Source organism: Zingiber officinale, chromosome 9B (assembly GCF_018446385.1).
Source record: "Zingiber officinale cultivar Zhangliang chromosome 9B, Zo_v1.1, whole genome shotgun sequence".
Taxonomy (NCBI): Eukaryota; Viridiplantae; Streptophyta; class Magnoliopsida; order Zingiberales; family Zingiberaceae; genus Zingiber; species Zingiber officinale.
Genome location: NC_056003.1, coordinates 92,678,503 through 92,750,591, shown reverse-complemented (window position 1 = coordinate 92,750,591; position 72,089 = coordinate 92,678,503). Strand labels below are relative to the sequence as shown.

Below are 72,089 nucleotides of genomic sequence, written 5' to 3'. Positions count from 1 at the left end.
ACCATTGATGTAGACACCCGTTTAAGGTAACCGCTCTACTGCTGATGGAGATAAGAGTTTAAGGTCGCCACTCGATCGTCAATGGAGACAAGGGTTTAAGGTTGCCGCTTAACCGCTAATGGAGACAAGAGTTTAAGGTCGCCGCTCGACCGTTGATGGAGACAAGAGTTTAAGGTCGCCGCTCGACCGTCGGTGGAGACAAGCGTTTAAGGTCGCCGGTCGACCGTCGATATAAACTCGGGTTTAAGGTCGCCGCTTGACCCTTAACATGAACTCGGGCTTAAGGTCACCGCTCAACTGTTAACATGAACTCAGGTTTAAGGTCGTTGCTTGACTGTTAACATCAACTCGGGTTTAAGGTCGCCACTTGACCGTTAACATGAACTCGGGTTTAAGGTCACCGCTCGACCGTCGGGGGAGATATACTTGAGGCCTTTGCTTTTTATTCAAATTTTGCCCTGCCTCCAATGTGATCGAGCCGAGTGTGTAAGACTCTGAGGATCTCCCGATTGGCGACTTTGGCTTGCCCGTTGCCCTGAGGGTAGGCCATATAGGTGAAGGCTTGTTGGATGCCATAGCCCTTGCACCATTCTCTGATGACCGGCGAATTGTCTTCCATTGTCATATACGAGTTGGCATGGGATACCGAACCGGTAAATGATGTTCTGCTAAATAAATTTGATGACCATCTGCTCGGTGATTCTTACAAGCGGCTCAGCTTCCACCTACTTTGAGAAGTAGTCCACCGCAATGAGAAGAAACTTCCACTGACCGGTCGCCATTGGGAACGACCCAATGATATTCATACCCCATTGGTCGAACGGGCATGACACCGTGGATGCTTTCATTTCCTCGGTCGATCGGTGCAGCATGTTGTGATATTTCTAGCAGGACAGGCAGGTGGCCACTGTCCGAGCGACATCCTCTTGGAGGGTTGGCCAAAAATATCCGGCTAGGAGTATCTTTCGGGCTAATGCACGACCACTCGGATGACCTCCGCAAGAGCCTTGGTGCACTTCCCGTAGAATGTACTCAATGTCTTCTAATCCGACGCACTTGAGGAGAGGTCGGGAGAAGACTCTCTTGTACAGCTAGTCCCCAATCAAGGTGAAACGTCCAACCCTCTTCTTCAGTATGTGAGCTTCTTTCGGATCGGCAGGTGCTTCTCCTGAATGCAAAACTCTGTCAGAGTTGTCCTCTAATCGCTCGGGAAGATTATTCCTTCCATTCGGTCAATATGCGCCACAAGAGAGACTTGTTCGATCGGCTGACCTATGACGATCGATGTCAATGAACTAGCTAGTTTCGCTAACTCATCCGTCATCTGATTCTCCGATTGAGGGATCTTTTGTATAATGACTTCTTGGAAGTTGGCTTTCAGCTTCTCAAAAGCCTCTGCATAGAGCCTTAGCCGAGTGTTGCTTATCTCGAATGTCCTGGATAGCTGCTGGGTGGCAAGCTGGGAGTCCGAGTGGATTAGGACTTTAACTGCTCCTACATGCCGAGCTTCCTGCAGGCCGACTATCAACACCTCATACTTGGCTTCATTATTAGTGGCTCGGTAATCCAGCCAAACATAGAGTTGCATCCGATCTTCCCTTGGCGAGATAAGCAGTATGCCAATTCCGCTACCTTACCGAGTGGACGAGTCGCCCACATATATCTTCCATGTTGCCGCTGGCTCTTCACTCTGGACTTCTATGACGAAATTCGCCATGTCTTGAACCTTGATTGTCGTAAGGGTTGATACTAAATGTCGAATTCACTTAGCTCGGTCGTCCATTTGATTAGCCTTCCTGATGCTTCTGGGTTGAGAATGACTCACCTCAGGGTACTGTTAGTTAGCATGACGATTGTATGCGCTAGAAAATACGGACGAAGCCTCTGAGCGACGAGAATCAAAGCATACGCTAGTTTTTCGAGACCAGTGTAATGAAACTCAGTATCATTCAATAAATGGTTCAAAAAATATACAAGCTGCTTAGCCATTCTGCTTAACTAGAGCCGATCCGACTACATGCTCGTTGGATGACAAATAGATCCAGAGCGGCTCACCAACAATTGGCTTGTCCAGTACAGGCAAGGAATTTAGATAGTCCTTGAGTTCTTCCAATGCCCGATCGCACTCGGCGTTCCACTAGAATTTTGTGGCTCAGCGAAGCACCTTGAAGAATGGTAGGCTCCGATCAGACGACTTGGATATAAATCTGGACAGCGTCGTGATCTGACTGATCAACCGTTGAGATCCCTTCAAGTTCCAAGGCGGCGGCATGTCTTGCAAAGCTTTGACTTTGCTCGGATTGGCTTCAATGCCGCGTTCGGTGACGATGTACCCAGGAAGCGGCCACTCTTTGCGCCGAACAGACACTTGCCAAGTTCAGCTTTATCCCATATGTCCTCAGCGTCCGATAAGTTTTGTTGATATCTGCGTATAGGTCAGCAACTTAGAGGGATTTAATTAGTATGTCGTCGACGTATACCTCCATATTACGGTCGATCTACCGCCGTTGGAACACTTTGTTCATCAGCCTCTGGTAGGTGGCTCTGATATTCTTGAGTCCGAACAACATGACGTTGTAGCAGTATGTTCCGTCAGCCATAATAAAGCTGACCTTCTTCTGGTCTTCTCGGGCGAGCGACACTTGGTGGTAACCCTGATACGCGTCGAGCATGTAGATCAGCTCGCAGCCCGCCGTCGAGTCCACCATCTGATCTATCCTTGGCAGCGGATAGAAGTCCTTCGGGCAAGCCTTGTTCAGATTGCGGAAGTCGATGCATACCCGCCATTTATTGCCTGACTTGGAGACTAATACGACGTTCGCCAACCAGCTCGGGAATTGAATTTCCCTAATATGGTCGGCCTCCAACAACTTTTCTATTTTCATCCGGATGATCACATTTTGTTCCGCGCTGAAGTCCCTTTTTCTCTGCTTCGTCGGCTGAGCGTCTGGTCGGACATGAAGCCCATGTTGAGCCATGCTCGGGGAGATGCTAGGAAGCTCGTGTGTCGACAAGCAAACACATCATGATTTTGTTTAAGGCAGGCAACCAGCTCCACCTTCTTTTCCTCCTCCAGGTAGGCGACAATGAAGGTTGTTGCCTCCGCTCGGCTGGGATGGATATGGACCTCCTCCTTTTCTTCGTATACCAAGGTAGGGGTTTTTCAGTGATCGCGTTTACCTCCAGCCGCGGAGTCTTCTGAGCACTCCTATCCTTGGACTTGACCATCTCGACGTAGCATCGCCGAGCGGCCAACTGATCGCTCTTGACTTCACCCACTCATAGTCTATCGGGAACTTGATTTTTTGATAGTAAGTAGATACTACCGCTCGGAACTCTTTGAGGACCGGTCGACCCAATATGACATTGTACGCCGATGGCGCATCCACCACGATGAAGTTGGTGGTCTTGGCTCTCCTCAGCGGCTCTTCTCCGAGCGAGATGGCCAGGCGGGCTTGTCCGAGTGGCAGTACTTCGTTCCCAGTGAAGCCGTACAGCGGGGTCCTTATGGGTAGTAGCTCATTTTAATCAATTTATAACTGATAGAACGCCTTCTTAAAAATAATGTTCACCGAACTCCCTATATCAACAAAAGTCCGATGAATAGTGTAATTATCAATTATTGCTCGGATGATTAGTGCGTCATCGTGGGGGATCTACACCCCCTCCAAGTTGCTGGGGCCGAAATTGATTTGGGGCCCTTTGGCCTTCTCCTTGCTGCATCCCATGGCAGGGATCTCCAACCGCCGAGCATATGACTTTCTGGCTCGGTTGGAATCACCGTTGGTCGGCCCTCTGGCGATCATGCCTATCTCTCCTTGGGAAGCGTTGTTCCTATTTTCTTCTTCCTGAGCGGAGGGTCTGTTTCGCTCGATCGGGACTCAGGAGGGGTCGGTGTTGTCCCTCCACAGATGGTGATGGCACTCGGGCTCCCTTCTTTCTTCCTCTCACCGCCCGGTCGATCGATGCCTCTGTCGCCGACCGGGAGAAGGAGATCGGCGACGATATCCACGTGGAGCCGATCGACCGATGATTGGTGTCAGGTCACGACAATCAAGCGTGTTGTGGGTCACCAACTGGTGAAAAGAATAAAACATCGGCGTCCACACTTTGCCTTTGGACTCCTTCGGCCGATCGAACGCCACATGTCGTACGACATGCGCCCTGGTCTCCTGGTGTGGCCGCGCTCCTTCGGCCCTCAGCCCCTTGGGGGCTAATGGATGCTTGATGGTTAGCGCCGAGTGTTCTGTTGGTGCCTCTTTCCTTCTTGCCGCTTGGGCTTCTTCCACGTTTATATACTCGTTGGCCTTCTTGAGCATGTGGTCGAAGTCCCTGGGCAGCTTTCTTATGAGCGATCGGAAGAAATCTCCCTCATCGAGTCCCTGAGTGAAGACATTCATCATTGTCTCGGACGAGACCGAGGGGATGTCCATGGTCACTTGGTTGAAGCACTGGATGTATGCTCAAAGCGCTTTCTCGGGCCCTTGCTTTAGGGTAAAGAGGCTGACGTTCGTCTTCTGGTAGCGTCGGCTGCTGGTAGGGATGTAAATGAATCAAACGGTTTGCGAGTTATTCGGAGCTCAATTCAGTAAAAAGCTCGTTCGAGTTCGTTTGTTTATCTTATCGAGCCGAGCTTGAGCTCGATTTCGAGCTCAACAGTTTTATCGAGCCGAGCTCGAGCTTAAGGATATTCGGCTCGTGAGCTCATGAACATGTTCGTTTATAGGCTCTTGAGTAAAAAAAACAAGCCTTAAAACGAGTCTTAAACCGAGCCAAAAAACGAGCTCTAAAACGAGCTAAAAAAATGAGTCTTAAAATGAGCTTTAAAATGAGAAAAAAAACGAGCTCTAAACGAGCCCGAAAGCGAGCTCTAAACAAGCCCGAAAACGAGCCCGAGCTCGCTTAACGAGTTAGACTCATTAACTTTGATAATCGAGCTAATAACGAGCCGAACTCGAACTGTTCGCGAGCTTGATAATTCTAAAATGAGCCGAGCTCAAGCCTTGTGATAAAAGCTCGATTCGAGCTTGAGCCGAGCTCGAGCCCGAATATAACTTAAACGAGCCGAGCTCGAGCCTAATACTGTTCGGCGCAATTCGGCTCGTTTACATCCCTAGCTGTTGGCGAAATGGTGCTGGAAGGTGACTCGAAAGTCTTTGAAGCTCCATATTGAGCCATCCGACAGTCTTCGGAACCAGCACTGCACCGATCCGGAGAGCGTAGTGAGAAAGTCTCTGCACTTCACTCCGTCTGTATACTAGTGCAGCGTGGCCTCATTGTCGAACTAATCCAGATGATCATCTGGATCGGTCGATCTGTTGTACGTCCCGATCGCTAACGGGGTATAGTGTCGGGGCAGAGAGTCTTTTAAGATCTCCTCTGAGAACTGCCGGTTGATCCGTTCAAGTGACGTATTGCTTTGGGGCGCCTTGCCCTTTCGTGCGTCCTGAATGGGAGCATCATCCGAAGACGATCCCCGCTCTTGATGCACTTGAGCTATTTCTGAAGGGGTCTGGAACAGAGCACGATGGAAGGGGATCAACGTGGGCGGCGCTTCCCCCTGTGTGTCGATCAACCTTCACTACAAGAAAAAAGCTAATAGACGACGCTTTTAAAGCGTTGTCTTTGTGCCTGAAAAAGCGTTGTTAAAGGCACTGTTGTTAAAAGTCTGCTCAACGACAACGCTTTTAAAGCGTTGTCGTTTGTAGCAAAGACAGCGCTTTTGCAAACCTTTAAAAGCGTTGTGTATTTTTTGCAAAAACATCATTATTGCAACGCTTTAAAAGCGTTGTTGTTTTTGGCAAAGACAACACTTGTGCAACGCTTTAAAAGCGTTGTCTTTTTTTAAAAAAAATAAAAAAATCTATTTACAAAATTATTTTTTTATATTTACAAAACTATTAATTTTCTTTTACCATGTCCAGATTAGAATTTGACATATAAAATAGCATTAATTAGCTCAGCTAATGATTTCAAACTCGTACCAAACAATAGAATTCAACTACAAAGTATTAGTATTTATAGGAGAATTCAACTATACACAAAGACTAAATATTTATGTTTCAAAGTAGTTAGTGACATTCAAATTTAAAACAAAAAAAAGCACAAAATAGCTAGCCAGCCTCGAAGACAATGATCTGCATGTTTACTTCTACTAGATATATTGATCAAAATGGATTGACGGCTTGAGACTGGGACAAAACACCTACCACTGTGTATCTGTCACAGAAAATAATACCATCAGTATTATGCAAAAGAAATTTTCGGTGGTAATAGCTGAAAATAAAGGTCACAGTTCACACCATACAATAATTTTTATGAGAAAAAGAATTAAGCATAAAATAACGGGGAATAGAGCAAACGAAAAATACATGTGCTACTTTGTTTTCGCCATGGAAATATAGCAAAAAGAATAGCATAATTGGAGATGCTAGGGAAACCACTGTGAGACCTAAATACATAATTAGAGATGTAGTGCAAAAAGAACAACATATATTTATTTGAGTTCTTACACATGAACTAAAGTCGAAATCAGCATATGTTCTGATTTCTTTGGTTTGCAAAACTTGTAGCTTTATCAAACACAATTTCATTTGAAATTTTCCAGTAGCAAGTGTAGTTTTCTGGTGTACTAAACTATACATATAAAATATGGCTTTGATTCTAGAGTGCAAAGAAAGGATTTAAAAATTCAACATGTCAACATGAAGGTAGTAAAAAACCATTTTTGAACCAGTAACAATAAGTGCAACAATAAGTGCACTATCAGATGGTAAAACAATATTACTCCTAACGAAGATGGATAGAGCAGATAAGGGCCTACACTATAAGTATCAATGCTCTTTGTTCTTTAAGAGTGCTATTCAAATGATACCACAACAAAATATGAATTTAAGGAAACTGCACAATGAAGCTCCCTTTGCTTTATGCTTAAAATGAACTGACAATGCAATTTCAATTGTCAATAAATAGAGATGTCATTGATGAGAGTTAGGTAGTGAATAAACCAATCTTTCAAGAAGCTTATGATCACTATATGAAGGTGTAAAAAACTGATTTCTAAACTCATGAAAACATAAATATGTTTTGAACACTCATGAGCTTATCTTTTTAGTGTTTATGAATAAAGTTCATGAATAGTTAATGAAAAAACTTCTTCACAGCCTGTTTATTGTCTTGTTAGCTCAGTTATGGAAGAAAATGTTTGGATGTGTGTGGACAATTGAGGAATGAACTGTGACTGTCTTTGTACACATGAAACATCATTGGTAAACGTTGCATTCTTGGACGTGCAGGGATGTGCGCGCACCTCTATTTGTACTTCCTATTTGTTTTCTACCTACAGAACTATTATCTGAAGACAAATTAGTTCACATCAGTGGCAATCATAAACTAACAGTTACTTTTCTGTTAATAGGTATCTTAATTTGGCTATGCATCTAAAGTTCCTTTAATGAATGAAACATCATACGAATGTATAAGACATGTATGCAACAATTAAATATATACAAATCTATGGGTTTAGCATGTTAATCTCTAACTTATAGGACCAAAAAGGGCCATATGAGAAGTTATTCCCAGTGATATTAACAATAACAATACAGACGAAGAATAAATGGAGATGCAAGTTCAGTTTCAAATTGAAAGAAAGACTCAATCTATCACTGTGGCTACCAATAAAGATTTGAAAATGGAATTACGAACTACATAGTAAATTCACCTACCTTGGAGATCTAGGAATGGATCCACCGATTGAAGTACAAACCGAAGTGATTGGCAACAACTGCAGATCCCAATCTTTATCGAGCAATGGATGCTTGGATAAGAACTTCATGTATGTTTCATATGTTGCCGACCATCCCATCAACCATAACCTCCCATGGCAGACTTCCAACAATCTCGTGAGCTCTAAAACCAAGCAGCTTTCCTGTTCATGGCATTCAACGCTGCCTTCCACAATTCCTTTCAAATCCCCAATGTTCAAGACCACCCCTGACGACTCTGGCTTCTCATTCAACTCCTCCAATTGAGTAGCAATCGTCAACTGCTCGAAGCCACAGTTTCCAAGCTCGGCCACCTCCTTTTCGATGCTCAAAAACTTTATTCCACGGAGCTTCAGCGGCAGAATCACCCAATTCTACCGTTTGATGGCCTGGACAAAGTCTCTAGTTGCCTCACCAGCGCCTATACCGACCAACATAGGGTTCTGCCCGCTCATCTTTTGGGTAAGGATCTCCCCTATTCTCCGACAGTTTTCCTTGTTGCTGTCGAAGCAGAGCTGTGTTGCTGCATCGAAGGGGAAAACGAGCCGCCCGGAGGTAAGTGTCGCCTCAAATCCATCCCCCGAAGAGAAATTACATAGGAACAGCGGCGGGCACCTGGCGACACGGGGGAAGCGGAGGATGGTGGCGGAGGGCAGAGGATAGCGAGATTTATGTCCGTGCTGCAAAACCCAGCATCTCCAAACATCCAGCTCACCACGGGGTCATCCAAGATCGCAAGCACTAGATGCTGGAGCTCCACCTTCACACCAGAGAACGACGATGCACTCCCGGGTGCAGCAGCGCTCTGCTGCTGCTGACAAACAACACCACGGGAAAATAATCTCCAACCCTAAAATCTCGCCAGCTGCGGAATCCCTGCAGAAAAGAATCGGTCAGAGACTGAGCACAGAAGAAGAGCCCGGAGGCGGGAGGGGAGGGAGGAGAGGGAGGGGAAGAGGTAGGTGCTGTGGGATCGATCTGTCGTGGTCGATCGCCTCAGTACGGGATCTGCCGCTTGAGAGGAGGAGTTGGATGGAGAAGGTCGGCGTGAGATTTAGACGAGAACTAGGGCGTGAGAGGAGGAGTTGGGAGAAGGGTTCGGGAGGGTGGGCGAGTGAAACTATGGTTTTCTGCTCCTTACTTGATCCAACGGTTTATATTAATCTAGATTTAGATGAGGATTTGACAATAGACAACGCTTTTTACGAAACGTTGTCTTTGACCCGTAAAAATCACTATTAGACAACGGTTTTTAGAAAAGCGTTGTCTATTAATAAGAAAATAATGAAATAGACAACGCTTTTCACTAAAAGCGTTGTTAAAAAAAAATAGACAACGTTTTTTATAAAAAGCGTTGTCGTTTAAGTGTTGTAGAATCCCAATTTTCTTGTAGTGCTTCTGTTCTGCCCCCATACGGAGAGTTGCTCCACTCGCCTGTCGGCCGCCGATGTTGCAGGTTGTGGCGCTAGCCGATCGGCTAATGCTTGTTGTTGTTGTTGTTGCTCGATCATTTATGCTCCAGCTTGAACGAGCATCTCAAGCTTCTCCTGAGTGAGCGTCACGGTGGTGAGTCGTCCAACGTCCTCCTTCTTCTCGGCTCGGATGCAAGTGACGTTCCCATAGACGGAGCCAAATATAATCCTGTCCGAAAGTCGAAGAGACGGAAAGCTAGGGATGTGACGCTCACGCTGACCTCCTGTGGACTCCGCTAGGACCTGCAACACAAACTATGTCAGTGACGAGCCAGGGAAGGGTTCCTCGATATTGGCCCTCCAACGCTCAAGTCAGTCACCAACGATGAGGAATGAAGCGGAGCAACAAGAAGACTGTAGTGCAAACAGTAAATATCGCATACCTTTGCTGATGCTTGTGTTGGTTGCTACTCGAAAAACCTAATGGTTCCACTGTACAAAAATTTTGTACAAAGGTCTGAACCTTTTCCTAGCTACCATGTGTTCTTTTAAATTAAACTTGGATCGCCTGCGGAACTTAACACGTTTGATCCAAAGTTTAATCTATTTGTTCTTTTAGGTTTTGACTTGGATCTCCTGCGGAACTTAACACGTTTGATCCAAATCACCTAGGTTATTAATTCCATTAAATATTAGTTTCCAAAATTGGCTCCCAGTACTGACGTGGCGAGGCACATGACCTTCTTGGATATGGGAACAACCACCACCGACTAGACAAAGCCTTTTAAGGAAAGTTAATATTTAATTTCCTAAAATAACTTTAGGTTAACCGAAAAGAACAATCAAATCACAAGGAAAAGAAAAACAAAGAACACAATATCGAAAACAAATTCGAAATACTAGAATCGTATGCCTCTTATATTTGGTATTTATTTCCAAAAATAACTAGTATGATGCGGAAAGGAAAAATACTAGTTATACCTTTTAGAAAGACCTCTTGATCTTCTACCGTATTCCTCTTCTAACCTCGGATGTTGTGTGGGCAATGATCTTCCGAGATGAGAAACCACCAACACACCTTCTTCTCCTCCTTGCTAGGTTCGGCCAAATCAAGAGCTTCACCAAGGATGAAGAGAAAACACCAACCAAAACTCCAAGGGATGCAAGTTTTCTCTCCTTCTTCTTCTTCTTCTCCAAGTAGTATCCGGCCACCACAAAAGCTCCAAGCAATGGAAGAGTTTCGGCCACCACAAAGAGGAAGAGAGGAAGAGAGGTTGGCCGGCCACAACACCAAGGAAAAGAGGGAGAGAATAATAGAAGTTGTGTCTCATGAAGGCACCCCAACCCCCTCTTTTATATTCCTTAGCTTTGTCAAATAAGGAAATTTAATTATAATAAAATTTCCTTAACTTTCCTTGACATGAATTAATTGAGAAAAATAAAATAAAATTTCCCAATTAATCTTGTAATAGCCGGCCACATCAACAAGACAATTTCAATCAACAATTAAAATTCCTTATTTGTCTTCGGAAATTTAAAAAAAATAAAATTTCCTTTTAAAATCCCTTCATGGTTGATAAAAAGAAATTTCTATAATTTTAATTATTCTACATGTGAATAATTTATAAAGAAGAAAAATAAAATATCTTTCCAATCTACAAATAAGGAAAGAGATCTAATCTCTTTCTTTAATCTTTTGTAGATCCTTTTAAAAGAAATATTTTAATTTTTAATCTCTCCAATAAATTATATCTTTCACATAAGAAATATTCAAAATTAAAATTCTTTTTAATTTAATGGGGCCGGCCACCTAAGCTTGGGTTCAAACTAGGGCCGGCCACCCATGAATCAAGGCTTGGCCGGCCCTAGCTTGAACCACAAGCTAGCTTGGCCGGCCCCTATATCATGGGTACGAAGGTGGGTATAGGTGGGTATAGTACTCTATAAATAAGACGCTACGATAGGGACCGAGAGGAGGAATTGGTTTTGGTCTCCCGATAAAATTAAGCATCCCGTGTTCGCCCCGAACACACAACTTAATTTTATCAATAATAATTCATTCCACTAGAGAACTATTATTGAACTATCGCACCAATCCCAAATTACATTTTTGGGCTCCTTCTTATTATGAGTGTGTTAGTCTCCCTGTGTTTAAGATGTCAAATGTTCACTAATTAAGTGAGTTACTGACAACTCATTTAATTAATATCTTAATCCAAGAATAGTATCACTCAACCTTATCGTCATGTCGGACTAAGTCCACCTGCAGGGTTTAACATGACAATCTTAATGAGCTCATCTTGAGGACATTATCAACTTAGATTACTAGGACACAGTTTCCTTCTATAATCAACAACACACACTATAAGTGATATCATTTCCCAACTTATCGGGCTTATTGATTCATCGAACTAAATCTCACCCATTGATAAATTAAAGAAATAAATATCAAATATATGTGCTTGTTATTATATTAGGATTAAGAGCACACACTTCCATAATAACTGAGGTCTTTGTTCCTTTATAAAGTCAGTATAAAAGAAAACGACCTCTGATGGTCCTACTCAATACACTCTAAGTGTACTAGTGTAATTATATAATTAAGATAAACTAATACCTAATTACACTCCGACCTTCCAATGGTTTGTTCCTTTCCATTTTGATCGTGAGCTACTGTTTATAATTTATAAGGTACTGATAACATCATCTTCTGTATGTGACACCACATATTATGTTATCTATAATATAAATTAATTGAACAACTACAACAAATGTAGATAATTTGACCAAATGTGATTCTTTATTCAAAATAAATGTTTACAAAAGCTTAGGCTTTCAGTATACACTCTAACAGCTTGGACCCTCCTTTATATAGAGATCCGGTAGCGCGCGTGTATGCTTCCGAAGGCGGGCATGCTTCTTAAAGCATTCCCTGAAAAGGCTTGTCAGTAAAGTGTCCCCGACATAGTACCTTAACGGGCTAAGCATATCTCTGAAGTGACAATGGAAGCTTTCGTCGTACGATTTTCTGACAGTCCATGCCTTGTGTCGGCGACACTAACTCCCAAAAGGATGTTGAGGGATATTAACGTACTGTACCACTAGGTCGAGCGGGTTGGCCACTTGGTCGTCTATTCGCCGCTCTGGTGCCCTACCGGTCGGCCGGAACCTCGATACTTCTTGTATACTCGAACAAGGTTCCACTCTGCCACTGTCGAGATCTACTGCTAGGTCAAGCGGGGTAGCCACTCGGTCAAATTGAAGTTGGACTCTGTCGATGTCATGTTTGTTGTCGGGCCGAGCAGGGTAGTCGCTCGGCCGAATTTGGACTTTGCCGATGTCTTGCACTGCTGTGTAGCCGAGCGGGGTAGCTGTTCGACTTGGCTTCTGCACGCCGTTTCCCTTGAGCGTCGATTGTTTGACTGCTCCTCGTGTCGGAGACGATGGTGGGTCGGAGCCTTATCCCTGATCAGGACATACTTCTTCGCCCGACCGGCCGATGCCATCTACGCGTTGACCGTCATGACTTTGACCTCCATCATGACAGTAAGATGGGATCCTTTATCATCACCGCATCAGATGAAAAACAGTGCAGAGTCTACTGATAAAGATATATACCAATCGGCTACTATATTGTATATCAAAAGGGATTTCTATTCGAGGGTTTAGGCTGAACAGATGACAACACTTGATTATTAAGTTATAACAATCGGCTAATGTGTTGAGGGTTTTGCAAGGTAACGTAACTTAATAGTCGACTTGATATGAGGTTGTAAAAGGAATTAAGTTTTCTAGCATAAGGTAAATAAGAATCGAGGGTAGACGATCATTAGAATGGTTAAAAATAGTGTAAATTTGACTGATAAAGGTATATGAATCGATTAGATAACTCGACTGATTAGAATGGTTGAAAATAATCTAAAGTTGACTGATAAAGGTATATGAATCGATTAGATATCTCGACTGATCACTTATCAATTGTTGATCAAGTATATAAGTCGATTGATTGACCATTTTGGAGAGAACAGAAAATTTTCTGTTTGATTTCTGTTTGGCTAATAAACTGGATTAATAGACATCAGTCAATTGATTGGACATTTCAGAGTGAACGTAAAGTTCTCAATTTGCTGTCCCAACACGATTGATTGCTATTTTGTTGATTACTATCAGAATTAAAGATGATAAAAGTTAATGAGCATTTAACAACCGACTCCAATAATCAATATCTATTCGAGTCATTATGATCTAGTAATCAAGGAATGTTGGACTTATGAACTGTCAGTGTAAACACTTTCTAATTTATCTTGATAACTAATAGAAAAATTCACTAATTACCCAAAACTAACTGGGTTTATTAAATATCTATTCAAGTCAACTACAAGGCAAGAATGGAAGTATGTTCGACTGAAAGCTTTATCAAGAGAGATTTTGTTTACTGCTTTATTGATTTATAATATTTAATACTCTCGAACTTTGTTCAGAAAGAGGAGGATAATTAATAATGGTAAAGCACTTGACTAGATTTTGAAGCAGTAGTTTTGAGATATTATTATAATAAAATGTGATAATATTTATTTTAGGCGGTTCCAGTATTGTTGGCGATATAGAAAAATAAGGATGCGTTTGGTTTGTACATTTTTCATTTTCATTTTATGAAAAATACATATTTTTTAAAAAATAGAAAATGACTTTTTGTCATTTTTTATTTTTTCAAAAAATGTTATCTATTTTTTTAGAAAATAGACACGAAAAATGCAAACCAAACACTATTTTTTAGAAACACGTATTTTTTAGAAAATGAAAATGAAAAATACACAAACCAAATGCACCCTAATATTTTTACCCTAACATAGAAGATCAAATATCTAACGAGGCTTTGCTGTTCCAATATAATTTTTGCGGTGGATAAGAGTAAGAGTGAGCAGAATTGCAATTTAATCGAAATAATTGATGAAATTGAATTAATGTGTCAATTTCGCTTTGATCTGTTCTGATGTTAGTTTTTTTTAAAACATCGATTATTTTAATTAAATAAGTTTGGTTTTGATTAAGAGTGAACAAAATTTTGATTCATCGAAATAATATCAAACTGAATTAATTCGCAAGTTGGCTTTGATCTATCCCCGATGTTAATTTTTTTTTAAAGCGTTGATTATTTCAATTAAATAGTTCAATTTCAACTATGATTTTTTTTTTAAAAAAAAAAATGATTAAACCAATCAAACTCATATTTTTATTAAATAATAATAAATTTTTAAATTTTTTAGTATACCGATTAAGATGAATTACACGTAGGACAGGACAAGACAAGACAAGACAAGACACACGTACATTGTACATACTAAAACTATCACTTAACTACTACCTATACATTAGAAGCATCAACTAAGAATTTTTATAAACAAGTTAAACTAATGTTAATCCTTATTGATGGCCCCTTCTGCTGGCCAATGTTTTTTTAAGAGACTCCATAGCTTTGAAATTTTATCCATAGGCTTTCCTCGAGAGAGTTATTGGAGATTGATTAAGTAATAAAATTCAAAAGAAATATAAATAATCTATTTTTTGTAAATAAATTATTATAAATTTAACTTTTAGGTGAATAAAAAATTAATGTTTAATTCGAAGCTACTTTAATAATAAAGGAAATTGTGTACAGTTAGTATGTAATTAAATAAGTGTATTAGCATAGTTTAGAGCATCTCCAACGGCAGTTTTTACGAGCTTCTTATTGGTGGGGGCCACAAAAAGAACCTTCCTAGAATGCCCTTTAAAAAAATAAAACGTGAGCATAACTCAAATACATATAAATAGGATTGTGAGCGGCGGAGAAGAGGAGGCGCTGCTTCCTTCTGCTCTCCTATACCCACACTCTTTCGGTCTCACTCGCTGTTCTATCGGCTTCTTGACTGGCGAGGGATCGTGAGCGGCGGATAAGGGGAAACAAATTCATTTCCAACGGAAGGACTGCTTCCTTCTTCTCTCCCATACCCACGCCCTTTCGGTTTCGTTCGCTGTGCTATCGGCTTCTCGACTGGCGCGGGATCGTGAGCGGTGGAGAAGGCGAAGCAATCGTCTATGGAGTTACGGCAGGAGGATGAGTACGTTCCCCCCGTCGACAAGTCCCAGCTTATCTCCACACTTTTCAAGGTAATGATCTGATTGCATTTTTTTTTTTCTTGATAATTTCTTGGATAAATTCTTGCGAGGATGGATCTGGCTTTCAGGTGAAAGGGCTGGTGAAACAGCACATAGATACTTATAATTACTTTATCAACCATGGTATCAAGAAGATACTCCAGGCCAATAATTTCATAGCTTGCAGTCATAATCCTAACATCTATCTTAGGTAAGACGTGAAGTAACTTCTGAAACTTTTTTTTTTTCTCTTTTGTTTAACTAGAACATGCAGATAAATTCTTTTACTATGGATGTTTTGATTTAGGTACACCAATATTAGAGTCGGGAAGCCAATTGTTAAGTTGGACCATTCTAAGTTTTGGCTTACTCCGCAGATGTGCCGACTCTCAGATCAAACGTATGTAGTGTTCTTCCTTGTTTCTCAATATTAGTAAAAGATAGACCATTTGAACAAGGAGAATACAGGAAGAGTTGTTTATGAAAACTATAGTGATTATTTTAATAATGCTGATGCATTATCTTGTTGTGAATGACAACTCCAAGTGAAGAGAGATGTTGGAAGAATGAAATAACTAATATCACTTTAAATCATACACACTTGACTAGTGAAAGATGATAACCTGACGTTAAAATATAAAACCTGACAGTTCTTCAACTTCAAGGTAAGAGGTGAAATATTGACCTTTGAAATCTTCAATATTCTTATTTCCCCTTTTTTATCGCTGCCTATTTATCATACAAAGGACAACCTTCATTTAAGTGTTTACCATCCTTTTCCCTTAATTTTCCCTTGCTCTTGTAAGTTCCTAATTGCACTAGTGAAAGTTGATCAAACCAATTAACTTTTTTTTTCTCCTGGTAATGGAATATTCATATTCAATGATGGACCTCAAATCAATGTTTGAGGTAGGTTTGGACCTCTGATTTCAAAACCTGTATTACTCACAAACTCTGTCAATATTTCACTTGTTTTTGACATGGTTAATCTCTGATAAAAGTGATACCCAATCGTCATGACCAAATTGAGGTGAAGAATCTATTTTCAACAAGAAAGACAAGTTTGCCCCCAACAGTCAAACTTATGTGTGAAATACTATGTTAGACAAAAGAAACAAATGATTAAGAAGACAACATATTGAAGTGGATGAGCAATGTAGAACACTTTGTAAAAAAGAGTTTCATTCAGTAGTGGGGGTAGGAATAGCTCATCTTTCTCTGAATGGATGAATGGTAACATCTCATTGTGGCCATCAATGAGGTAGAGGGGAGAGAGCCAACTATGAAAAAAACACATTAGCTAAAGGGAGAACTTGTGTGGTAGTTTGTGGGATTAGGAGATTGGGCATGAGCTTCATATTTTATTTTAATTGTTGCTTTAAAGTCTCTGCTTTGCTCTTTGAGTAGAGGGAATGATACATATAAAAGACGAAGAACTTCCTCTCATAATAGCAGTGAATGTTGCAGTGTGGATCGGATTCAGTCATCAATTGTAGAAGGTGTGGGAGGACCACTGTGGGGTCAATAGAGGGGTTTTCATTCCATGCAGCGGCAAACAAATCCTTCTCAGCATGATTAAAGGGGTCTTTAGCTTCCTGTGGTGGTCGAAGGGTTTCATGACAATGAGAAGATCTCTCATCAGTAAGATGGGGGAACAAATCATTGTTCTTAGTGCGTGTTGGTTCCTTTTGTCACTGATGTGGGATTTTAGGAGGGAAGATAAGAGGAGGCATGTAGGAGAAAGGAAATTATGGTTTTACAGCAAAATAGATGAATGCTGTGAGGGTGCTCCATCAATTTAATCTTACAGCCTCCCTCAAAGGAGGATTGTTGTAGAAAATCCTAACTTTCGGGTTCTCTCTTGTATAATAATAATTATTATTCATCAAAGGATATGTATGTGTGGTCTTGAAACCTAGTTTTTCAAATAGAAAATTGTGCTACTTAATTCTCGTTTAGTGTTATTCTCATGATTTGCTTTGTAGATATGCTGCACCCATAATGGTTGATGTTGAATACACGATAGCAAATCGAGCAACTAAGAATCTTGAAGTTAAGGTATTTAGAATTTGATGATATTAATTAATCACAGATTAGTACTTCGCTGAGAATGTAAACAACATTTGTTGCAATTTTTAAGAGATTTTTTCCCTTTTTATTAGAGGCAAGCCGGTTTGCCTATTGGAATGATGCCAATTATGCTACGGAGTAGCCATTGTTTACTAAGCGGGAAGGAAGATGCTCAATTATCAAAGCTTGGTTTGTGTAATATTTCTATAATCTGAACTTGAATGTTGGTATATATTCTGATTGATCTGTCATCATCTTTTTCTGCAGGGGAGTGTCCTCTTGATCCTGGTGGATACTTCATTGTTAAAGGAACTGAGAAGGTAATCTAGTTATCATATTTAGTTCTTTAATTAACTATTTCTAAGGGACCTTTTAATTGTGACTATGTCTTCAAGTTTGGAAACAGCAGTTAGGTGAGTTAGTGAGGACCTTAATGGTTTTGTGTTGGGTCTTAGTATTTAATCCTGCCTTTTCACGTGGTTGATAATTGAGTGTCATACTAAAGTTATTTAACTTCCGTTCCTTCTTTTGAAATTTCTTTCCCAATTGAAGCACATTGATGCTTGTTATTGCACAACCCAATATGTAATTCATTAGTTTTCGTGGTCTTTTGCTATTAACTTTCTTAGCCATTTTTTATAAATATAAAATATATTCAAGCATGTCAATCAGATAAAGACAATGACATCCTGAGATGAAGCGCTAGTGCAATGCTAAAATCATTATATCTCATTCAACGATCTTGCAAGGTTGATGTAAAAGTCAACAATGTCAAGAGAGAAGGTAGAACCTCATTATAGAGAGCTTAGTATTATTGATTGAATGAATATAACAATGGATAAAGCGGACTTTTATTTGTGTCACAATAGTGTTGATTAGTTTGTTTTAAGATATTTTTATTACCTTCTCTCCTCCATTGAGAACTCTAGTTCAGACAAGTTGAAATGGAGGAATTGAAGCATCTGCCTCATGGTTATTTTAATCTATCGAACAACACTACAAATTACCATATTATGAAATATTGCATGTTTGTCAATTATGCTTTTGATGTTTGGAATGATAGTGTTCACAATTGCGGCTAACATTTTATTTTAACTATGCAATTTGGAACGATAGCCTACATCTCTTACCTCTATGTTTTATATCCTGTATTTTTTTCTCTTAAGTTTGCCTGTCTTTTTTCCTTTTCTTCTTCTATGGTTGGAGAAGTTTTATGTCAATTATTGTTGAAATTGCTAGTTTTTATGGTCTTGACAATGAGGTATTCCCATGCCTCATTGGATTTGACTCTGTCCCTATTGATAATGCTAGATGGAATGGATAGGTGTCAGTTGCTATTGTTATTTTATTTTCTGTATTCATTTTTTGTTTATTTTCTTTTTAAAATTATTACTACATGAGCCAATCATTAATAGAATTGTGGATTGTAGGTGATTTTGATGCAAGAGCAACTCTCTAAAAATCGTATCATCATTGACACTGATAGTAAGGGACGGTATGCTTTTCTATTCCTTATCTTCTCCGTATTTGTTACTTCTATTTTTTTTTTGAGCTATTATGTGATATAGCTTGAAATCTTTGTTAATTTTTCTGCTAAGTGAACATTTTCTCAGTGAGGAAGAAGATAGTCATCTTTGAAGAAACCTTAGCTCATATGTATGGGTTAGTTATTGCAGTATTTTCTCCCTAGGGTTGTGCTTTGGATATAAGGAACCTTTGATTTTAAGTTATTGCTGAAAAGGCAACACTATCATTAAGACTTGCATTTGGAAAAGCATTATCAATCTCCTTTCTCTTTTAGTTCTTGGGCCACTGCCATTGGAGGTTGAGATCCAATAATTTATATATAGATTGATAAAAATCATATCTACGACTATGTTAAAATCAATAATTTCTATTCCTTATCATATCTCCTTTCTCTTTTAGTTCGTTCGTCACTAATTATCCACCAGTGATGTTTAAGCTCTGTATGGATGGACTAGTCAGTCACCACTCATAAAACAATTTTGTCTAACCCAAAGGGATACATAAGAGCTTTAATAGATATGATGCACCTTGTTTAAAGGCCTTGTTGATTTCTGCATTGTTTTATGGCAAGATATTTTAATTCCAATTTCTATGGTCATGAATACTATACTGGGTAGTCTAGTCTATCTAGCAGACTGCCATTGGAAAAAAAGAATGACTCTTTTACCTTTCTCTTGGTAACTGTGTTGTTGATATATTTACCATTATAAATTTCTATCCTTTTGTATTGGAGGTACTTTTACAATCATCATAACCACTTTGATCAGGGTCACAGCATCTGTTACCAGTAGCACACATGAAACAAAAAGCAAAACAGTATTCTTTATGGATGAGGAGGAGATTTATCTACACCTCAATCAATTCAATGAGCCGGTAGTAATGCACAAGGCTTCATTCTAATTGAATTCATCATTGGTTGTTTTTTAATTTTTTTTATGCTTTTTGATAGATTCCTATTGTGGTGATCTTAATGGCTATGGGAATGGAAAATGTGCTAGACATTGTGCAAATGGTAGGAAGTGTTCATGAAGATCTTCTCGCTGCTTCAATTTTGGTAATATACGGCTCCAACAAAAATATGATTTGAACATGTTACATGCACTCATGTAAGTGCAATTGGCATATCTAGTGTTTTTAACGTGGTCAGAGTGAGCACATATGCTTTACTTTGGTTGAAGGAATGAAGGCATATTTTCATGCAACATAAATTATGAACATATTTGGCACACTCCTGATTGCCTTCTAGCAATAAAATTTTTCTAGGATGGCTGCTTTCATTCTTAAAATTAATAAAATGTTTATTTTTCAAATGTAATACCTTCATAAATTCCATATGCTCTTCCCTTGTGTGTTGCTGCTTTTTTATCTTAAGATTTTGGATGCATGTGCACAATTCTGCAAAAAATCATACATGCTTTTTAGTTTATAATTTGTTTCAAAGAAGTGGAGTCTTGGCGCAACCGTAAATCGTTGTTGTGTGACCTAGAGGTGATCGAGTCTCATAAACAACCTCTTGTAAAGCATGATAAGGATGCATACAATAGACTCTTCCCCGGGACTCTGCATTGGTGGGAGCTTTGTGCACTGGGCTACCTTTTTATAATTTGTTTCAAAACACAAACTATATATGCAAATACAGAGAATACTATAGTGGCAAGACATATTTTATAATTTTATGTTTACTATGATCTTTCAAATTTATTATCTATCTACCTATTCTACTTCTACCATTTTGGTTTACTCTTTATGTTGTTCCTCCATTACTATCTAAAAATGACATCTTCCGACCTTATTATCAGTCATTTTTTGTGTGGCACAGGACTGTATGAATAAGAACATTTATACTCAACAGCAGGCATTAAATTTCCTAGATGGAAAGGTGACTGCCCAAATATTTTGATTACAAATATTTGAAAACTTGTGCCAAGCCTTGTTTTTTTTAAAAAAATTATGTACTCTTATATGACTCAAAAGAACTCTCTTATTTGACTTCTTCAGATTGGAATAACTAATCCTACAAATCATGGGAACAAAAAGGTACTTGATTAGTTTTTCTTGATGTTGAACAAACTTGTACTTTGCTTTCAATTTATGCATTAGTACTTTCTAAGTTTTATCTAATTTTGACGTAATGCCAAAACTATTTCAATCCAGTGACAAGTGCCAACCTTTTTTTTCTATTCATAAACCCTTCATAAGTCACAAAGAATTTGCTGAATTCACACAAATTTTAGACTGTTGAATATGATAATTTACAAGGATATCATCACCTCAATCATTATGACAAGTTTACTGGTCATATTTTTCACTTCGTGCATTTGGCTTGTTTCTCGCAATTGCAAGTGCACTAGTTTTTTGTTTTCTTTTATTGTTGTTTATTGAATAAGTAGAATGCTAGTTTTTTTTAAAAAAAAAAATTTGACAAATTCACATACTTGCAGACTGGTCTAGCAAAGGCTATTCTTCGCAATGTGTTTCTTGCACATGTTCCGGTATTTTTCTCCTACCTTAAAGGTGGTAACTTCTTCACGAAAAATGAATCTCCATGACTTTGTTTTCTTTTCAGCTCAATGAGGATAATTTCCATCCGAGACGGATCTATACAGCAGTGATGATTAGACGTATGTTAGATGCATTCTCGACACATACATTTGATGATAAGGTATGATTGTATACATTTTTATTTACATGTTATCTGATGTTATGTTGGATGTCTTGATTTCTAATGTTGCTTACTTAGGATTTTGAAAAAAAAATAAGAGCACTTGATTACTCTTTAGAGTGGCTATTATAATGCTTATAATTTCTTCTCTTGAATGATAAAACTATGTAAAATATTTGTGATGTGAAAAGTTTGAAGCACGCACTGGCTATTGGTGCTCAATGTTGGTCTCGGGATCACAGAAGAGAGTTTGTATATTTACTTTTTTATAGTTAGATGGTGCATTTTTGTAATCTTTTATTGGTAATAATGTAAACTTTCTAGAATTAATTAAGAATGTTGGAAGAAGTTTGGAATGTATACTTTGATGATATCCTTACTATTTTGTGTACTGTGGGCTGATGTCGAATTAGATTAGGTGTTTTGTAAAGAGAATTTCTGTTTAGTCTGAAAATATAGGTGTAAGCTCATACCCTTAATGTTCCTAACAGATGAATTTGATGTTTTTAACATGATTAATTTCCATGTTGAGTAACCAGTATTTATAAAGGAAGTGGCTACTTATTCAAATCTAACAATAACTTGAATTTCCTTTCAGATATGCAAACATTCATTCTTGTGTAGTTTTTTAAAAATTATTTTTGAGATTCATAAATCCTGTTGTTGATTTGCTTTCTTATCAGGATTATTTGGGCAACAAACAGCTTTTACTATCAGGGCAGCTGATTTCCATGCTCTTCGAGGTAAGTTGTTGATGTTAGACAAGTTCATTCTGATCGTCGTCAATAAATCTAGTAGGCTGCTAATATTTATCCAACCATTTTTCAGAATCTGTTTAAATCAATGAACACTCATATTTTAGAGCTTGCGAACAAGGAATATAAAGAGCATTACCGCTCCAGTGATGTGAACTTTGATCGTGTAAGTTTTTCATATATACATACACACACATACAAGCTTGCGTTGAGTATAGACATTTCAACTTTGAAGTAATCTTAATTGTTCTTTTGCCTGCTCATGCATCTATGCATGTTTATTTTGGGAAATGAAGGATTGTAAGGAATGGAGCACATGAGGGATTAAAAGTGAAGGATATGAAAGCAAATTTCCCTCTTGGTTTACTTGGAAGGATTAAAAAAGGGTAAACATGGAGTTTTGATTTCCACACTTTGCTAGGGAAGGGAGAAAATGGTGTGGATAGACTATTATCTTATAGACTTCACTTCTAATCTTTCTTGTCACTCATGCATCCCTTAGAAATCAATGAATTTCAAGTTATAATTGATCACTTTCAGTTAATCAGCCTGCTGAATGATTGTCATTTATGATTGGTGGCTAATACACTCCAATCATTTACCAACTCAATCCCTTCCTGTTTTTACATATTCTGGGCTATTGTAAACTTGATTTTGTATCTTTTTTTTTTTTTTTTTCAATTTTTTGCTCCCTTCTTATATTTCTCCCAAGCAAATAGGGCCAAAAAGATTAGGCTGACTCCCTTTTCCCCTACTTGATTTGTGGAAAATAGAAACTTTACCTTCACTTTTTATTCCTTCTTTCCTATCTATTTACCAAAGTACACAGGGCCTAAAAGCTTAGGTTGTATCATTTTTCCCTATTTGATTTGGGTGAAAACATTCTCTGTTTGTGTTTCAGTTCTGCCACTTTTCATGGCCTGTTTTTTTTTTTTTTTAATTCATTGCTTTTATCTTCAGAATTAGGATATCTAGTTGGGATTTCATCTAATACTAGCTGCCTTGAGTTAAATGAAGAATATTAAACTATGACATGGTAATTATGTTGATCTTTCTAATCAAGAGTATTATCTCGTGAACTAAACCCATTTACCTTTTCTGTATGCTATATTCACATATTATATGGATTAAATACAACAAAAGTTTTCGTCTTAGGTGACCAGATTAATAGTTATGCACCTTTCCTTTTTTATTTGTTTCTTTTCCTGGATAATATGGTACTGAGCTTTGATTTTATGTGTTGTGTTCTTGCCTTCTTGGTGTTTTCTTCCTAATGCGTGTTCATTGCCCTTGAATTATCTGGATTATTTAGCTGTACTGTTTTTGTTTTATTTTATTTGTTACCTCAACTAGTATAGCCACAAAATGTACGTATTGTAAATTCTCTTATTTTACCTGATTTTGCAGTATCTTAGGCTAAATAAGGTCATCACATTAGGCTTGGAAAGATCCATTTCAACAGGTAATTGGGATTTAAAACAGTTTAAAATGCACCTGAAAGGTGTATCTCAGGTAATTATCTCTGGCTTCTCTGTTTCTCTTTTGCCTTCTAGAAGTACAGTAGGTTAATGCCTAGCATTGTAGGTTGTTTCAAGATTATCATATATAGCAATGTTAAGCCACATGACCCGAATATCTTCACAGTTAGAGAAAACAGGGAAAGTAATTGGGCCAAGGGAATTGCACACAAGTCAGGTAATTGTTTGAGCACTCCCTCAAAAGTGTTCTTGAGTTTATCTACACTACTATATTAATTTTGTGTTTGTTCACTGGATGTTATCTGAAACAGTGGGGCATGCTTTGCCCATGCGACACTCCTGTAGGAGAAGGTTGTGGGTTGACAAAAAACTTAGCTTTGTTGACACATGTTACAACTGACGAGGAGGATGGTCCACTGATTTCTTTGGTTTGATTCCTTGAACCTTTTTTATCACACACATATGATAAGATCATCTTCAACTTTGAGATATTATATATGTTTATAACTTGAGAGCAACATCCAACCTGTTTTTATTGCATGAGCAAAGTTATTTGTGTTTATTGGTTAGTTTGTAAATGGTGCATGAAATGACCTTCTTACTTTTTATTAACAAATGAATGTATTTAAAATCAAACACATCCTATCTTGTTTGAAATTAGGTTCAGTAATCTGGACATTCACAGATGGTATATGCATAATTGATATGCCCTTTATAAGGATAATTTTTCTTTCTTCCTAGTTGATTTTTGAAAGTGTATTCTCTCTGTGAATTTTTTGTATCTGTGTCTCTCACTTCTCTCATGGAGTTCTTAAATTTGCCCTGTTAGTGTTATACTCTAGGTGTTGAAGCTTTATCACTTTTAGCTGATGAGGATCTTCACTCACCACAATCATATTTGGTTATGCTTAATGGGCTTATACTCGGAAAGCATAAACAACCAAAGGTTCATCAACAATTATCATATTAACTCTGTTGCATAGACTTTACATGCACTTGGTCTCTGATTACATTTGTGTAAATCATTTTATCTTGATTGACAGCTATTTGCTGGTAACATGAGAGAGTCCCGCAGATGTGGTGAAATTGGAGGGTTTGTTAGCATTTTTGTGAATGAAGAGCAGGTAGAAGTTGCTTTCTGGCGTATATAATTCCTTTCATCGTCTTTGGAATGGGATTGTGGACATGTATCAACTATACTATTCAAGCTATTTTGAATTGAAACTAAGTCATACACCATTTGATGAGCTATGTTTAGGGATATTCAGTAAATCAGCTATGCCTTTGCATTTGAATACATCAATTATGTCTTTCATTGCTCCTTTATTACCATCCTAACTTTATAATGGACACTACGTGCTTCATGCTTGTGTTGTAGCAAAAGAAATGTTCCCCACCCAAAGGTTGCATCTAACATTTTGCTGCTAGGTACACATATTTAGTTTGCTATCAAAAAATCCGGAAGTAGTGATAATTGGTACTCCGGAGTTTGTGCTTCTGATGACTTGGCTTGGAAGGCCATCATTTACTTCTCATTGTGGAATGCTCGTTCCTAATTTTGATTCTTTATCATAAAGATCCATGCTCCCTTTTCAGTTAAAATACCTATCAGCATTAGTTTTGTGACCTATTGTGGAGTAATCTGTGCTTCAAGTTGAGACCACAAGTGATTAGAGATTATGAAAGTAATGCATCTTGTATCATGCCCATTGTGTGTAAATAGGACTCTTTCATATGATATTTCAAATATATTAAAGTATTACTTTTTGTATCATACACATTATTTTGATACGATACTTTTTGTAATGAAAGAGAATCAAGACAGATTTTGCCCTAAATGTGACTTTTTTTTTGGTTTGCCAATGTTTTTTTTCATGCACCTAAAAATGCTTTTGGTTGCCTCCCTTTTCTTTGAAGCGTTGTGTTTATATTGCCTCGGATTGTGGCCGAGTTTGTCGTCCACTAGTTATTGCTGATGGAGGCATATCAAGGATCAAGGATTATCACATGAAACAATTACAGGTTTTATGTTTGTTTGGAATTTTTCCTTATTTTGGGTTAATTATTGATCTTTTTTTATTCTCTTTAGGCATATAAAATTGGGATTTCTGAAACTTTTGTTATTGTATTGTAGCATGGAATTCGTACTTTTGATGATTTTCTACGTGATGGATTGATCGAATATCTCGATGTTAATGAAGAGAACAATGCATTGGTTCGTTTATCTGCTGCTACGATGTTCATTTTTATCATTTGAAATTGTCATATTCAATTTCTGGCACACTTATGTTAACAGATCGCATTGCATGAATGTGAAAATGGCACCGATGATCCTGAAAAGAAAAAGGGTGATATAACCCACATAGAGATTGACCCATTGACAATTTTAGGTGTTTGTGCTGGTTTAATTCCTTATCCTCACCACAACCAATCTCTATATAATATATACCAGGTTGGTTGAGTTGCCTTGTATTGATTTCAGTTTAACTCTACACTAATTTCTGAAATAATATTCTTGTTGTAGTGTGCAATAGGGAAACAAGCTATTGGTAATATTGCTTACAATCAGGCAAGTAAATTATTGATACAACTTTAGTAGCGTATTATGTCAAAAATTTCGTATTCTCTTGGCATAACTCATGTGAGTTCTACATTGCCCAATTATTTGGAGAAGTGAATTTAATCTCTATCCGGATTTTTGGACATCTAAAGACTATATCATTTAAGGCAAATGAATTGATTTGTTGCCTCAAGCATTCTTATTGAGCTTTTCTATATGCATCATATTCCTACATACTGTTAAAATGATTTGGTTGATTCCAATTAATTCAACTATGGTCGTCAAAGTTAGTATCATTACCCGGATCACACAGTTTAAGCTTCTTAATATTCATTTGTATTTGACTGATAGGATTGACGAAATCAAATGAGTTGGAAAATAAAAAAAATGATAAAGTAGATTTATTTCATGACAGTACAACAAGGGAATTTATTAGTTTATTGATATATCAAATTAAAGTTTATTCTTAGTTTAATACTATACATGTGATACTTATTAGACTATTGATAAATAATAATTCATATATCTTAATATATAATCACTAAATAATAAAAAGATTATAATCAATTATAAAATTATATTATTCATACATAATTACTTAAAAGACTAGATATTCTAGCCAATCATGATACAAATTGGTTGAGCTGGATTGGGATTGATTGAGCCTACAATTTCTCGAACATAATCCTGAAATCTTTGGAATCATGATTATCAAGGGAAAAATTGGTGAGAATTGATGGTGAATTAGTTAAAATCAGAAGAAAATGGAGGAAATTGGTAATTAGAGCAAAATCACTTGACTTGGCCAATGGATACGATCGACTCAGAATTCTTTATGAGTTAACAAAATAGGGAGAGTGAGTTGGGGGGAGGGCTGCTTATGGTAGGAAAGGATGAGAAACTTAGATCTAGATCTAGGTATTACTTTGAGGAAGAGAGATCTAAGGAGGATCAACAATTGTGATGTTGTGCAAATTACAACGACCAGGCTGGTGATGCGTGACTATGTGTGAGGAGAAGAGTGTAGTTCTCCGACATTCTTGAGGAGGAACATAGAGCAAGAGAGCGGGGAGGAGAATGAAGCTTCAACTTTCTCTGACATCATGCAAGAGCGGTCATTGGTAGAAAGGCTGGTTGGCAAGGAGAAGATCATTGTTCTTTGTTGTTCTCATGGAGAAATAAAGAGCAAGTGACTAGATGAACATGAAGCTTCATTTCACACTTGAGAATGAAGGTTTCTTTTAGTGTGCAAAGGAAACCTATCGAGGAAGGCAAACTTCATTCCTCTTAGATGATCATGAAGCGTCATTCCACTCCTTAACAAAGGAGGACCACCGAACAAGTGAATGGATGATTATTATAGGCAATTATAATAATCATCTATAATAATTGTTGGTGCAACATCCCTCAGGTCAAGGTTGACCTGGTTGACCAAGCTGAGTCTTGGTTTGAGTTTAGATGTTTGACAATAAGATATTGATTGAAGAAGAGTCAAGTAGGTCAAGGGAGTGACCGGATACTTGACTGGAAAGTCCTAGTGAGTGAAGCTAGGCAGATGGAAAGTCCTAGTGAGTGAAGCTAGGCAGATGGAAAGTCCTAGTGAGTGAAGCTAGGCAGATGGAAAACCCTAGTGAGTGAAACTAGGTGAAAGTCCTAGTGAGTGAAGCTAGGCAGATGGAAAGTCCTAGTGAGTGAAGCTAGGTAGATGAAAAGTCCTAGTGAGTGAAGCTAGGCAGATGGAAAACCCTAGTGAGTGAAACTAGGTGAAAGTCCTGGTGAGTGAAGCCAGGCAAGGGAAAATTCAGATGGATCAAGGATGATCGGACGTCTGGTGTTGGGAAGTCCAAGTAGGTCAAAGGATTGACTGGATACTTGGCATGAGGAAATCCAGATGGGTCAAGGTTGACCAGACATCTGGTGGAAGTCCAAGTAGGTCAAGGGAGTGACCGGATACTTGGCACGACTAGAAAAGTCCAAGTGGGTCAAAGGGATTGACCAGACACTTGGTGGGAAGTCCTAGCAGGTCAAAGGAGTGACCAGATGCTAGGCATGATGTACCAACGGGTCAAGGTTGACCGGGTGTTGGTTTGGTAGGCTTGGGACTTGGTTTTGGGCAAAAACCAAGTACTGGATCGATCAGTGGATCGATCCAGGAGCTGGATCGATCAGTGGATCGATCCAAGCCTTTCCTAGCGAACAGAGAGCCTCTGGATCGATCCGGATCGATCCGTGGATCGATCCAGGCGTTTTTCCAGAGCACAGAGGCGCTCTGGATCGATCCATGGATCGATCCAAAGCCTCCCCGATCGATTGGGAACATTCGAATCGATCGGGATCCGACCGTTGCGTCGGGTTTATAGCCGCAGGCGGACGTTGTCTTCGGCATCTCTTCTCCGATTCACTCCAGATCTCTCGCCAACTCCTCCACAGCGCTCTCAAAGATCAGATCGCCAGTTCTTGAAGGATCTTGGAAGCTTTCCAAGTCAAGAGGCGGATCAAAGCCAAGAGGAAGAAGTTAGGGTTAGGGTTTTTACTGCACATCTTGTAAACTTTTGCTTATCTTGTATTTCCCTTTCTTCTTCTTGTACTGAGTGTATTGTAGGGCTTCTCCGCCCTTGGTAGTTACCATAAAGGAGTGTTATTCATAGTGGAGGGTGTGTGCGTTGGTGTGGATCCTTGGATTAGTCACCTCTTGTGAGGTGGATACCAAGTAAACCAACTTTGTTAGCGTGTGTGATTGTTTCTGTTATTTTCCGCTGCATATCCTTGAAGAAACAAGCCACGCCGAGCGACGAGCACGCGACGAGCTATTCACCCCCCCCTCTAGCTACTTTTGGTCCTAACAAGTGGTATCAGAGCAAGGCCGCTCTTCACCGGAATCATCGCCGGAAGGGTCAAGCATAACAAGAAAAGCTAGAGGGTGAAGAAGTTGGAGCAAATTCTTCAAGTTCAAGACTTTATCAAGCTCAACTTCAAGATGCAATTCCAAGATGGGCTTGGATTTGACACAAGGGTGGCTCCACCATACACTTCTACGAGTTTCGATTCTTGGAAATCAAGAATCGAAAATTTTCTTATGATGGAGATAGAGCAATGGTTTGCTCTAATGGAAGGCTTCAAGGCTCCAAGAAATTCAAAGGGCAAAGTTCTAAAGAAAAGCAAATGGAGCCCGGAGCAAGTCCAAAGGTGCGAGGCAAATGACAAAGTGACCAAGCTTTTGGTCAATTTATTGCCAAGCACCATCCTTTGCAAAATTGGAGAGTTTGAAGATGCAAAGGAGCTATGGAGCAAATTGGCCAAGCTTCATGAAGAGATCCCCTCCACTGTACAAGATCATGAAGAATCCAGAGAGGGTGACTCTTTGGAGCAAGACCAAGAGGAGGACTCCGAGGTTGAGAGATGCTCAACCTCCGAAGAAGAGGAAATCCAAGAAGCTTCATCCTCAAGGGAATGCAACGAAGGGAACAAGGAGGAAGCATACTCCTTGTTTCATGTTCAAGATGATGAAGCCTCCACCTCTAGGATTGAGGGGGAGCAATCCTTGGTGACGCCGGATCAAGAAGAAGGAGAAGCTTCTACATCCGGGTCAAGTGAAGAAGAAGAAGATGGTGCCACCTCCGAAATTCAAGAAATAGCAAATGGAGGAGCAAGTGCCATCCCTACACAAGAAGGTATAAATGTTTTAATTAAAAATAAAAATCATATAATATGTTTTGAGTGTAGGGAAAGTGGGCACTACAAGAGCAAGTGTCCCAACTTGGCCAAGAAGAAGGACCAAGTGGCACAAAAGGGCAAGGAGAAGCCCAAGGAGACCATCCCCGGAACAAAAAGGAGCAAGGAGCACATTGTGTGCTTTTCTTGCAACCAAAAAGGGCATTACCGAAGTCAATGCCCCAAAGGGAAGAAGATGGTCAAGGCTCAAGGAGGCATTAGTCAAGGGGGAGCCTCCAAGGTAAAGAAAAAGGTAACATTTATTGAGCCTACCCCTTTACATTATGGTAAAAAGCATGATAGTTCTAACTTTTATCATTTTAATGCGATTTACCATAAGAATAGGAAGCATGAGGGCTTTAAGGAAAAGCATGTGGCCCTACATGCCAAAACTACTACACCTAAGGCTAGGAATGTAGGTAAAAGTCTAGGCAAGAACTCTAAGGATTGTAGCTACAAGCCTAGAAACAAAAATGCTCATGAACTTAATGGAAAAACAAAAACTAAGGACTTAGTGATGGAAAATCAAGTCTTGAGGTCAAGACTTGATAAAATGGAAAAGACCCTAAAAAGGATGGAAAATATCCTATTAGGGCAAAAAGAGCATAACCTAGGTTTAGGGGTACAAAAGCCATCCAATGGTCATAGAGGGTTGGGATACAAACCGAAGGCTAAGAAGGATGTGCCCTCTTACCATAGAGTTCCATATACTTATGGAACAAACCCTAGGTCTAGTGGTCAAGCCAAAAATACTAGGGAAGTCATCCCTAAGAGTATTTTTGCAATAAATGTGACTAAGGCTTCTAAGAAGTCTAAGAAAGTCACAAACAAGGTCACAAGGGAGGTTATCCCTAGAGTTGACCTAGAAAGTGTGACCAAGGCCTCCAAGAAGCCAAACAAGGTCACTAGGAAGGTATCTAGGGAAGTTATCCCTAGTGAATACCTAGAGCATCCAAGGAGCACCAATAGGTGTTGGGTTCCTAGGAGCATCTTCTCTACCCCATAGATGGGTTAGAGAGTGTCAACTCCGATTAGAAGGGTAGTTAACCCAACTTTGAGGAAATTGACACTCAAGGAGCATTTTCAAGGTTTTTGTTAACCTTTGAAAATGAAATGAAATTATTATTTACTCCTTGAAAGAGTAAAATGTGCCTAATGGTGGAAGAATTGATTTTAATCTTAAATGGCACATATTGGGAAATTCATAAGAACTACCAAGTTGGGATTTTGGTATGCTCTTAGGAAATTTAAGGCAATCCGGCCCTAAATTTAACTGTGCTACTCTTGTGGAAAAATGAAATATGCCAACATTTGAGGAATATGCTTAATTTCAATTGGCATAAATTAATCAAGGGAAGTAGAAATGCCAATTTAGGCTTTGGCATTTTCATGAAGCACTTTAGGGCAATCTAGGTTTTAGTTGTAAGTTTAGCTAAGATTTCAAGGAAACTTAGACAGTTAATCTAGGTATATTTTATTTAGGCTAAATCTTGCCATGATTGTTTGCCCATCATATGCCATGACATCATGTCTATTTTAGCATTCATGTTTTATTATGCAAAATCCAAAAATACCATGTCATGACATTCATACATCATGTAGTTATAGGAATCTTTCTTTTGAAAGTTATTGTATTTTGATGTATGCCATAACATTATCATGCATTAGTTTAATTCCTTGTAATTAAGGATAAATGGCATTTAACAACACTTATTAACAAGTGACATCCTAGGTGGATGTCTAATATCTTTGAAATGCCTAGATAGATATGCATGATCCCTAGATTAGGGCAAAACCAAAATCTACATCTCACAAAGACTATAAGGTGACTTGTATGTGCTTTAGTGCACATTAGATACAAGTGAGATGTTAGGATGATGAACAAAGCTCAAGATGTTGATTTAGTGCATTCATTTGAGTTTTTAAGTTCATCAAAACACATAGTTATGTGTTTTCCCATCATTGGGAAAGCTAATGTACAAGTCATGTGCATTATGCCCAAGGAACATGATGGGATATTGGTTTTGAAAATGTTTTTAAAATGATTTTGGAAAACCTTGGTGAAGGCTATCTTTTGATAGTAATCACCATTGAATAGTTAGACACAAACTTGAAGAAAACGCTAAAGTTTTTGCAAGTTTTCAAGTTTGTGTCAATCTTTGAAAATATAAAGTATTTTCATAGAAAACTATTTTTCCATGATTAAGTATGCCCTATATAATGTCTACACGAAATTTCATGATTTTTGGATTTTTGTAGAATTTTATAGGGGTTTCTGAAGTTGACTGAAATGGAATTTCAGCAACTATCAGAACTCCGATTGATCCATGGATCGATTGGAGTGTCTGAATCGATCCGTGGATCGATTCAGAAGGCAACTGGATCGATCAACCGATCGATCCATGAAGCCTGAATCGATCGGTGGATCGCTTCAGACAGGTTCAATCGATTGGAACCCAACTCCAATCGATCCAAGTTGCTGATTTTGGCTGGGAAGGCTGATTTCAGTATCTTTGAACCATGTTTAGTCTATGTGACCATTCCAAACCCCTAAAATACATTTGTATACATAAAAAGGGTGTTTTCATGTGAAAACAAGGATGGATTGGTTAAGGAAGGCTAAGTTGAAGTTTAGATTGAGGTTTGTTTCAAATTTTGAATATTTGAACCTCAAAACTTCTAAAATTGGTTTTCCTAATGGTTTAGGGATTCCAAGTCATTGTTGGTGCAATGACAGAAGTTACCACCATGTCTTTAGGGGGAGGGACTCTTTAAAGGCATGAAAATTATTTTTCATGAACCTTGGAAGGGGGTTAACCTTCTTTAAAGAAAATGCTCATGGACGAGATTTTGAACTTGAAATGGGGAGTGGATATCCTCATTATTTCAAGTGGAAACTCAAGTGATTAGAAAATGCTCAAGGTTGGGTATTTGTCTACATTGAGGGAGAAGTTAGGGATAGATGAAGGGTATGGGACCTTCATTATCGTGTTGATCACAACGAGTGATGTTGTGAACAACGATGCGCAACTCTTCAGTGAGAGAGTCGTCAACAAATGGATTTGTTGATGTGTACCCAAAATTGGGGCATGGGTTGATGTGTGCCCAAAGATGGGTTGATGTGTGCCAATAGGGGGAGAATGAAAGGACCTGTGAATGGGTGTAAGTTAGGCTTTCATTACCTAGAGGGAGTTTGCCCTCTTAGGGGGAGAATGAAAAGCTTAACTTATGTGTTCATTACCCAGTGGCATGAAGAAGGAGGCTATAGGATTAGCCTAACTTACATGTGGTATTGTAAGTGTTATTGTGGTATTGTCAAACATCAAAAAGGGGGAGATTGTTGGTGTAACATCCCTCAGGTCAAGGTTGACCTGGTTGACCAAGCTGAGTCTTGGTTTGAGTTTAGATGTTTGACAATAAGATATTGATTGAAGAAGAGTCAAGTAGGTCAAGGGAGTGACCGGATACTTGACTGGAAAGTCCTAGTGAGTGAAGCTAGGCAGATGGAAAGTCCTAGTGAGTGAAGCTAGGCAGATGGAAAGTCCTAGTGAGTGAAGCTAGGCAGATGGAAAACCCTAGTGAGTGAAACTAGGTGAAAGTCCTAGTGAGTGAAGCTAGGCAGATGGAAAGTCCTAGTGAGTGAAGCTAGGCAGATGAAAAGTCCTAGTGAGTGAAGCTAGGCAGATGGAAAACCCTAGTGAGTGAAACTAGGTGAAAGTCCTGGTGAGTGAAGCCAGGCAAGGGAAAATTCAGATGGATCAAGGATGATCGGACATCTGGTGTTGGGAAGTCCAAGTAGGTCAAAGGATTGACTGGATACTTGGCATGAGGAAATCCAGATGGGTCAAGGTTGACCAGACATCTGGTGGAAGTCCAAGTAGGTCAAGGGAGTGACCGGATACTTGGCACGACTAGAAAAGTCCAAGTGGGTCAAAGGGATTGACCAGACACTTGGTGGGAAGTCCTAGCAGGTCAAAGGAGTGACCAGATGCTAGGCATGATGTACCAACGGGTCAAGGTTGACCGGGTGTTGGTTTGGTAGGCTTGGGACTTGGTTTTGGGCAAAAACCAAGTACTGGATCGATCAGTGGATCGATCCAGGAGCTGGATCGATCAGTGGATCGATCCAAGCCTTTCCTAGCGAACAGAGAGCCTCTGGATCGATCCGTGGATCGATCCAGATGTCCCAATCGATCAGTGGATCGATTGGGACGCGGCTGCTTCGCGCGATAAGCGCTGGATCGATCCGTGGATCGATCCAGGCGTTTTTCCAGAGCACAGAGGCGCTCTGGATCGATCCATGGATCGATCCAAAGCCTCCCCGATCGATTGGGAACATTCGAATCGATCGGGAACATTCGAATCGATCGGGATCCGACCGTTGCGTCGGGTTTATAGCCGCAGGCGGACGTTGTCTTCGGCATCTCTTCTCCGATTCACTCCAGATCTCTCGCCAACTCCTCCACAGCGCTCTCAAAGATCAGATCGCCAGTTCTTGAAGGATCTTGGAAGCTTTCCAAGTCAAGAGGCGGATCAAAGCCAAGAGGAAGAAGTTAGGGTTAGGGTTTTTACTGCACATCTTGTAAGCTTTTGCTTATCTTGTATTTCCCTTTCTTCTTCTTGTACTGAGAGTATTGTAGGGCTTCTCCGCCCTTGGTAGTTACCATAAAGGAGTGTTATTCATAGTGGAGGGTGTGTGCGTTGGTGTGGATCCTTGGATTAGTCACCTCTTGTGAGGTGGATACCAAGTAAACCAACTTTGTTAGCGTGTGTGATTGTTTCTGTTATTTTCCGCTAGCTACTTTTGGTCCTAACAATTATTATAGGCAATTATAATAATCATCTATAATTATTGTAAATAGTTTAAGAATTAATTAATAATATAAACTACTAATCAATTAATCTAACTAATTTTGTTCAATTATATAATTAAATTTAATAACTTAAATGAGTCTAATTATTTGAGATTATTTTCAAAGTTAATTAGTTTATTTTAATTTAATGAAAAATTAAATCACAGATTAAATTTGATGAAATTAAATCAAAATATAACTTAATTAACCTAGTTATTTGGAGTTTTCTGAGATAGTTTTCTTACAACAATTTGGAATTTGACCCGGAACCCCAAAACTTAAAACTTAAGGTTGATCAGGTTTGTTTTCTAGTTTGGTTCACAATATTTACTTTCTATTGATGTTTTGTGTTGCTTGAGTATTTCAATTAGTTCTTTTGGCAAGATGCTGACAACGAAAGAGTTCTTTTGCTGGGTGAAGTAACTGATGCCAATGCCACTGCATAGAGAAGTCCTAGGTTTGTTGTGTTATTTGTTTATGGGTTGGTGCCTGCTATATTCGGGCATGTTATTGTGGAAAAAGGTGGCACACTCACCCCAGGCACCCCTCCACGCCTGTCCCAAGACGTTTTGAAGGAAGGTAAATCACGGTGACCGAGTAACGTCTCTTTAGATGGGAGAGATTTTATTCCCTAGAGGATTGTTCCCCCATGGAATCGATCCTGCTCTCTTGTGGCAATCTACCACCCGAGTAGCAACTTGGCTATGCCCGTAGGGGCTATATTCGGGCATGTTATGCACATATTCATGCTTACTCCTGATTTTTAATTATGCTCATACAACTAAGTGCATGTTAATGTCTTTTATAGTGTTAGATCTGTAAGGCATTTCAAAATCACTTACAGTTGCCTCGCTATAAAAATGATGGTACTAGATTCCAGGATATTTATATTGCTAATATTTTGATTCTTCGTACCTGTATTCTTGCAGCTATGTCGAGCGGATACTTCGCTTTATTTGTTGGTGTCTCCCCAACGCCCATTGTTGACAACAACAACAATTGAACTGGTTTGTATTTTCGCTGTTATGTTGTGTATGCATTATGGGTTGTCTCTAACATGTTTTTCCAGGTCGGATATGATAAGCTAGGACTAGGAGCTGGGCAGAATGCAATTGTTGCTGTTATGAGTTACAGTGGCTATGATACGGGGGGTGCTATTGTCATGAACAAGTCATCTCTTGATCGTGGTTTTGGCCGTTGTATAGTAATGAAAAAGTATCTTAACTAATTTACTTAGCCGATTTTATCTTTTCTCTTGTTTTCTGGGTAATAAAACCTTTGAGAATTCCTTTTTATATTTTTTTGTCATAAAATTAATCTTTTATAGGTATTTGGTAGTAAACAAGAGCTATGATAATTCGACCAAAGACAAAATATTTAAGCCAAGGAAGGATGAACCAAGAATGCAGGTATTTTGGTTGAAACTTCTGCTTTTTTTGGTCTGTTTATTTGCAGTCTTTGTATTCTTGGACATTTTAAATCTTCTGGCAAGACTTGTAACAATAATTCCTGTGGTTATTCTTTATTTTTAGGTCGATTGATGTATGTAGTACAGATTATTTGAATTAAATGGTTTATATTTTTATTAGTGTATTTTGCAATATGAATGAATATTAGTATGCATGTTTCATCTTTGAAAAGATCTGATAGAAAATCACTGTTTTCATTTCCTAATTTTTATCTCAGATAACTAACCCAAATTTGTCAGTGTACCAAGTCAAGATTTAATAGTTATGTAGACAGGAGAAAAAATGGGGGAAATAACTAGGAGATGACACATTTCTCATCTTGGAATGCCCCAATTCATCTTTCACTGAATTAGTGGAAATATTTCTTAAGAAAGTTAGGCCAATACCATAGAGTCCCGAGTGCCTTTGCTTAGACGGTTATACCTGATTATAGTTCAGAATCGTCGTACGAAAAAACTTGACCCTTAATCTTAACTTTCAAAGACGTTCATGATTTATGATGGTTTAAGATTATTATTTATATTTTATTCTGTTTAAAAATATTTAAGATTTTATAAATTTGCAAAAAATAAAAAAGGACTTGAATTTATTTAAGTTGCTTACTTACCCCTCAAGGTGTAGGATAATTAAAGCCCACGTATTTTGCTTACCTTTTACCTTTATTATCTCATAAAGTGATGTTGTTTATTTATTTTCATTTCTCATTTTTGTAGTGGTAGTTCCTTTGATGTCAAAATATTCTACCTCGTCTTTTGAAAAAGTGAAAGTTGTATTCCTTGTATTTTTTTATTTTTTTTTGTAGCTCTTGTCCAATTATCATGTAGCACTTGAGCTTCCAAAGGGTAGAGAGTCACAGTAAATCATATTTCATCTAAGATATTACCTCCTAAATCTTGGTTTAAGGTGTTGAACCCATGTCGCCCCAAAACAGTCGGTATTTACCGTTTCGACACGGACCGACATTGGATAATTAAAACCCACGTAGTTTGCTTACCTTTTATCTTTATTATCTCATAAAGTAATGTTGTTTATTTATTTTCATTTCTTGTTTTCATAGTGGTAGTTGCTTTGATAGTGCCGGACCGACACAGACCAACACTTGAGCTTCCAAAGGGTAGAGAATCAAAGGAAATCGTCTTTTAGTTAGATATTACCTCCTAAATCTTGGTTTAAGGTGTTGACCCATGCCCCACCAAAACAGTCGGTATTTACTGTTCTGACACCGGACCGACATTGGATCTATTGTATGCACCTTGCATTTTGCAAGAAACTGTTACCGTGACTCGAACCCGTACCTCAAGGTCACATGACAATAACTTTACCATTACACCAAGGCTTCCCTTCATTAGTATACACTAATATTTAAAAAATAAAAAAGTATCAAATTGGCACAGCATGATCCGATACTAAAACTATATCGTTTTGGATAACTTTGGGTCTTCATCAATCACCATCGCAAAAATATCAAATTCTGCCTGGCTATTTATTTAACTAAAATAAAAAAAGTAGTCAAATAATTATCAAGTTCGACCCTTTGAATGTTAATTATCTACATTCTTACTATAATAATGTATCACAGACCACATCACTTTACACTTGATATCAATGGTTTTTTTGTCTAAGTGATGAAACATATATAATTTTGTTTGTTTAGTGATAACCTTCACTATATATATAATTTTATCGTTGAACAAATTGTTTCTTTTAACAAATTATTGTTGAGCATGTGATACAAATCAAATGGTCTCTATAAACTTAATAAATTAGGCGTTGAATGAATAAAAAAATAAGACCAATAAGTTATCTACTAAGAGAGTTAAATGGGATGAATAAATTGAATGAGTTAAAGGTGGAATAGTCCCGTATAAGAAAATTCAAGGCAAATGGTTTGAAAAATTGACTTTAATAAAAAGGTGGAATAGTCCTACATTGAAAAATTCAAAGCAAATGGGTGGAGTTAAATGGGATGAATAAATTGAGTGAGTTAAAGGTGGAATACTCCTGCATTAAAAAAATTCAAGACAAATGAGTTGGAAAATTAACTCCAATAAAAAAGGTGAAATGGTCCCACATTGAAAAATTCAAGACAAATGGTTCCATTTAGGGCATATTAAATAACCATTAAAATGTTATAAATATTATTAAATGAGAGACTCTATTAATTAAAAAAATTTAAACCACTTTAAAAAATTATCCAATGATGATTAACCGCTGGTTCATACGGGCATGAATCATAACTGACCAGCCCATTGACTCAGTTAGGGTTTCGGGCTGCTTCACTTCTAGAATTAACTGCAAGGGGAACTGCATACACGAACAAGCCTTAGGAATGCCAACTTGGACAATCCTACTGAAAGCACTAACAGCTACGACAGCATGACTACTATATATAACCCTGGCTTCCTTAAGGGGATTAGGAAAGAGAGAACTTCCCTCCTTGAAGGTGTAATAGGTCCTTGAAGTTGTAAAAGTTAACGGAGTTAGTTTTGTTCAATCTGTTGCTGAGAAGAGAGAGTTCTCATATGTATAAGTCATATAACCACTCTTTTCTCTGGACTGGAGGAATCTAAACAACCATCTCTTTTTTCTCTCTCTCCTCCAATCCAGCATCTCTCGTGGTCAAATTTTAGCAAGTAGGATCATGAGTTTGATGTTCATATTTTCAATTGAACTATGGGAATTTGCTTATGCCTAAACCATGACCAGGATTGGCAACCACATATACCTGTCTTCTTCATCAGTAATGGTTATGATTGCCTTTGTACTTCCAGCCAAGGTAAAAAAAGGAAAGAAAAATCTGCTTGCAATATCATGTAAATTGTATGCATCCACACTGTATAAGCAGGCAGTATTTGACAATAGAGAAGTGATTATATCAAAGAGGAAAAGGGCGGGAATCTATTGCTGGAGAGATTGTGGGTCGTCATCTGCTGCAATGCAAGCAAGACCTGGAATCCGGACTTACGAGAGAGATAAAAGAAAATCTATTTAAAAAGTTTGAATGAATCTTTCTGTATATGTGCTTTGTGGTTGACTACACTGGTATGTACTGGTCACTCAGGAAGTGCTAACTGGTTTCTAAAACTATGCTTTTAAGTGTACTTTGTTATGGACAGATGTCTAAAATTCAAGGTTTCATCTCACTGATATCTTTCAATTTCCAATTCATTTGTATTTCTTTTATCACTACTTTCTTTTAAATTTTCTGGTACCTGCCACATTTCCACCTAGATTCCTTCAATTTAAAGCATTGATATCCATTTCGTTCTGTACAGATATTAGATGACGATGGAATTGCTGCTCCTGGGGAGATAATTCGGAACAATGACATTTATGTCAACAAAAAAACTCCAATAAATACAAGGGAGAGAATTGGTGGTTATAGGATTTTAAAAGAAGAGTAAGTGATATTTCCCTACAATTTCAAGAAGTGCACAGAGAGGTTAATGTTGTATTCCTTGTGTTCCAGAGAGTATAAAGAAACACCTGCCGAGTTCAAAGGCTCTGAAGATGAAACTACTGTGGTTGATCGAGTGATAATTTACTCAGATACAAATGGCAAATTATGTATCAAATGTATGATTCGTCACACACGGAGGCCAGAGGTGAGATTATTAGCTTTAGGCTCATGATCCATATTTCATTGTCAAACTGATCAACTTTTCTCATCAAAGGTACCCTGTTAAAGGAACTTTTATATGAATGTAGCATTCTGAAAATTCATTAGCAGTAGTTAGATAATTCATACAACTACCTTTTATGACATAGTATCATGAAAATCCACAAAAAGTAGTTAGATAATTAATACAACCATCTTGTCTGGCATAATAATCATCAAATGTACCATTATTTTTCAAAGAACATCTTGCACTGAGGAAAGGATAGGTGTTTGATTTGTAAACTTATGACACATTATTTGATTCTAAAGTTGTCAAGCAATTTCCACCCAATTTTGAACCATGTAGAAGGTTAGGAATCTGTCTATATAGTGTTCTTTATCATCATCATTAAGTCATGGGTGGGTATGCCAATTATTTGTGGCCAACTTGCTGGATGTTATTCCAAATTGAGCTCTATTGAAAACTATATCACTAGTGTACTGTTCTTTCTATAACCTTTGAAATTATTCCTTCTCTAGATAGGGGATAGATTTAGTAGCAGACATGGACAAAAAGGTGTTTGTGGTACCATAGTTCAGCAGGAAGATTTGCCATTTTCGGAGCTTGGGATATGCCCTGATTTAATTATAAATCCACATGGATTTGCTAGGTATGACCTCTATTCCATTCTCGTTTGTAGTTTAGAGCTTTTCAATATTTTATAATGAGCAACTGCTTGGCATGTCTAAAGCTACTGCCATATTCATGCACAATTTATACATTCATTGTTCTGTAGTCTGATATATTAGTTATTGTTGTCTTTGTCCTAGTGGTTTATAATTTGCACTTATCTATTCTTTATTTGGATCTGAGAATAATCTCATTTTTATTTTGAATAAGGGTTGGTTTATTAAATAAATAAAAAATGGTTGACTATTTGTTGATCCCTTTACTAAGTAAAAGAAATGTCTTTCTGTTTCTATCTATCTCGTGTTCAAACTTCAAAGTGTGTAATTTTGACTATTCAGCATAAGATATGTTGATTGTTGAGCGAGTTTGAGAAAAAAACTATGGGTCAAGTATCTTACTTGGATTGTAATCTAATAGACTTTGTTCTGTGAAAATTTTGTACTCACCTAACTTAGTGCATCACTGCTGCAATTTGCTCATTAGGTCCATCTCTCATTTGATGTGACACTTACAGTTGTATGCAACGACCAGTGTTACAATATAATGCGGAGTCACAATCTGCTCTACATGGATGATGCATGGATTGATGGAGATTTCCATGTTCTATTACATAGAAAATCCTATCTCCAAGCTTACCTTTCTTGTAGATTGCAAGGGTTGGAAATCTGGAATCTGGAGTAGTGCGAAACTTTTTAAGGTTTTAGTTATGATAGTTATATTACACTTGTGGTGTATAACTTGCCACGTCACAGTTGTAATGCCTAGTTGCTCAGCAACAGGATACAATTGCTTAGACATTGTCAGCATTCAGTAGCAATTGCAGTGACCTAGTTGTACTAAGTCATAGTGGTTACTGGAGTGCCACACTAGTCTAGACTATGATCTCATTTGTACTCCTTATATACCTTCAATGTCCCAACTAGCAAACTTGCTCACAAAGGGATTTGGCATTCCTTAGTTTCACACATTAATTAACAAGTTGAGGATGGACAATGCCTATTCACCACCTTCAGAAAAATAGTATCAATTAGAGGGTTTAATTTGTGGCTATTTCTCATGGATTCATTTGGTATTTGGTTCATTATTTATGGGCAGTATTCTCGTCTATTATATGAATTCCTAATTAAAGGCTTTGCTTTTTCCTCTTTCTTTTTTCCTTTTTTCTAAAATTTCTATACGCCTTTTAATGTCGAAGAGACATTAAAATTTCTTCTCTCAGCTTTTCTCATTCATCATACAATTCTTTTGATATTCATATTTATATGTTGTTGTAGAGATTATATTAGTATTCTCCCCAAATTTCTATCATTGATTTTCCTATTATTGCTTGAAATCTCCTCATAGTTTGGAATATAGATTTTCACCTTTAAAACATAATTACTGGCTCTAACATCAGTTGCAATTAATAGTGGGATGACAATAGGCAAAATGCTTGAGCTTATTGGTGGCAAAGCTGGAGTTTCTTGTGGTCGATTTCATTATGGTGATGCATTTGAAGAACCTAGTGTCCATGCTGATAAGGTTGAAGACATAAGGTGTGTTTCCTTTTAATACTATAGATTTCTAGCCATGACCATGAACTTACACATTTTGTAAAATTCCAGGAACACACTTGTGAAGCACGGATTTAGCTATAGCGGCAAAGATTTCCTCTACTCAGGTATGTCTTCTCTTATAAGAAATTACTTCAAGATTTGAGCCTGTTTTATGAATAGTTTATATAAAGTAAATCAAATTTGGAAGGAACTTAATGAGTTTTTCTCTATTTTGATATCAAGCCTTTCATAATACTGTCTTGATTTGCATGAGGCCACAAGTTGCTTGGGTTTATTTTGCAAAGCTTTCTGTAATTTGATAGCTAAGGTGAAAAGGTAGGTGTTTAGCTCAAAATTCCCTTACTGAAAAAAAATGGAAAAAAAAAAATGGAGGAGCATTAGTTGGCCTCATGAGGGCAATGCACATCCACTTGTGTATATTCATTCAAGTTTGTGTCTGCTCTGTGTTTTTTTTGTCTATATTCAGGAGTCTCATGACTTTTTCCTTATCTGTTATTTCAACTTGTTCTGCTGACCAGAAAATATTTGACATGTAATTTGAATGTTCTAGGTATTACAGGCTGTCCATTACAAGCATACATTTTCATGGGACCAATCTACTATCAGAAGTTGAAACATATGGTAATTGTACACATATTTCATTTCTCATGTGTCCTTGCAAAGAGATTTGGCAAACTTTCAATGAGATTATCTTGTTCTGAAATGTTTCTCTGCTATCAAAATGTTTTTGCCATTCATGGTTTGTGCAATGTTGTTGTTAGGTGTCAACAATGTTACTAAATACCATTTAGTAAGCCAAAAACTTTATTTCTATAATCATCCTTGGAACTATAAATTTTTTGATTGCCTTCTTAATCCTAAGACAGTTTTAAGAATTAATAGAATTTTGTTAGTTGTCAACAAGTCATCTGAGGGTTGTATGAAGTGGGATCAAGTGTTTAAAGAAGCACAAGGAAAAAAAATTAGGGAATCAAATTCTCAAACATGTTCAATGTTTAAAATTTCGAGCCATATTAGATCTTCGGTTATAGACCGATACAGTTTTGGTACTGTATCATGTCATGCCAAAATGGTTTTGATATTTTTTAATATAAACTATATTATGAAATTAAGTTTCGATTAAACATTGACTGTTGCAACCCAGCCACCGGCCAATGCTAGCGCGACCCCTCCGGCAAGGCCATGGGGTCGTACGACCCCTCCTGGGCGGTCGAGTGGGTCGCGCGACCCTGATGAGTTGATCTCTGCATCGTATCGATGGGCGGAATGAAATATTTCGCTTGTGCCATTCGTACTATACGAGATTTAAACTGTGGTTCAGAGTCTTATTAGAAATGCATTTCCCTAGCCCAAAGAAATACATTGCAAATACTGCACTGAAACATCCTCTAGGCTAGTATGAGTTGAACGTGTGGTCTTATCTATAGGAGAAAAATTATGAAGATAATCAACACCATAAATTTGTGTGTATGTCTTCGCCTCGGGCCCTTGATTGGTTCACAATTTTTGCACTGTAAACAATATTTACTTCCACCCGTGGATTTATTAGGAGGATGGAAGAGAAATTAGTTCCAAAATGTCATTGAAGACGACAAGTAAAAATAAAAAATAATGTGGAATCATGTGTGTACTTTTGTAGTAGTGCATTTGTAAGGTTATTTTCTAAGAACAATGGGATGATCTAAACCAAAGGTAGTGCAGGGACTAGAGTTGGCGACACAAGGGTAGCATAATCTCAAGTGGTTGTTACTTGCTTAGGTCTTGTAAGTTCGCATTGTTTTAGGTTCTATTGCTAGTGTGGGGAAGAAAATGAAATAAGAACAAACAATGGAGTAGGCACTATTGAATCTGACAATAAAGTAGGAACATGAAGCATTTCTGTCAGAGCAATCTCCGCCAGACGAAAATCCAGCAACATCTCTCCTGTATCGATGACAATCTGAATCCTGAAATACATAGCCCTCAGGGCCTCTCAATCCTCGGTCGACACGGGCGTAACATATATGATAAAATAAGTAAACATTCCACGTAGTTTAATATAAAACCTATTCCACTACAAAGAGGTAAACACAACCCACAACGGAAAACTATCGCAGCGGAAAAGCATGGGCAGCATACCAAAAAAACTCGATATAAAATGCACGAGTGTAAGTGTTAGAGTGTATACTAAAAGCCTAGCTTTTGGTATAAACATTTATCTAGAAATAAAAATCACATTGGTCAAATGTCTACATTTATGATAAATGTAGTTGCTCAATTAATTTATATTGTAGATAACATGGTGTGTGGTGTCACACACAGAAGATCATGTTATCGGTTCCTTATAAATTATAAACAGTAGCTCACGACCAAGATAGAAAGGAACAAACCATTGGAAGGTTGTAGTGTAATTAGGTATTAGTTTATCTTAACTATATAATTACACTAGTACACTTAGAGTGTATTGAGTAGGACCATTTGAGGTCGTTCCTTTTATACTGACTTTATGAAGGAACAAAGACCTCAGTTATTATGGAAGTGTGTGCTCTTAATCCTAATATAATAACAAGCACATATATTTGATATTTATTTCTTTAATTTATCAATGGGTGAGATTTAGTTCGATAAATCAATAAGCCCGATAAGTTGGGAAATGATATCACTTATAGTGTGTGTTGTTGATTATAGAAGGAAACTGTGTCCTAGTAATCTAGGTTGAGAATGTCCCCGAGAGGAGCTCATAAGGATTGTCATGTTAAACCCTGCAGGTGGACTTAGTCCGACATGACAATGAAGTTGAGTGGTACTACTCTTGGAGCTAGATATTAATTAAGTTAGTTGTCAGTAACTTACTTAATTAGTGGACATTTGTTATCTTAAACACAGGGAGACTAACACACTCATAATAAGAAGGAGCCCAAAATGTAATTTGGGATTGGTGCGGTAGTTCAATAATAGTTCTTTAGTGGAATGAATTATTATTGATGAAATTAAGTTGTGTGTTCGGGGCGAACACGGGATGCTTAATTTCATCGGGAGACCAAAACCAATTCCTCCTCTCGGTCCCTATCGTAGCCTCTAGTATATAGAGATTTATACCCACCGCATACCCACCTTCTTACCCATCCAATGGGGCTGGCCAAGCTAGCTTGGAACCCAAGCTAGGGCCGGCCAAGACCAAGTGGATGAGTCATGTAGGTGGCCGGCCAAAGCTTGGGTCCCAAGCTTAGGTGGCCGGCCACTAGAATATTAAAAGGATTTTTATTAAAATTATTTCTTATGTGGATATCATGATTTTAAAAGAGAGTTTAAAAATTAAAAATTTCCTTTTATAACTTTCTACAAAAGATTAAGAGAAAAGATTAATCTCTTTCCTTATTTGTAGTTTAAAAGGATGGTTTTAATTTTTGGTAAAAACTTTCCTTATTTGTAAATCATCTACATGTTTAAAAGAGAGTTTAAAATTTGAAATCTTTCCTTATTTGTTGATTAAAGGAGGATTTTAAATTTTAAGAAAACTTTCCTTTTTAACCATGTTCATGATTTAAAAGAAAGTTTAAAAATTAATAATTCTCTTTTATTAGTTTCTACAAAGATTGAGAAAAGATTTGATATCTTTCCTTATTTGTAGATTAAAAGAGATTTTAATTTTAGAGATAACTTTCTTTTATCCACATGTTTAAAAGAAAGATTTTAATTTATTAAATTTCCTTTTTATAAACCAATCATGAAGGGATTAAATTATTGGAGAAATTTTATAAATTTCTGGAGACAAATTAGGAAGTTTTAATAAATTAAAACTCTCCTTGTTTGGAGATATGGTGTGGACGAAAAAATAAAATTGAGAAAGAAAATTGGTTTTAATTAAATAATTTTTCCTTTCCAATGAAAAAATAAGGAAATTTTTATTAAATTTTCCTTATTCGCCAGGAGCAAGGATTATAAAAGAGGGGGTAGAGGAGGCTTCAAAGCTAACGACTCTATTATATTTTTCTCCCTCTTTTTTCCTTGGTGGTGTGGCCGGCCCTATTTCTCTCCTCTCCTCTTGTTGGCCGAAACTTACCTCTTGGTGGAGCTTTTGTTAGTGGCCGGATCAAGGAAGGAGAAGAAGGAGAGAAAGCAAGCCTCGTTTCTAGCATCCCTTGGAGCATGGTGGTGGTGGCCGAACCTCTTCATCCTAGAAGATGTTTTGATAGCCGAAACTTGCAAGGAAGAAGAAGGTGATTGGTGGTTTCTCATCTCAGAAGATCGTTGCCCACACAACGTCCGAGGTTAGAAGAGGAATACGGTAGAAGATCAAGAGGTCTTTCTAGAAGGTATAACTAGTAATTTTTCCTTTCCGCATCATGCTAGTTATTTATGGAAATAATACCAAATACAAGAGGCTTACGATTCTAGTATTTCGAATATGTTTTTCGAAGTTGTGTTCTTTTGTTTTATTTTTCCTTGTGATTTGATTGTTCTTTTCGGTTAACCTAAAGTTATTTTAGGAAATTAAATATTAGATTTCTATAAAAGGTTTTGTCTAGTCGGTGGTGGTTGCTCCCATATCCAAGAAGGCCATGTGCCTCGTCACGTCAGTACTGGGAACCAATTATGGAAATTAATATTTAATGGAATTAATAACTTAAGGTGATTTGGGTCGAACGTGTTAAGTTCCGTAGGAGATCCAAGTCAAAACCTAAAAGAACAAATAGATTAAGTTTTGTATCAAACGTGTTAAGTTCCGCAGGCGATCCAAAATTTAATTTAAAAGAACACATGGTAGCTAGGAAAAGGTTCAGACCTTTGTACAAAATTTTGTACAGTGGAACCTCTAGGTTTTCCGAGTAGCAACCAACAGTAAGAACTACACATCACAAGTCTGTAGATCACATAACAAGGAACCAAAGTCCGAAACATAAAACCATCTCGACACGGAGTGGGGACTAGCAACTGGAACCTTTTGACGGCTTCAACATGAAATAGGAATAAATCAACAGAGTGAGTTCAAGAACTCAACGGGTATCGATCAGACATACATAGTAAGATATAACTATTAGTAATAATCATGCAGTACAGTCTCATGAACAATAACAGATAATACAAAACTGAACAACAGAAGAAACTGTACTCACCAAGACCTCCTATCTGAACATAAGGGTGTGAACCATACCAACTGGTGCAGGGTCGTTAAACCAAATACATAATGTCTCCTGTATGCATGTCAATCATATGCAACCACCAAAATACAACATCCAAAATGCAGCAATCACAAGCATTAAATGCAATCCATGCATATGATACAAATGACATGGTCACCCCTAACGCCAGTCAGCCACCTCACACGTGATGGTGGGGTCGAGTGGGTAGGGCTATGACAACTGTGCACTCTGTCATCACTACTCCTGAGTGACTGAGTGGACAGGATGCTGTCGGATTACACCTATCCTCCTACCCCAAACATAGTGGGGGAGCCTAAGCTCTCATCTCCCTGTGTCATAGTCAAGAGGAGGGATCCCTATCCGCTACCACGCTGCAGTCACCACTACCCATGAGCGGACCAGCGAAGCTTGACAGAGCAAACTGTACACACCTTGCTTGATGTACCACTAACCCATTAGTGGTTGTGTGTATAGATCATGTAACTAGCGATGTGCTCAACTATAAAAGAGTCGACAATCGCTCAGCATGCAATCATGCAAAATGGTGCATGACACTAAAGCATGTAACTCCTGAAAATATTAGCCTCCAAATAATATGTACCAAAAGGAAAACCGAGTTCATAACAATGATCTAGGTATCATAAATCTAGGTACACATGCCAGGTAATAAATCTAGGTACACATGCCAAGTATATCTAATAGCTAGACCTGTACCCGGTAATACATTGTATGTCACTACTTCTATGAACATAAGTACACATGGCAAGAATCAAGAGGCATAAGCATAAAAGCATAGCAGATAACAATATGGGCATACTACGGGTATCAAGTAGTGACATACCAAAGCAGATATAAACATAACCATTACTACTAGCTATAACCTATTATGCATATTTGAATGACAATATCAAAAGAGATAAGTCAAAGGTATCCGCCTTAAAAAGAAGGTCGTATCAGATAGATCCCACGTCGAGACGCTCGTCTCGAATCAAAGTCCTATAACAATATGCATATAATTAACCCATTCTAATATGTATCTAGTAGCTAAATCAAAATTTCTATTAAACCAAGAAACCCCAAATTCCCTCATTAATCCCAGTATACTACATAAATTGAGTCTAACCCGCAACTTAGATTAGATCCAACGTTTAACCCTAATTATCAAGACAACCACTTGGATCAATCATACCTAATCTTTCCTAGCTTCAATTCCAAGTGTAAGCTACTGCAAAGATCAAATTCTCTACACCTTACCTCAACTCAAGCCACCACTGCTGACTCATGGCCGGAAAACCTTGTTGCTAGGAACTGTTGCTAGAGCTAGGAGAAGCTGTTGCCAGTAAACGGTGACTGTATCTACAGTGGTCGGCCAACCAATTAAACACAACATCCCTATACAGAAAATGCAACTCCAATCCCTACCAAATCTGATATCAACCATGTCTTACCTAAATCGGTGTCAATCGCTTCCTTTCTGCCGGAGACTTCATAGAAAGTGACTGGAGAGGTGGGCGAAGAAGGATCCGACGGTGGAATCTAGGGCACGGGAGGAGAATGATAGCTCTACCTCGACCGGCGATGTCTCCGATTTGGCCTTCGACAAGGAGGCGACATTAGCACAGAGAAAACTAGGGTTTGGATCCTTGCTCCTGGCCGAAAACCAACCCGTGCAGAGGTGGCGCCTCGGATCGGGAAGACGAGAACTCGATCGGTGGTGGATCGGGAGCTAGGGCACAGAAGAATGAAGGACTTGGGTGCTTGGCTTCTAGCGAGAGGAGATCGGGAGGCGCTCTATGGCTGGCGACCGATGTCGGGCCGTGGCGACCGGGGGCGACGCGAGAGGACGCTCGACATTTGGGTTCGACAGAGATCGAGAGGAGATGGAGAGAAATCGGCGTGAGGGAGAGGAAAAACAGGGACAAGAAGTGCCCATTTCCTCCTTGGCCGATTGGTTTTATTCACGAGGAAGAAGAGGCGTCACGAGGTGGCGCGTCTTCGGGTTGAGGAAGATGATCGGGTTGGGGGAGACGAAGAGAAGGTCGGCGAGATTTTGGGGATCGGGGAGGAAAAATAAAGAGGAGAAGGGAATAAAAGGAAACCTAGGATGTTAACTTAGGTTTTGATATATACCATAGGTTAATTAACTCTATCAACTCCCACTTTAATTAGGATATCCAATAGGCTTCCACTTAGCCTATAAATTCATCCCCTTAAACTCGTCATACGCGCTCCAAAAAATTCCCAGAAATCCCTAAAAATTCCCTTAAGGTTATTCGTCCTTTACGGTATTTTACAATTTCCATAACAAACTTAGAAATATTTGGTATGATGGAAAATAAAGGAGCAGATTCAAAGAAGAAGGTTATCTCTACCATGCAAAGATACAAACACATTGCAACTCACAAAAATAGCGGCATTAGGCCTTCGACATATGAGAATAGCCACTTATTGATCAGGGAGACATTGTTATTACTTGGCAAGGACAAGATAGCTGTATGTTATTGTTGTCTGGTCTGGTCTTAATTCTCAAATCATATTTTGAACACATGGCATCTACTTATTATAGTAAGTGTTTATCGAGTTTATTTTAGTAGCCATGAATATCCTATTCAGTATCCATTTCCTATGGTTTTGGAGTTTTTTTATTAGCTCATTTTTTGATCATGTCTATAAGTTTGTCGTGATAGAAATTTCATATTAGCTTTAGCAGATTTTATTTGGACATGTGGGTTAATATTGAACCTTTAATAAGTATATATATATAGTATACAAGAATGTTTACCTTATTACCTTATGGTGCTCACAAGGTGAGCACCAAGTATATTTTTATTTTATTTTATTTTATTTTATTAGCTTAGGGTTTAGAATTTAGGATTTAGACTTTAAAGTTTAAGGTTTTGGTTATAGTTTTAAGCTAAAGAAATTAAAAATAAAAATAAAAAAAATAAAAAATTACATATGGTTGTGAGCGCACCACAAGGTAAGTAGGGTATCATATAGTGAGAGTTTTGATACGCCACTAACCTTACGTCGCACACCCCGTGTACACCTAATTTTTTTTTTATTTGAAAATTTTTCTGTTATTAATATTATAACCCAACCTTAAAACCCTAAAGGCCAAATCCTAAATGACATAACCGCAAGCTAAACAAACCAAAAAAAAAAAAAAATGAACACTTGTACGTTCGGACGGTAAGTCTACAACATAAAATCATTATATATATATATATATACACACACGGCGGTTAAGGTGGGGCCTCCCCGAGGCAGGTCAAAGTCTCGAGGATCGGCTAATGTGAAAGTCAAAGTCAAGAAGCGACCAACACCATGGGCAAGGGCATTGAAAGCTTGTCCGACCGGACCATTTGGCCGGTCGGACATTGGGTCCTAAAGTCTTTTGGCACACGAAGATAGTGCAGTTAATAAGATGGATCAAGTGCTCTCGCCGATCGGACATGCGTCTGATCAGACGTATTGGACACCTGGTCCACCCAAGCTTTTAGTCCAAGTAAAGAAGCCGAGCGAATGCCAAGTCACTGATTGCATTCTTCAAAGTCGACCGGGCGGCTCTTACGAGTGATATCCGGTTGGACATATTAGGGATTCGGTCGGCTCGCCAGGTGAGCCTATTGTGGGCTTCGTAGTCCAATGGCCTAATATTCTTTTTTGGCATTTTGTACCACGAAGGACAACGGATATTCTGCATGCAAACTGCACTTTTGAAGCTTCTAGCCTGTCAATTACAAAGATTGCGGGTCTATTTTGAGAAAGATGTCAGATCCTCTTTATTGCTTGTCCTTTTGTAGAAGTGCTTTTAGATTCGTGCATACACAACAATGACACTATAAAAAGGGGTCTCCATCTATTGGCATAGGTACGCGACGCTACGTGATTGCACATGTTCCTTTGCTACTGTTCATTCCATTATTCATCTACTCGACTCGATCACTGACTTGGACATCGGAGAGCTTGTGACGAAGATCTCTTCCCTAGCCCGGTCGCTAACGCTCCTTTTGACATGTGGGACAGTGAGCAAGGAATCTTCGTTTGGTCAACATCAGAGCCAAGTTCCCAGCCAACCACCTTCACCGTTTTAGGACAGGATATATATATATATATATCATGATGTTAACCTGGACTGTCCCCTGCAGACTTCGATCGCGACAACGTTTTTTTTGTTTTTTGTTTAGCTTGCGGGTTTGTCATTTAGGATTTTGCTTTTAGGATTTAGGGGTTAGGTTATAGTATTAAGCACAAAGAAAATTTTTTTTAGGTGTGCACGGGTATGCGGTGTAAGGTGTGCGATGTATCAAACCTCTCTTTATATATCTTTTACATGCTGAGAAATGCCATACTTATTGTGAGACTGTGCTATATATATATATATATTCCAGCATAGACTTTTTGGTAAATAATGACCATGTCTTCTTGACCTACAGGTAATTGATAAAATGCATGTTTGTGCTAAAGGGCGTCCTACGTTACTGACCAGACAACCTAATGAAGGAAGAAGTCTTGTTTTATCATAATCATGTTTGAAACTGACAACAAATGTTGGTGTCTTTAATCTTCAACTAAAATTTTCTTTATTGTTTCCTTTTGCAGGACTGCATCTAGGAGAAATGGAACGTGACTGCTTGATAGCACATGGTGTGAGTATGGTGATATCTGAACGTATGATGCTGTCCAGTGACCCATACGAAGTTCAGGTACTTGAACAAGTTGAATGCTCATTGGATCAGTATTAGTCTATTGAAATTTGTGCTCAGTGATTTTCTACATTAAATGAGGTTTATTTTCCCAGTTATTCTCAGTTATTTATGAGGTTTATTTTCCCAGTTATTCTCAGTTTTTGAGAAATTTGTTTTCAATTATTTTTTTATCAATGAAAGCACATTTTTTCCATTGTCTAACTATGCTGCAATTTTATTATATGGATTATCAGGAACGCTGCTAATGCCTTGTAGGACTTCATCATCCAACCAAATATACAACTGCAGTGAGCCTTTTATTTGCAAGCTAGTAAGCAACTCCAAGTAGTATGAATAAGCAGGACAAAATATCTAGAATAGCTACTTTGGCAAATTCCTAGAAAAGATTTGCAGGCACATCAGGAGAATGTTACAGAACTATTGATTTGGTTTTGTTAGGGACTGAGTTAGAAACAGAAGTTGGGAGGGTAGAATTGGTTGACTCGTCTGACCTGATTTCATCAAGTTGGGCCCGGGTACCAAATCCAGTGTGTTGAATCTTGAATCCTAGGACACCTGTAAACGTAAACATTGGGCGCTAGTAGGGGTGTAAATGAACCAAACCGCTCATGAGCTATTCGAAACTCGATTCGATAAAAGCTCGTCTGAGTTTGTTTAATGAGGCTCGTTAAAATAAACAAACCAAGCTCAAGCTTCACAATATTCGATTCATTAGCTCATGAGCATGTTCGTTAAGCTCATGAATCAACTTTTAAATAGAAAAAATAATAGTTTTGATATTAAATTTATAGATTTTACACTCTACTTATGAAACATATAGACAAATATATTAAATTTCTTTATTAGAATAAAATTATAAATTTTAATAAGAATATTATAATTTTTTTTTCTAAATATATAATTTAATTTTTAATGAATATTTAAATTTATAATTTATATTTATTAAGCTCGTTTAGGCTTGATAAAAGCTCGAATAAGCTCGTGAACCATGAATATATTCGTTAAATAAAGCTCGAGCTTGACTCGATTATAAACGAGCTAACTCAAACATTCAAGAGTTCAGCTTAGTTTGGCTCGATTACATGCCTAGGCGCTAGCAAAGATAGGTCAGAAATGCGTGACCTAGTGCTTACCTTTCTCTGCTGATATGTCCACCACATTTGGCCCTGTGCGACGTGAAACCAATAACCAGCATAAGTATTTTGGCTATTCAAGAACGCTAGCCGAGACTAGCAAATTGTTGGTTTCTTGCAGAAGCCACTATGAATAATTTCCAGTTATCAAAAAGATGTTACTAGTAGTATGAAATTGCATGATGTTCAATGACGGCACAAGATCTATGTTAGCCCAACCCATATAGTTTGACTGGATGGTTAGTTGTGATAAAGATGGCTTGATGATGATTATGATACAAGTTAATAATATGATAGCAATAAAGGTATTATCTTTTCTTATGCCAAACTAATATATTTACTTATTTATATAATGATATATCAAATAGCAGAATATGTTTATTAAGTAAAATTATATAGCAATTGCTTTTTTTCTAAAAAAAATTATGTTGCAGTATTTTTTATTTTATATGGTGAAACTCTATTGCTAGGTCAAATTTATTTTCGTTCTTTTAATCATATGTTAAACTAATTAAAAGTCAATTGTTAAAGATTGTAGCTTTAAAATTGTTATTAAACTATTTATTTGATACATGGTTGTTCATGTGAATCTTCAATGAGATTGTAGGATCCATAGATCTTTAGTTCATTCCAACGTTATGTTCTTGATTCTTCCCTTCAGGCAAAGGATCGGAAAAACATCTTTTATTGTTGGATTGACTTCACGTGGCAACTCCTACCCGTGTCTATAAGTACAAAAATTCGAAGTTCTTTTAAGTTATATCCTACAGTCTTCAACATGCAATAAATGATACGCGTAGATATTAGGAAAAAGTGATTGATTGGTTACCTGCAAAACCTTGTTTATTTTTCAAACTACTTCCATACTCAAACCACCTGAAACGTATAAATTCTTCTTTTCTCACCTGAATCTAAGCACAGTTTGATTGATATGTTTCATGTAGCAACTTGTCTTTATCTTGTACCCTATGTATACAGGTAAAGTAAATCCTGTTAAAGCCTAATGTATCTGGTCCTATATCAGTTCATGTATTCACAAATGTGGAACAGCATTGAACTGCCAGTAGATTTTGATCAAACCAGGCCACATCTAGTTATTGAAAGTTGACTTTGGATTTTAAAATATCAGTTGCTGACTTTAGAACCATTGTTCTTCCAGGTCTGCAGGCAATGTGATCTGTTAGGGTACCATAATTACAAGTCGGGGATATCCACTTGTTCAATGTGCAAAAAAAGTGGCCACAATATGTGCACTATAAAACTTCCATACGCCACCAAGCTTCTATTCCAGGCAAGAACTTAAATTGTTATACAATGTCATTCCGTGTCATTTGCTTGCTTTCCTTGTCTATTCAAATCTGATGTAGAATGAATGGGCTCACATTATTCCTTTTATCTTTCTCCTATGTTATCAGGAATTGCAGTCCATGAATATTGTTCTGCGTTTGAAATTAACTGAAGCATGAGGACACGTGGATGTTCTGCTTAAATCATCATTGAGGAGAAGTTTGCATTGGACTGAGGTGACTGCAAGAATAGAGAATGATAGTTTTGTAAGAGGTGACTACAAGAATAGATGAATTTTGTAATAGGTGACTGCAAGACTCAAAATAGCGTAAATTTAGCATAAATCAGGCCAATGAATGCTTGCTGTTTTTGTTTTCTTTCTAAATTTGCACTTCAAAAATATAAAGAAGCTTTTTTTTCTTCTCTGTATTTCTTTTCTGAAGTTAATTCTTCTTTTTCTTCTCTATACTTCTAAGTTTCTTTGTTTCCTAGCATATGTGCAACACACCTCATAGATGGCATTTGGTCTTCCAATCACACAAAGAAAGCACAAGCTATGCAATCACAAAATGCATGTTTGATCCAGCAATCTACATGTGTTAATCGGCATCATCTAAGCTTTAACTCTTCCACACAAACTACCTCTTTGTTTCTCTATTTTTACTCTTTTTTCACCATGGCTCAAAAGTTTGGCTCTGCAGCAAGGATCTCCTCAGTCAGTTTGCCATTAGACACAAACTACCTATTTGTTTCTCTATTTTTGCTCTTTTTTTCACCATGGCTCAGAAGTTTGGCCCTGCAGCAAGGATCTCCTCAGTCAGTTTGCCATTAGACATCTTGGTCAGTTGCCCTGTGAGTGCATACTCTGGAGCACAGTAGCCATAAGTGCCCATCATCCTCGTTGAGACATGGCTCTTATCGCCGATCGGCCCGACTTTTGCAAGGCCAAATCATATTGCTTTGGGTTGTACTCATCAAGAAGAATATTAGGCGCTTTGAAATCTCTGTATGTCATAGGAGGATTCACTGTGTCGTACAAATACTCCCATCCTTTCGTTGCTCCTTCGAATTCGGCCATAATTTACAAATAGAACCCTTAATTAAATTGATACAGAACATCAACTATATTCATGGTTTATCGAGTAGATCCATGAGGTCTGGGATCCAATCCTGGCAAATAGTCATGTGTCTATCTTCCTTCACATGCTATTCAATTGCTCAAAGTTAGTAATCATCCGTGATTTATCTCTTCCATATTGGTCTGGGGACGGACTGGCAGAGGCACTGGGGTGAGTGAATCCCCTTTTGTCACCATGATTTACCAAGTAGATGATCCTCTAAAGTGTTGACGAAAGAATTTACACTTTATTAATAATAACATATGATAAATAAATACTATTACAAGTAAAAAAAATAAGAAAACACATAAAATAGAAAAACACATAAAATACTAAGACACAGATAAATAAGTATTTCTTAATAATAATTATTCTCTAATAACTAGGAAATAAATAAGTATTTATTAATAATAATTATTACCTAATACACCCTCTCAAGATGGTGCCCCAGAAATGATACTAATTTTGCTATAAATAGCAAACAGCTGAAGTTGAGAAAGCGACTTGGTAAGTGCATTAGCCAACTGATCCTCAGCAGGAATATGAGTAACTCGTAGTTTAGATGCCTTCACAAGATCATGAACAAAGTGATAGTCAATAGCTAGATGCTTCATCTGAGAGTGAAAAATAGGATTAGCCGAAAGATAGGTGGCACCCAAATTATCAGTGAAGAGCATAGCAGGCGTGATAAGCAGAAGAAGTAGGTCTGTCAAAAGTGACTTAATCCATTAGATCTCAGATGCCGCAGAGGTAATGACGCGATATTCAGCCTTACTCGAAGAGCGCACAACCGTGCGTTGTTTGGTAGATTTCTAAAAAACCGAATTAACACCCAGAAAAATAACAAATCCACCAGTAGAACACCAATCATCTGGATCTTCTGCCCAGTCTGCATCGGAGAAGCCATGAAGAGTAAAAGGTGTATCCGTAAGAAGATGCATGCCAAGATCCCTAGTACCATTGAGATACCAAAGTAGACACTTCACAGCTCCCCAATGCATCTCTGAAGGAGCATGCATAAACTGTGAGAGCTTGTTGACCGCAAAGGAAATATCAGGACGAGTCATACAGAGATGTTGTAAGCCCCCAACCACTTGTCGGAACTTAGTTGGATCAAAAATGAAAACCCATCATGCAAAGTAGGACAAGAGCCAGCAGCAATAGGAGTGGAGGCCAACTTGAAATCAAGCATGTTGTGTTTGGAGAGAAGATCAGCAACATACTTTTGTTGAGATAAGAGAAGACCATTTAAGGTTAGGCGAACCTCAACACCACAGAAGAGGGAAAGAGACCTAAGATCCTTAATCGTAAATTTTGCATGAAGTTTACATACTATAGCGTCAACAAAAGAAAATTCACTTTTTGCAATGATTAGATTATCAACATATATAAAAAAATAGATAATAGTATAATCTCGAAAATAAATAAATAAGGAGGTATTAGCTCGAGATGTGACAAAGCAAGAGAGACCAAAGAAGCATGAAGCTCCAAATATCAGGTGTGTGGAGCCTACTTCAGGCCATAAAGCGCCTATGTAAAAGACACACATGACCTGGAAACTTAGCACTGCGCATACCTGAAGGTTGCATCATATAAACCTCATTTACAAGACGACCATTAAGAAACACATCATTGACATCAAGTTGGTGAAGACACCACTCTCGATTCATACCTAGACTAAGAATAATGTATATTGTTATTAGATTAATAACAAGACTGAATGTATCATGAAAGTCAATACTAGGACGATGATAAAAACCCTTGGCAACAAGGCAAGCCTTATACCGATCAATTGAGCCATCAAAATTACACTTAACGCGAAACATCCACCTGTTACCCATAAGATTTTGGTCTAATGAAGGCGGGACAAGAGTCCAAGTCTGATTACAAAGAAGAGCATCATACTCTGCGTGCATGACCTGTACCCAATTTGGATCTTAGGTGTCTGTGTGACAGAGGAGGCTTCGCAGGATTATGGAAGGCTAGTATGAAGAAGATACTTTGGATTTAGTTTGTAGATGATATTTTTGGAGCGAGTTTGAAAAGGATGTTGGTTTATAAAAGCGAGAGGGGGATAGAGAGGCGGTGGGCTAGAGGGTCGATCGCCACCAGATAGCGTTGACGGCTCGACAACAGGAGATGGTGATGGCAGCGGTTATGACAACGGTGAAGAAGTCAGTTGCGGGTTGCTACGACTAGTGGCAGGTTGTAGCACTCGTGCTAGAGGGGCCCACGAGAGGACTGGTGCGACAGAGAGCTCAGAGTTAGTGTCTATTACTGTGGAATCCAAAGAGGAGGTGATGACAAATGGAAAAACATGCTCCACAAACTTAACATGACGAGATACAAAGACTCTTGTGAGAGCAACATCATAGCACAGGAAGGCGCTTTCGGGTGAGAGAATAGCCAAGGTAGACACAAGAGGTTGATTTGGAATCAATCTTATGAGGAGAGTATGGGCACAGCCACGAAAAGCATAATGTAACAACCCAACTTTCCCTATTTTGAGTTCTAAATGTCCTTAAAAATGTTTAGAAATGCTTTTAAAATATTCTAGAGATTGTTAGGAATTTTTAGAGTACTTTTATGTAATTTTTGGAGGTCGTTTGATATTTTTTCTAAACGAAAGAAGTTTTGACAAAAAAACATCCAAGCCGAGATTCGAACAGTGGACCTCGGACCTGAACCGAGCCTTAACCGAATCCAGCCAGCCAACTGTTTTGCAAACGTTTTGTGAATGAATATGGAATGAAATACATTTAAGCAGTAGTTAGGAGCATTTAAAATAAAAGGGGAATAAAAGGCTCGGCTGAGGATTCGAAATCGTGACCCGAGGTTTCGGTCAAACACAGCTAACCAAGTGTGCAAGCGGGTTATGTTAATTAAGGAAAGAACGAATTGTATATAAGCAATAGTTGATAATAAAAACCCTAGTTACAAAAAGAGGGGAAAGTTTTCCCGAGCCCTAATTTCCCTTTCTCCTCTCATGCGGCGTCGGCGCGACTCTCTCTCGGGCGAAAACGCAACAGGGGACCTAGGGCTTGGTCTCCGGCGCCGGCGAAGGGGCTTTTTCCGGCCGGTCTTCACCCGTGCATGATCACCTCGACGAGGGGAGCTTGGAAACACAAAGAAGCCGCCGAGAATTGAAGCTTCTCCAAACCCTAGAAGCTTCCCGTCGGCTGTAAGTCCAAGAAGAATCAAGGTAAGTTGCTACTCACCTGCAGTAGGATAGCTCCGAGGTTTATTCCTTGTCTTTCTTCTTGTTTCCGAAGCTTTGCATTGTTCCCTTTTGTTTCATTGCCGTGGCACAGGATATGAGGAGTAATGGCAATAGCAAAGTGTTTTCCTTGTGTTCGGATCATGTTATGCAGAGTAGGTGTAATTTGAGTTCCCTTTTTGTTCAGTTGCCGTGTGAGTCATTGATAAGGGTTACTGCCGTGAGTTTCAAAGGAAGGAAGTTATTAGGTTAAGCATGTAGGGTTGTGTTTTGATTGGATTAGGTTTCGGTTTTGTAGTTAAAGCAAGGTTAGTTTGGTGTTAGGAAAAGAGGGCATGAACAATTCCTTAAGCTTGCTATTCGGATTTGGGTTTGTGCCATGCAATGAGTGCAGATTTCTATTTTTGATTAAGCTTCTAGTTTCTTGGTGCTGCAATAGGCGTGCACAACAAATGAAGGAATGCAGTTTCTGTTTTATTTTTCATTTGGTTCCTTAACAATAGCTTTTATTTGTTATTATTTGTGTGTGTACAGCCTTTCAATGTTATTAGTTGAACACCAGTAGGTTTTGTTTATTATCATGTGTACGAGTACAGTCTTCATTGCTATTAGTTGAGCACCAGTAGCTTTCATTGTTATTAAATGAGCATGTACAGCTTTTATTTGTTATTAGTTGAGCATGACCAGTCCTCTTTACCATTAGAATGACATGAATAACATGTGTTTAAGTGGTTCATTTTATGTTAGCTTTACAGATTTTAGTTCGTATGCAATTAATTAGACATGTACAGCTCTCATTGCTATTAGTTGAGCACCAGTAGCTTTCATTGTTATGAATATGAGCAGTCTTCCTTGTTTTTCTATTAGACTTTATTCATGCACTGTAGTTGTAGAATTGAATAAGCATTTTATTGAGCTTAAGTGCAGATTTTTATAAGTGTAGTATGCTGATTTTGTTTTCCCTTGCTTTAAGATGTGCATGAACAGATTATAGCATATACATATATATACATAGCATTTAATTTAGACTTTCCTTGCTATAATGAGTAGTTATAAGTGAGAAAAGACCAAGGTCTTAATAGGATCCCTGAATTTTAAGTATTGGGATCAGTAGCACGCCAAGTGCTCAAAGAAATGCCAAGGCATTTTGTATAAGAGAATTAAAGAATAACAAGTACAAGGAAGTTATAGTTAAAAAGAAAATAAGTATTTTACTTTTAATGGCATGTACCGGACACAAGGTCCATTGGGTGGGCTCCTAGATCGCCCCTAGGCACAAGATCGCCTAGAAGTACCTTAGTAGTTTCGGGATTAGCTACCTCGACTCATATTAAGGATGCACGCAAATTGGTACAATGTCGGGCCCAAGAGAAGTTGATTATTATTTTAAAATAATAAAGTATAAGTTTTGAAATAAATGAAATAAGCTCCATTTATGCTTAGAGTCAGCAAGTTTAGATTCGAAACATGCAATATTAGTTTTATTTGTTTCCTGATTAGTTATTTAGCATGATTAGCTTTATCTTCCAGCATGCAGTTTTATCCTTGTATAGCATGATTAGCTATTTGAATTACATGAGTAGATTCCTTAGCTTTCTTTTGCTATTAGATTAACATGAGCAGCTATGTTTATGCTTTATTTTCTTATAGAGCATACAATTTCTAGTTCTTCTTGTATACATACATATTCGTGTTTGTGTGAGTTAGATAGCGCTTACTAAGCAAATTTTGCTTATAGACTGCACTTTCTCTTACTGCAGATAAAGAAAAGGAAAAGATTTAGCAAAGGAAGGCGACAAGATGGTGTAGATGGTGTGTGATGCCAGGACTGTGGGAGAGAACCAGGAAGTTTTGAGTTTTCGTGTCTAGTGGATAAGTAGTAATTGAGTTGTACTTTATGGTTGATGTCATTTGAGATTGTATTTTATATTCCATGTTTTATTGAGTTTATTCACGTTTTAGATTGCATGCTGTGATGAGGTTCTATGTAATAAGTAGATATTATAGTTTTTGACTCTTATTAAACTGCATGGGTGTTTGATACATGTTCCAATCGCCTATGGCTGAAGTATATATTTTATGTATCTCAGTTTATGGTCACTGGTACAGGGGAGATTTTTCCGAAATTTTTCGGTAAGGACTCCTCGTGGTTTCGTTCATACCGGTTAAGTAGAGTTAGTAGTTAAGTAATGGTCATCCTTATAGAGTAGTATAGTATAGTAAGAAGGGTGGTCGTTACAGTTGGTATCAGAGCAGTTCCCATTCTCCAGCATCACACACATCAACATCATCCTTGCCGTCTTCAAGTAAGAAAGTATTTAAGTTTTTCTTTTTATGTTTTCTTTATTATTCGCAGTATGGAGTAATTGTTTATATGTGCTTTAGTAAGAAAGAAGTTTTGTTTCTCTTTTATTCATACACATAAGTATGTTTAGAAAGGATAGAGAAGATATCAAATTTTTCTCTACATAACTAGATGTTAAGAAGAGGACATCCCCGTACCATTCGTACTGAGGACCGAGCTCAGGAGAACGAAGAGCCCGGAAAAACTGGGCCTAATCTCTCTGAAATTGTTGCTCAACTTCAGAGACAAGTAGTAGAGCAGTAACAAGTGATTGCCAATCTGATGGCCAATCAGAAGCCAGCTCCTCCCACTCCCCCAACCATCAATGTGGAGACCCCAGTGGTGACTGAAGTCCCATAAGTTGCCCTGGAAGTCGCCACAACACCTAGAAGACAAGAAGCATCCCTGATACAGTGGCTGAAGCTGAAGCCAGAAAGTTTCTCAGGCACGACTGACCCTGGGATGCCCAGGCTTGGTTCAAGACACTTGAGAGCACAATGGAGCTTCTTGACTGGCCAGAAGTCGAGAAGGTTAAGTGTGCCTCTTTCTTTCTACCTATCTGGAGATGCTTGTATGTGGTGGGAGCGAGTTAAGAGTAAGAGAGCAGTCAACTAGATGAGCTGGGTTGACTTCAAGATAGAGTTTTACAAAGAATTCTTTCGTCAACGGATCACCAATAAACATTATGAAGAGCTTATAGAATTCAGACAATGTGACCTACCAGTAGAAGAAGCGGTCAAAAGATTCAACAGGCTAGCTCGCCTTTGCCTAGAGTCAGTAAGTATAGTGAAAAAACGAGTCAGACTGATGCTCCGAATGCTGAGACCAGAAATAACACTTAATGTGAGTAGTGAAACTCACTGACCACAGATTGGTGAAGAGCTGGTCAGCATGGCATTAGTGAGCACTATCTGAACAGCATCAAGGCACAACAAACGCAACACAAACCAGTCAAGATAGAAGACAAGACAGTGGGGAAACAGAGACCCCAGTCAAGTAATCAGAACTGGAAGGAAAGTGATCTTTAGTCGAGAGGGTGAACCAACCTTTGAATTCACAGGAGTGCCAAGGAAGAGGACCCGGAAGCTTCTCTATTCTCTGACAGCTCACCAAATGTTAGCTAAAGGGTGTGCTGGCTTTCTTGCATTCATTGTGAATACAGAAGAATAGAAAGGACTCAAGCAGGAGGATGTTCGGGTAGTATGCGAGTATCCAGAAGTATTTCCAGAAGAGCTACCTGGACTGCCTCCCAATAGAGAAGTGGAGTTTGAAATTGAGTTGGTTCCTGGCACCAGTCCAATTTCAAAAGCTCCATACCGAATGTCTCCAGCAAAGCTAGAAGAATTACAAGAACAACTCCAGGAGCTGCTTGACAAAGGCTTCATTCGCTCTAGTCATTCACCATGGGGAGCTCCTGTGCTGTTTGTTAAGAAGAAGGATGGATCTATGCGAATGTGCATAGATTATAGAGCGCTGAACAAAGTGACAGTTAAGAACAAGTACCCTCTTCCCAGAATAGATGATCTATTTGATCAGTTAAAGGGGCAACAGTGTTCTCAAAGATAGACCTACACTCTGGGTACCATCAGTTGAAGGTGAAAGAAAGTGATATACCCAGAACGGCTTTCAGGACCAGATACAGACACTACGAGTTTGTAGTCATGCCTTTTGGTGTGACTAATGCACCAGCGGTCTTCATAGACTCAATGAACAGAGTGTTCAGAGAATACCTTGACAAATTTGTCATCGTGTTCATCGCCGACATTCTAGTCTATTCAAGGACCCCAGAGGAACAAGACACGCACTTGAGGATAGTACTGCAGACCTTACAGCAAAAGCAGCTTTATGCTAAATTCTCAAAGTGCAAGTTCTGGTTAAATCAGGTGACGTTTTTAGGCCACATCATTTCTAAGGAAAGTATCCAAGTGGATCCTGCCAAGATAGAAGCAGTCAACGATTGGCATAGGCCCAAGAACGTCAGGGAGATCAGAAGCTTCCTTGGTTTAGCCGGATACTACACAAAATTTGTGGAGGACTTTTCCAGGATAGCTTCTCCACTAACGGCCTTAACCAGGAAGAACAAGAAGTTTGAATGGTCAGATAAATGTGAGCAGAGTTTCCAAGAGCTTAAGAAGAGACTGACCAATGCTCCTATTCTGACAGTCCCCGAAAGTGACAAGAGTTTTGACATCTACAGTGATGCTTCCAAGATGAGACTAGGAGCTGTACTCATGCAAGAAGGAAAAGTTATAGCTTATGCTTCCAGACAACTCAAAGACTATGAGAAGAATTACCCCACTCATGATCTTGAGCTGGCAGCTGTGGTCTTTGCACTAAAACTCTGGCGACACTACTTGTATGGAGTCCAGTGCAGAATCTTCACAGACCATCAGAGTCTTAAGTACTTCTTCACCTAGAAGGACTTAAACATGAGACAGCGCAGGTGGCTAGAGTTGGTCAAAGACTATGACTGTGAAATCCTCTACCACCCAGGCAAAGCTAACAAAGTGGCAGATGCACTAAGCAGAAAATCTAGTGTATCCCTGATGTCTTTGTCATCATTAGCCCTACCACTGCAGAAGGAGTTGTCAGATTTTGGAATGGAAATTATTTATGGGCAACTCTCTGCATTGACCTTAGAGTCTACCTTACTTGAGGATATACAGAGAAAGCAAAGTGAAGATCTAGACATCCAGAAGATCAAGCAAGGGATACAAGACAAAGGAAATACAGAGTTTCGAGTGTCAGACAGTGGAATTCTTTATCAGGGGAACCACCTTTGTGTCCCCAATGATGAGGAATTAAGAAGGAAGATTCTAGAAGAAGCACATAGTACACCCTACTCCATGCATCCTGGTTCTACCAAGATGTACCAAGACGTGAAACAGAGTTTCTGGTGGTCTGGACTCAAAAGAGATGTTGCTAGATATGTCAGTACCTGCCTGACATGTCAGAGAGTCAAAGCGGAGCACCAGAGACCAGGAGGAGTTCTACAGCCTCTTCTGATGCCAGAGTGGAAGTGGGAAGACATATCCATGGACTTCATAACAGGTCTTTCAAGAACCACAAATGGATAAGATGCGATATGGGTGATAGTGGACAGATTGACAAAATCTGCTCATTTTCTAGCCATCAAAGTGTCCCACTCCATAGAGCAGTTGGCTCAACTGTACATCAAGGAAGTGATCAGACTTCATGGAGTTCCAAAATCTATTGTGTCTGATAGAGATGGGTGTTTCACCTCTCACTTTTGGGAGTGTGTTCAGACTGCACTAGGCACCAAACTCAAGTTCAGCACAGTCTTCCATCCTCAGACTGATGGACAGACAGAGCGAGTAAATCAGATCTTAGAAGATATGCTCAAGGCTTGTGCACTAGATTTTAAGGGAAGTTGGTGCAAGTATCTGTGCTTAGCTGAATTTGCCTACAACAATAGCTATCAGGCCACCATCAAGATGACACCTTATGAGGCGTTGTATGGTAGGACGTGCAAATCACCCATTTACCGGCAAGAAACAGGTGAAAGAAGAGAAATGGAAGTAGAGCTGGGCATTCAGACTGAGATGATAGATGAGACCACTCAGGCTATCGAGAAGATCAGACAGAGGATTGAGACTGCCCAGAGTAGACAGAAGAGTTATGCTGACACACGCCGAAGGCCACTTGAATTCCAAGTAGGGGATTCAGTCTTTCTCAAGGTTGCTCCTATGAAGGGAGTGATGAGATTTGGCAAGAAGGGCAAATTAAGTTTTCGTTACGTAGGACCCTACCTGATCACAGAAAGGATTGGGAAAGTAGCTTAAAAGCTGGACTTACCACAGGACATGTTGGCAATACATAATGTATTTCATGTCTCCATGCTAAAGAAGTGTCTCCACGACCCTAGCCAAGTGATTCAGCCTCAGTCAGTGCAGATCCAAGAGGATCTTAGCTATGAGAGCAGACCTACACATATAGTGTACAGAGAAGTCAAGAGACTAAGAAACAAAGAAGTGCCACTAGTGAAGGTCATCTGGCAGAACCAGAAGCACGAGGAAGTCACTTGGGAGCGTGAGGATAGTATGAGACAGAAATATCCAGAGTTATTCTAAGTTCGAGGACGAACTTTTTATAAGGTATGAGGAATTGTAACAACCCAACTTTCCCTATTTCAAGTTTTAAATGTCCTTAAAAATGTTTGGAAATGTTTTTAAAATATTCTAGAGATTTTTAGAAATTTTTAGAATATTTTTATGCAATTTATGGAGGTCGTTTGGTATTTTTACTAAATGAAAGAAGTTTTGACAAAAAAACGTCGAAGCCGAAATTCGAACCGTGGACCTCGGACCTAAACCAAGCCTAAACCGAATCCAGCCAGTCAACTGTTCTGCAAACGTTTTGTGAATGAATATGGAACGAAATACATTTAAGCAGTAGTTAGGAACATTTAAAATAAAAGGGGAATAAAAGGCTCAGCTGAGGATTCGAAATCGCGACCCGAGGTTTCGGTCAAACACAACTAACCAAGTGTGCAAGCGGGTTATGTTAATTAAGGAAAGAACGAATTGTATATAAGCAATAGTTGATAATAAAAACCCTAGTTACAAAAAGAGGGGAAAGTTTTCCCGAGCCCTAATTTCCCTTTCTCCTCTCATGCGGCGTCGGCGCAACTCTCTCTCGGGTGAAAACGCAGCAGGGGACCTAGGGCTTGGTCTCCGACGCCGGCGAAGGGGCTTTTTCTGGCCGGTCTTCACCCGTGCGTGATCACCTCGACGAGGGGAGCTCGGAAACACAAAGAAGCCGCCGAGAATTGAAGCTTCTCCGAACCTAGAAGCTTCCCGTCGGCTGTAAGTCCAAGAAGAATCAAGGTAAGTTGCTACTCACCTGCAGTAGGATAGCTCCGAGGTTTATTCCTCGTCTTTCTTCTTGTTTCCGAAGCTTTTCATTGTTCCCTTTTGTTTCATTGCCGTGGCACAGGATATGAGGAGTAATGGCAGTAGCAAAGTGTTTTCCTTGTGTTCAGATCATGTTATGCAGAGTAGGTGTAATTTGAGTTCCCTTTTTGTTCAGTTGCCGTGTGAGTCATTGATAAGGGTTGCTGCTGTGAGTTTCAAAGGAAGGAAGTAATTAGGTTAAGCATGTAGGGTTGTGTTTTGATTGGATTAGGTTTCGGTTTTGTAGTTAAAGCAAGGTTAGTTTGGTGTTAGGAAAAGAGGGCATGAACAATTCCTTAAGCTTGCTGTTCGGATTTGGGTTTGTGCCATGCAATGAGTGCAGATTTCTATTTTTGATTAAGCTTCTAGTTTCTTGGTGCTGCAATAGACGTGCACAACAAATGAAGGAATGCAGTTTCTGTTTTATTTTTCATTTGGTTCCTTAACAATAGCTTTTATTTGTTATTATTTGTGTTTGTACAGTCTTTCAATGTTATTAGTTGAACACCAATAGCTTTTGTTTATTATCATGTGTACGAGTATAGTCTTCATTGCTATTAGTTGAGCACCAGTAGCTTTCATTGTTATTAAATGAGCATGTACAGCTTTTATTTGTTATTAGTTGAGCATGACCAGTCCTCTTTACCATTAGAATGACATGAACAACATGTGTTTAAGTGGTTCATTTTATGTTAGCTTTACAGATTTTAGTTCGTATGCAATTAATTAGACATGTACAGCTCTCATTGCTATTAGTTGAGCACCAGTAGCTTTCATTGTTATGAATATGAGCAGTCTTCCTTGTTTTGCTATTAGACTTTATTCATGCACTGTAGTTGTAGAATTGAATAAGCATTTTATTGAGCTTAAGTGCAGATTTTTATAAGTGTAGTATGCTGATTTTGTTTTCCCTTGCTTTAAGATGTGCATGAACAGATTATAGCATATACATATATATACATAGCATTTAATTTAGACTTTCCTTGCTATAATGAGTAGTTATAAGTAAGAAAAGACCAAGGTCTTAATAGGATCCCTGAATTTTAAGTATTGGGATCAGTAGCACGCCAAGTGCTCAAAGAAATGCCAAGGCATTTTGTATAAGATAATTAAAGAATAACAAGTATAAGGAAGTTATAGTTAAAAAGAAAATAAGTATTTTACTTTTAATGGCATGTACCGGACACAAGGTCCATTGGGTGGGCTCCTAGATCGCCCCTAGGCACAAGATCGCCTAGAAGTACCTTAGTAGTTTCGGGATTAGCTACCTCGACTCATATTAAGGATGCGCGTAAATTGGTACAATGTCGGACCCAAGAAAATTTGATTATTATTTTAAAGTAATAAAGTATAAGTTTTGAAACAAATGAAATAAGCTCCATTTATGCTTAGAGTCAGCAAGTTTAGCTTCTTTTAATTCGAAGCATGCAGTATTAGTTTTATTTGTTTCCTGATTAGTTATTTAGCATGATTAGCTTTATCTTCCAGCATGCAGTTTTATCCTTGTATAGCATGATTAGCTATTAGAATTACATGAGTAGATTCCTTTGTTTTCTTTTGCTATTAGATTAACATGAGCAGTTATGTTTATGCTTTATTTTCTTTTAGAGCATACAGTTTCTAGTTCTTCTTGTATACATACATATTCATGTTTTTGTGAGTTAGATAGCACTTACTAAGCAAATTTTGCTTATAGACTGCACTTCCTCTTACTGCAGATAAAAGAAAGGAAAAGATTTAGCAAAGGAAGGCGACAAGATGGTACAGATGGTGTGTGATGCCAGGACTGTGGGAGAGAACTGGGAAGTTTTGAGTTTTCGTGTCTAGTGGATAAGTAGTAATTGAGTTGTACTTTATGGTTGATGTCATTTGAGATTTTATTTTATATTCCATGTTTTATTGAGTTTATTCACGTTTTAGATTGCATGCTGTGATGAGGTTCTATGTAATAAGTAGATATTATAGTTTTTGACTCTTATTAAACTGCATGGGTGTTTGATACATGTTCCAGCCGCCTGTGGCTGAAGTATATATTTTATGTATCTCAGTTTATGGTCACCGGTACAGGGGAGATTTTGTCAAAATTTTTCGGTAAGGACTCCTCGTGGTTTCGATCATACCGGTTAAGTAGAGTTAGTAGTTAAGTAACGGTCATCCTTAGAGAGTATAGTATAGTAAGAAGGGTGGTTGTTACACATAAATACCCAAAAACTCGAAGCTTAGAAAGTTCAGGAACGGTGGTGAATAATTTTTCAAAAGAGGACATGTGGGAAAGACCGACCTTAGGCATGCAGTTAATCAAATAAACTACCGCAGCAAAAATATAAGGCCAGAAAGTAAGTGGAATAGACGTTTTGTGCAACAAAGTGAGACCTGTTTTGATTTTATGATGATGACGACGTTCAGCATATCCATTATGTTCAGGAGTGTGTGGAGAAGTGGTAAGGTGACTGATACCATGAGTAATAAGAAATGAGCGAAGGGCTAAGAATTCACCTCCATTATCAGTGAAGAGTGTTTTGATAGTCATCGAGAGCTGATTTCAATAAGAGTTTTGAATACAATAAAGGTAGAGTATACATCTAATTTTTTGCGTAAGGGATAAAGTCATATATACTTTGTAAAATAATCAACAAAGATAACATAATATTTAAATCCATCAAATGATGATATGGGAGATGTATAAATATTAGAAAAGATAATATCTAAAGGAGCATGAGACAAAATACTAGATTTATGGAAGGACAATTTATGACTCTTTTTTTAATATTACATGAAGTGAAGGAAAAATTAGACAAAGTATCCGCAGAAAATGAATGATCCAAAAATAACAAAAAATGTTGGAAAACACCTAATGACAGATGACCTAGATGATTATGTCATAAGGAAATAGATGACGAGACAGACACAGAAAAAGCAGAAGGGGATGATAGCATAGATGTAAATTTTGGCCAGTAATAGACACTATCTCTATAGACCCCGCTGATCAGTGTCACCCCTATACAGTAATCCAACACCTGTAAATAGGAATCAAAGAAAAGAAATGTAATATGATTAGTATCACAAAGTGCAGAGATAGAAATTAAATTTTTTTGACATAGATAATACAAATAAAACATTGGATAAAACTAAAAGGAAAGTTAGAGTGGAGAAAGAGAAAGAACCTGTGCGGAGTAATGGGTAGTCTAGAATCATCACTAATGACGACACTATCATTCTCAAAGTAAGGCTTATATAAAGAGAGAGTAGTGAGATCAGTGGTGACATGATGAGAAGTGCCAGAGTCAACCACCCATTCCTGAGAATCAAACGGAGGTGTAAAATGAATGTAGTGTATGCAAATGGTACACTATACGCAGGACACGGAGCACGCAGTGGAGTCGGCGAAAGCAGAGCAAACATCGAGATAATTATATGACCGCACTGGCAAGCAGAGTGACCTTGGACACCACATATCTGATAGTGCCTAAAATAACGATTGGTACTGGACACAACTGGATGTGCAGGAGGATGCACAGACAACCTAGGAGTACACAGGCGCGATTGATGGGACATCGGCGGAACTTGCTAGCAACCACCACGATAGTTTGAATACCGATTACGAGATTCCTTGCAAGAGCCACAAGAGTAGTCATTGGCATCAAAGATGATGATGGTGTCAAGACTTTTAACTGGGCTTCATAGCTGAGGAGCTGCTCGAATAGTTCATCAAAGGTAATAGGGGCATCACAAACTTGTAGAGCATGTGAGATATTGTAGTAATCTTGGCTAATACCATTCAGGACACGAATGGAGAGCTCATTAAAGTCAACTTTGACATTCATAAGCTCAAAAACATCGATATTCCTTTTGATGTCTTGCATATAATCAGTGATAGATTGGTTACCTTATTGAGGGCTGGCAAGATTTTGACGATGAGTCAAAATCCTACTAGGTGAGGGAGAAATGTAGATTCTCTCCAGCGTCTTCCATGCATCTCTAGATGAAGTTGATGAAGAAATAAACTGCACAAGAGTAGGAGACATCGAACCTATAATGGTGTTGAGGAGAAGTTGATCCTGATAGAGCCAGCGAATATGATCAAGATTCCACGTTTGTAGGCGTTATCTGCACAGGGGGCAGGGACGTGAGCCATCAACAAAACCTAGTAAGTTATATCTAAATAGAAGAGATGTGAACTGTAACTGTCAGACAAAGTAATTGGACGTGGTGAGTTTCAATGGTACCTGAGCATTAACATTGAGAACCACAAGGGCATGTTGGTCTCTTGAGGCTAGCTAGAGGGGATGAATAGCCCTGCACAATCAAAAACAAGAAATACTTTTCTCGATCTTTATAGCTTGATTAAAATACTTGCACAAATAGAATTAAAAAGCTAATTAAAAAAGGAAGAGACACAGATCTTTTACTTGGTTTGCAGTCAGAAGATTGCTAATCCAAGACGTTGAAAGTTCATTAAAGTCTCATTCAGATAGAGAAGCCTCTTACAGAAGTTAAAGCACTGAATTACAAAGCTAAATTGAAAGTAGATCATCTACAAGTGTTGTGTTTAGCTATTGGGATTAGGGTTGTATTTATAGCCCTGATTAGGGCGCCTGCATGTGGATAAAACCTTATCCACTCTGTAACGGATCGCCACGGCTCAATTTCGATAACATTTGTGGTCCAGGCACCTAGACCAGGTCCAGCGCTCGGACCGGGTTGAACTAGCTTTAGCCAGGGCGCGAACCCGGGGCACCCTGGCTGACCCTGGGGGTCCGGGCACCCGAATCAAAGTCAATATCCTTGTTGACTTTTCAGTCCGGGCTCTCGTTCCAGCTCCGCTCACTTGGATGATTTCAGCCATCCAGAATAGGGCACATCCGAATCCATTTTTCATCTTTTTCGGACAACCTTCCGCTCTGGCTTCTCGTCCCTTGGAAATGTCATGCGCCTCCTTCTCGTTTGTCAACATACTCTTCTGTTGCGCCTCGTCCCTCAACGCACCGAGCCCGTCGACTCTCTCCCATGCCGTCCTTCTTGCTAGCTGCGTCTTTTGCTCGACTTCTTGTGCTCCTAAGTTCCTGCACACTTAGACATAAGGATCAAATCATAACAAGGCCTAACTTGACTTATTTGTTCACATCAAAACTACCACGGGGTATTTACAATCTTCCCCTTTATGATGTGAGCAACCCCAAGTTAAGTTTAGGTAAACTAAAACCAATTAATAGAAAAATAGCAAGTACATAAATTACAATTTGAAAAAAAAAATACAAACATCAAAATGTACCCTCCCCTAAAGTTAATATGTAATTCTCCCCCTTTAATCATATTAAAAATAAGGATATTCTATGAAACTAATTTGAAATAAATTTAATACAGAGTCTAAGGGATAAAACTATTATCATCTAGAAAAACAATTAAGAACTTTACATTTTAAAAATCTTAATTTTTTTCAATCTATAAACCATTTTAAACAAAACAATTTGGAAAATATTTTTATTTATTGGAAATTCTAAAAAAATTTATAACGCTTTAACAAACATATCTAAAATAGAGATAAAATTTTCAAGAAAAATTGAAATGAATTTAAACAGTAATAAATTATTTTCCTTAAAAAGATGTATTTTTTTTAAAGCAAGTACTATTGCAAAAAAAATATTTTTAAAATGAATACTTGTATTTTTCCTTGAGTACTTGAATTTAGAGCAAGTATTATTGCAAAAAAATATTTTATTTAATCGATAACATGATAAAATTTTCTAGAAAAATAAGGTTTGCAAAAAATAACTCTGTGAAGTATTTTTAAATTAAAAAATATGTTTTTATTAGAAAATTCATAAAAATAATATAATAAATAGAAAATTATGAAAAAAATTCTACAATAGGAAATGAGGTCATCTTTCTCAGAAAATTTAATTTCTAACATAAATAAAAAAATTGTTAAACAATTTTAAGCAAGAATATAAAATCAAATTAAAGTATGCATGATGATTTTTCAATTTAAGCATTATTTT

The 72,089-nt window shown here is 38.3% G+C and overlaps 2 protein-coding genes across 2 annotated transcripts; both read left to right on the top strand.

The window, feature by feature from the left end:
• Positions 1-15,016: 15,016 nt before the first annotated feature.
• Positions 15,017-51,938, top strand: LOC122022492 (DNA-directed RNA polymerase III subunit 2-like). Its single transcript, XM_042580513.1, has 34 exons — positions 15,017-15,325; positions 15,403-15,524; positions 15,621-15,713; positions 17,299-17,371; positions 17,476-17,572; positions 17,651-17,703; positions 18,814-18,878; positions 19,678-19,783; positions 19,860-19,964; positions 20,730-20,789; positions 20,909-20,947; positions 21,352-21,402; positions 21,477-21,572; positions 22,256-22,315; positions 22,401-22,493; positions 23,735-23,839; positions 23,912-24,022; positions 24,117-24,233; positions 24,635-24,751; positions 24,849-24,929; positions 25,723-25,827; positions 25,940-26,020; positions 26,102-26,257; positions 26,330-26,374; positions 35,859-35,936; positions 35,999-36,144; positions 36,257-36,338; positions 39,674-39,798; positions 39,868-40,003; positions 40,537-40,667; positions 42,097-42,222; positions 42,292-42,347; positions 42,794-42,864; positions 51,806-51,938. The coding sequence occupies exons 1-34, from the start codon at positions 15,254-15,256 to the stop codon at positions 51,893-51,895; spliced, it is 3,144 nt and encodes a 1,047-aa protein (XP_042436447.1). The 5' UTR covers positions 15,017-15,253; the 3' UTR covers positions 51,896-51,938.
• A 15-nt stretch (positions 51,939-51,953) lies between these two features.
• Positions 51,954-54,846, top strand: LOC122022491 (DNA-directed RNA polymerase III subunit 2-like). The gene is made up of 3 exons (XM_042580512.1): positions 51,954-52,075; positions 54,371-54,502; positions 54,627-54,846. Exons 1-3 carry the CDS (start codon positions 51,989-51,991, stop codon positions 54,675-54,677), a joined length of 270 nt encoding a protein of 89 aa, XP_042436446.1. The 5' UTR covers positions 51,954-51,988; the 3' UTR covers positions 54,678-54,846.
• Positions 54,847-72,089: the final 17,243 nt, after the last annotated feature.

Bases quoted from the DNA above. Each gene is read 5' to 3' on its own strand.
- LOC122022492 (XM_042580513.1), top strand. From the start codon at position 15,254: ATGGAGTTACGGCAGGAGGATGAGTACGTTCCCCCCGTCGACAAGTCC. The intron at 26,375-35,858 runs GCAAGTAAATTA...GTATTCTTGCAG, and splicing joins GTAATATTGCTTACAATCAG to CTATGTCGAGCGGATACTTC. The intron at 39,799-39,867 runs GTAAGTGATATT...CTTGTGTTCCAG, and splicing joins TATAGGATTTTAAAAGAAGA to AGAGTATAAAGAAACACCTG.
- LOC122022491 (XM_042580512.1), top strand. From the start codon at position 51,989: ATGGAACGTGACTGCTTGATAGCACATGGTGTGAGTATGGTGATATCT. The intron at 52,076-54,370 runs GTACTTGAACAA...TTGTTCTTCCAG, and splicing joins GTGACCCATACGAAGTTCAG to GTCTGCAGGCAATGTGATCT. The intron at 54,503-54,626 runs GCAAGAACTTAA...CTATGTTATCAG, and splicing joins CCACCAAGCTTCTATTCCAG to GAATTGCAGTCCATGAATAT.